The 62,122-nt window shown below is 42.5% G+C and overlaps 1 protein-coding gene and 1 non-coding gene across 11 annotated transcripts; both read left to right on the top strand.

Annotated features, from left to right (window-relative positions):
* Positions 1-13,544: 13,544 nt before the first annotated feature.
* Positions 13,545-51,872, top strand: SLAMF6 (SLAM family member 6). 10 transcript variants are annotated; one of them, XR_004819392.1, is made up of 9 exons: positions 13,545-13,840; positions 41,265-41,597; positions 45,714-45,974; positions 46,443-46,571; positions 46,813-46,851; positions 47,975-48,054; positions 49,647-49,721; positions 50,095-50,288; positions 51,079-51,872. XR_004819392.1 is itself a non-coding variant. In XM_035722594.1 (8 exons), the coding sequence occupies exons 1-8, from the start codon at positions 13,699-13,701 to the stop codon at positions 50,140-50,142; spliced, it is 1,065 nt and encodes a 354-aa protein (XP_035578487.1). In that variant the 5' UTR covers positions 13,545-13,698; the 3' UTR covers positions 50,143-51,872. The 10 variants fall into 10 exon arrangements, 8 of the variants coding, with proteins under 8 accessions (XP_035578487.1, XP_035578485.1, XP_035578484.1 ...); XR_004819391.1 differs by having other exon boundaries at positions 50,095-50,820; XM_035722594.1 differs by having other exon boundaries at positions 48,017-48,054; positions 50,095-51,872.
* On the top strand, positions 19,381-19,487 carry LOC113933826. The gene has a single exon (XR_003523521.1). It is a non-coding gene; the product is annotated as a U6 spliceosomal RNA (small nuclear RNA).
* Positions 51,873-62,122: the final 10,250 nt, after the last annotated feature.

Here is a 62,122-nt window from a genome sequence, read left to right as displayed (position 1 = left end):
CAATGGCTGCTTTCATTCTACAACAGCCAAGTTGAATAGCTGCAGGTGAAGAATGTATCGTTGCACAGTGTAAATATTCACTATCTTGACTTTTACAGGAAAAAAGTTGTCAACTCCTGATAATCTCACTTATACATGTAAATATTAGAATCTTAATTTAAAAAATAAGAAGAAAAAAATCTTAATTTAAATTTTTAGTAAATGAACCAAGCAATGCATGAAAAGAAAAAAAAAAATACAGCAAGTAGGGTTTTATCCCCAGAATGCAAGATGATTTATCTTTAAGAAAATCTTCTAATTGCAATATATTGTTTTAAACACATTAAAGAGGAGGGAAAAAAACCATAATCATCTTGGACTGATGCCAAAAATGTATTTGATAAAATTCAAACAACCACAACTGATTAGGAAAAAAATTAGCAAATAGAATAAAAATAGAAGACGTTTCAGTCAACGCCCAATCAGAAAAATTGAAACCATGTTAAATATACAAACCCCACAAATTGAACATAAGAATTGAATACAAAAGTGATGGAAGGATTTGAGGAGTGAAACAGGGAAGATGAGGTTATTGACCAAGTCCAGGAAGGTGTTACCACTCTTGGGGGAATTTGCCTTTGGAACTAGTGCATGTCCCATCACAGGATGCCAAGGAGTCCGTACTCCAACCAAAGCCACAAGAGTCTGGGAGCCTAAGTTGCCCCGCCACGGTGGCTGCCATCATTGGAGCCAGAGCCCAGAAATACACACTGCCAAGACTTCTGGAATGAACTGCTGGAACTGCATTGCTAGACCAAGAACCCCTGGGACTGCATTCATTTCCCATTATTGCTGCCACTTCTGGGACATGATCAGAAGCCAAGATGAAAAAAAAAAACATTTCTCCCTTCTTCCCACTTTCCAGTGTTTCACCAGTACCACCCATTGATAAAAGTATAGAATAATATCCCTCATGAATGTTGATGCAAAAATCCTCAACAAAATACCAACAAACCAAATTCAGCAGCACATTAAAATGATTATACATCATGACCAAGTTGGATTTATTCCTGGAGGGCAAGGATAGTTCAACATAAAAAAAAAAAAAAAAAACAATGACTGCAATAGAACAATTAATAGAATGAAAGGGGGAAAAAAACCACATGATCATCTCATTTGATGCAGAAAAAAACATTTGACAACATTCAACACCATTTTCATGATTAAAAACAGTTAACAAATTAGGAATACAAGGAAAATTACTTCCACATAATAAAAACCATGTATTAGTTTGCCAAAGCCTGCCGTAACAAAGTACCACAGGCTGGATGGTTTAAACAACAGAAATGTATTTTCTCACAGTCCCAGAGGCTAGAAGTCTGCAATTAAGATGTCAGCAAGATCAGTTTATTGTGAAGGCCTCTCTCTCTGGCTTATAGATGGTTTTCTTCTCCCTGTGTCTTCATATATCTTCCTCTCTGTGCATGTCTATGTTCTGATCTCTTCTTTTTATAAAAACATCAACCTTATTGAATTAGGGTCCACCCATACGATCTTATTTTAACTTAATTACCTCTTTGAACACCTTATCTCCAAATACAGTCACATTCTGAAGTACTGGGAGTTAGGACTTCAACATGTGGGTTTTGGCAGGACACAGTTCAGCCTATAACATTCTGCCTTCTGCATCCCCCAAATATGTCCTTTTAACAAGTAAAATGTGTTCACTCCATCCCAACAGCCCCCAAAGTCTTAAACCCATTTCAGTATCAACTCTCAGTCCAAAATCTCATCTAAATATCATCTAAATCAGGTATGTGGGGAATCTCAAGGTAGGACTTATCCTGAGGGAAAATTTAACTCCAGTTGTGAATCTGTAAAACCAGACAAGTTATATGCTTCCCCCAACATAATGGTGAGACAAACAAAGGATAGACATGCCACTCCCAAAGCGAGAAATAGAAAAAAAGGAAAGGAATCATATTTGTTTTGTTTTTTTAGAGTCCATATACAAGTGAAATCATATGGAATTTGTCTTTCTCTAACTTACTTCAGTTAGCATAATGCCCTCAAGGACCAACCATGTTGCTATGATTTCCCTTATATGTGGAATCTAAAACAAAACAAAAACACACAATCAAATTATGACAACAACAATCAAATTATGACAATAACCCAAAAAACCCCAAGCTCATGGATAGAGATAACAAATTAGTGGTTGTCAGAGGGGAGGGGGGGGCATGAGGAGAGGGTGAAGTGGGTGAAGAGGTTCAAAAGATAAAAAATTTCCATTATAAAATAAATAAGTCATGGAGATGTAATGTATGTTATGAAAACTATAGTTAATAATATGTATTGCATATTTGAAAGTTGCTAAGAATAAATCTTAAAAGTTCTCAACACAAAAGAAATTGTAACTATGTATAGTGACCAATGATAACTAGACTTATTGTGGTGATTATTTCCCATTGTATACAAATAGAGAATCATGTTGCACACCTGAAACTAATATAACTATGTCAATTATACGTCAGTAAAAAAAAGGAAAGGGGTCACAGTTCCCAAGCAAGTCCCAAAATCTAGCTGGGCAGATTTCTATTAGATTTTAAGGCATAGGAGTAATCCTCTTTGGCTCCACGCTCTGTTTGGTGGATCCACCTGGGTGGCTCTGCCTTCTGGGGACCACCAGGTTCATCCTCTCCACCTCCAGCAAGTGGCCCCCACCCCTCTATAACCAAAAGCAGCCCCTGACCCCTGAGCTGTGCCCTTTGGGCCCATAGTGGCAGTATCAGCCCTGGCTTTTTTCCTCATTTCTGGAATGATAATACATGTTTGCAGCTGGATAACTTTATTGGTCTGTCCTGTTAGAATTCCAGAAATCCCATGGCCTTCCTTAATCTAGTCCTGTCTCTGTCTCCTTCAGTCCAAGTTGACAGCAATTCTGCTGGTATAAAATTCCCAAAAGCCTTGTTGGTCTCCCATGCAATTCACAGAGGCCCGCACCATCAGACAACAGGTCCTCCCCAGATTGTTCCCGGATAACCCCATCTCTATCCCTCGCTTCCCCTGAAATGATTAATTGTATCCATAAGTCACACACCTGTAATTCAGCCCCATGATAGGCCATATATGAAAAACTCACAGCTAATATCATACTAAAATGTGAAAGAATAAAAGCTTTCCTCCCTAAGATAAGAAGACAAGGATGCTGGTTTTTACCATTTCTATCTCAACATAGTATTTGAAGTTCTAGCCAGAGCAATTAGGCAACGAAAAAAGAAATAAAAAGGCATCCAAATTGGAAAAGAAGTAAAATGATCTCTGTTCATAGATGACATGATCTTATATATAGAAAACCCTAAAGATTACACACACACACCACAAAAACCTATTAAAACTAATAAATGAGTTAAGCAAACTAGCAATATGCAAATGAACACACAAAACACAGTTGTTTTCATACACCAACAATGAACCATACAAATGGGAAATTGTGAAAACAATTGCATTTACAATAGCATTAAAAAGAAATAAAATACTTAGGAATAAAATTAACGAAGAAGGCAAAAGTCTTAAACACAGAAAAATTATAAAACATTACTGAATGAAACTAAAGAAGACAAAAATAAATGGAAAACATTCTGTGTCCATGAATTGAAAGATTTATTATAAGGTGATAATACCATCCAAAATGATCTACAGAGTCAATGCAACCCGTGATCAAATCCGAACAATGTTTTTTTGCAGAAATGGAAAAACACATCCTAAATTTCATAAGAATGTCAAGGGACCCTGAATGGACAAACAATCCTGAAAAGGAAGAACAAAGTTGTTTGACTCACACTTCCTGATTTCAAAACTTATGGGAAAGCTATAGTATTCAAAAACAGTGCCACATGGGCATAAGACAGGACCAATGGAATAAAATAGAGAACCTAGATATAAACCCTTGAATAAATGTTCAAATGATTTTTGCCAAGGATATTGAGAACATTCAATCGGGAAAGGACAGTCTTTTCAACAAATTATGTTGGGAAAACTGGATCTCTACATGCAAAAGAATGAAGTTGGACCCTTATCTTTTTTTTTCCCCTTATCTTATTCCATACACAAAAATTAATTCAAATGGATCAAAGACCTAGATATAAGAGCTAAGATTAAAAAATTCTTAGGCGAAAACATAGGGGAAAATCTTTATAATATTGGATTTGGCAATTTTTTTTTAATATAACATGAAAAGGCATAAACAACAAAAGAAAAAAACATAAAATTGGCCTTCATCGAAATTTAAAACTTTTGTGCCTCAAAAGACACTATCAAGTGACACAATCCCAGAATGGAAGAAAATATTTGCAAATCATGTATCTTATAGAAGATTAATATCTAGATATATAGAGAACTCTTATGACCTCAATAACAATAAAACCCCAAACAATTTTAAAAGGGGCAAATAACTTGAATAGGTACTTCTCCAAGAAGATATACAAATGACCAATAAGCACATGAAAAGATGCTCAACATCACTAATCATTAAAGAAATGCAAATCAAAGCCACAATGAGATACTACTTAACATCCATGAGGATGATTATTATCAGAAAAACAAAAACAACAAATGTTGGCAAAGATGTAGAGAAACTGGAACTTGTATGCATTGCCAGTGCAAATGTAAAATAGTGCAGCCATAATGGAGAACAATTTAGTGGGTCCTCAAAAAAAGCTAACCATAGAATTATCATATGACCCAGCAATTCCATTCCTAGGTAATCGAAAGCAGGGCCTCAAACAGATCCATGTACTCCAATGTTCGTCGCAAAATTCTTCACAATGTGCAAAAGGTGGAAACACTCCAGTGTCCACAAATAGATGAATGAATAAAGAAAATGTGTTATATTCAAAAAATGGAATATTATTTAGCCATAAAAAATAGAGTGAAATTCTGATACATCCTATAATATGCATATACCTTGAAGACATTATGCTATTTGCAATAAGCCAGACACTAAAGGGCAAATATGATATAATTCCACTTATATGAGGTATCTAGAATTGGCAAAGTCAGAGAGAGAGGAAGTAGATTAGGTTACTAGGGGCTGAAGGAAAGGAGTAAATAGAGATTCATTGCTTAATGGTTATAGAGATTCTGTTTGGTATAATAAAAGGTTCTGCACCCCAATCCCATTGTGTGTTTTGGTAGGGGGGTGGGTGTCCAAACAAACAAGAAATTTCCCAACACCAGCTGGGTGTCCTATAATTCAACTCAATTCTGACACCACCTATCTGGAAATAGCATAAGATTCCACAGGTTAAGTGTTTAGTCCCACAAGTCTGCCCACCAACCCCATTTCAGATGGCCGTCACAAATGCAGGGCTCCTGACCCACAGGCTATAGATTGAAGGTTCCAACAGCCCCCACCTTAGGTTTAATTAATTAGCTACAGCAGCCCCACAGAATTCAAGGAAACTCTTCATTTACTAGATTACCAGTTTATTATGAAAGGATGTAACTCAGGAACAGCCATAAGGAAGAGACGCACAGGGCAAGGTGTGGAGAAAGGGCAAGGCGCTTCCCAGGTCCTCTCTGAGGTCACCATTCTCCCAAATCTCTACATCTTCACCAACCCAGAAGCTCTCTGAGCCCCCTCCTTTTGGGTTTTCATGGAGATTTTGTTATGTAAGCATGATCGATTAATTCACTGACCATTGGTAAACTGATTCAACCTCCAGTCCCCTCCCCTCCCAGGGAAGGTCAGGAAGTAGGGACTAAACGTTTCCAGCCCTCTAATCACATGGTTGGTTCCCCTGGCAACCAACCCTCATCTTAAGGTGAAGTCCAAAAGCCACTTGTTAACATACAATCCAGTTGTGGTGGAAAAGGTTTGTTATGAACAAAACACCCGTTTTCTTTTCTTAAAGTTCTGAGGAGATTTTAGGAACTGAGGACAAGAGACCAAATATTATAACAAAAGATATTCTCATTACTCTAATCACTGAGGAAATTCCAAGAGTCTTGGGAGCTGTGAGACAGGAACCATGGACAAAGATGAAATATATATAGGACAATGAGTGACCCAAATATATATTTCCTCATAAAATCACAGTATCACAGGTAACAAAAACATTTTGGAAATAGATACAGGCATATCTCAGAGATATTGCAGGTCCAGCTCCAGAGCATTGCAATGAAGGTGAATATCACAATAAAGTAAGTCAAGTGAATTTTTTTGGTTTCCCAGTGCATATAAAAGTTATGTTTATACTGTGGCACCTCGGTGGCCCAGCCAGTTAAGCATCGGACTCTTGATTTGGCTCAGGTCATGATTTCAGGGTCGTGGGATCAAGCCCTGCACTGGGCTCCCTGCTCAGTGGGGAGTCTCCTGGAGATTCTCTTTCTCCTTCTCCCTCTGCCCCTCCCCCTGTTCACACACACACACACACGCACACACACACACATGCACACTCTCTCTCTCTCCTCTCTCTCCTCTCTCTTTCTCTCAGACAAATAAAGAAGTCTTTTTTAAAAAGTTATGTTTATACCAAATTGTAGCCTATTGAATATGCAATGGGTTGTATGTCTAAAAAAAAGTACACACCTTCATTTAAAAATACTTTATATCAAAATAAAGATCTCATACGACTTGATACAAAAAAAAAAACCCAATCAAATCCAATTTAAAAATGAGCAAGAGAACCTGAATCGACTTTTTTTTACTTTTTTCTTTTAATTGTGGTGAAATATACATAAAAAATTTACCATTTTAACCATTTTTAAGTGTACAGTTCTGTAGCATTACGTACATTTACATTGTTGTGCAAACTGTCACCACCATCCATTGCCAGAAATTTCTTCTTTCCTACCCAAAACTGTCCCCATCAACCCTATGAAATCATGGGAGGAAAACACTGAGCACAGTAGCAGACATTGAACAGACAACATAATAAGTGCCGCGTTTCTCTCTGCCTTTGGAGTTGCTCACCTGCAGCTCTTCCCCGAGTTAACATTATGGGTGTTTGTGATTAACCAGAGACCACTTAGGAAAATTTTCATTTCCCTTTCCTACTTCCCTTCCCCCAATTTACATGCCAACAACTTGTCTCTTAATTTTATTTTGAACCATTTGAATATATGTTGAAGATGAACACTTTTCTGAATATTCTGACATAATCAGACCTTTAAGAAAGTGTATTTCGTTAGCCAGGAGGCAAGTGTATGTTCTCCTAGGTGCACAGCTTTAACATTATTTGAGTAAGTGCAACGTTCACAATTCATAGTAATGCCAGTAAGTCTTCAGTTCCCAGATGACATGTACAACCTTTATGGCGGGAACGCAGTGGTGGAGTTAGTGACCGTCCGATCATTTGACACATCTCTCATCAGGAAGACAAGGGACTATTTTTGAGGCAAACAAGTGGTGAGTACGGTTTTAGACCCTGCTTTAAAACTGTAAAATTAAAAACAAACCACTAAATCCTCGATCACCTGTGGGCGACATGGACGAACGGTCAGTAAAATCTGGGAAACAATTTCAGTGAAAACCTAGATTGCTTATTCATGTAGGCATGTGCGTTTTGCCAGTGATGCTCAGTCTGCTTGTAATCAGATGATACAAGAATCTGAGTTAGGGTAAGTCTGTCAAAGCCAGTAAGAATCGTTCAAACACTGCTCTTACAAGCAGACATCAGAAGTTAATGGGAGGGAGGAGGATGGAGGATTCAGCCCCCGGAGTCTGCTTTTCCCGGAGGTACGTTGTCTGTATGGCCCCGTCCCTCATTTCCCAGGATCTGCTGTTTATACTCCTGAGAATTTGATTTACAAGTGTTTGGCCTAGGTCTTGCTTTGATTTTAAGCATTTGGGGGTCGTAGGCAAGGGTGCCCGCCGTAGTGAAGCATGTGTGCGCCTGCACGCATAGGAGGGCAGCACTGAACATCCCGGCCAAGAAACCTTATTGATAGTCGCTACACAGTCATTTATAGACACTCCCCCTTTGGACCCATTTATTGATCTCAGGGTGGGACAGAGTTGGAATGCCTGCTCAAGATAATCTAGGCATGACTGGTTTGAGATGGTTTCATTCTAATGGGAGTGGGAGGACCTGTATTTAAGGACACATGGCAGGCTAGACGTGTTTTCTAGCCAAATTTTCCCACCACAGAGCATCTAGAAATACTGATAAAATATAAACAGCTTTTGAGTACAGAGTTTAGCTTTCAAGACAGACATTCTTAAGGAGCAAGTAAAGAGGAACTCGAAGTGAATTAACCATTTTACATATGTAAGCTGAAAATTACAATGTCGTATTTGTTCATTCTAATAGACTAAAGCACTGGGAGACGGGAGGCTGGTGCCCCGCATCCTTGGGAATGTTCTGCCTCTCAGCTCTGTGTGGACGGTCTCCCCAGCCCCCCAGGCAACGAGGCGTTCAGCTTTAGGGTCTTTGTAGGGTGATGGGAATGTTCTACATCTAGACTGTGCTGATGGCTGTGCGGCTCTGGGAATATACTAAGGTGCAGGGAGTTGTGCGCAGGGAGAAAAGAAGCCGCTTACCCACCCAAAAGAAAGGGGTCTTTCAAGGGGGAAATCCTTTCACGTTTGCCTCCTAGGCTCCCTGCACGTGGGAATGCCTACCCTCTCCCCCACTGAAATCCCTCTTTCTTCAGTCTGAGGGAAAGAGTCAGAGTTGAAGGAAACCATTCAAGTGCCTACAACATGCCTGGTGCTGGGGCTACATCGTCTTCTGTGTCCTTTTAGGACAAACCTGATCCTGTCACTCACCTTCCTTTTTGACACCTGTCCACGGCTTCTCCGTGCCCAAAGGCTCAAGGCCAGGTTGCCCGTGGCTTCCACGCGTCTCCAGTTCTTTTCCTCCTTGCTTCGTTCTCCAGCCGGAATGAATGAAGTTGCCCAAACAGCGCCCTTTGCCTGGGGCTGGAATAGACTCCCCCTCCACGAAGGCCCGGCAGGATGAAGATGGGGTTGAATGACCTGTTTTCCTCTCTAAAATTAAAATTTTAAGTGGAGCACACATAAGTATATAACGTGGGGAAGGGAACACAATACTTGTTCCTCTGAGCCCCCAGTCTTATCCCTGCGCCCTCTCCATCCACAGGGAATTGCTGTCCCGATTTGTTAGTCCATGCCCTTGATTTCTTCACAGCTTGACCACAGAGTGGACTGGAATTGTATGTGAATGGAATCCTACTCTTGTCTTTTTTCTGTGTTGTTTGCTGCCCAGTCTTGTTTCAGAGGCCCCCACGGCCGTAGGTCCATCCTCACTGCCACGGCTCCCATTGTGTGGACGTGCCACGTTTTCTGTGCTGTTAACGCAGGTTGCTGTGCGTGGCTCTGGGTACACACACAGAACGTTTCCGTAGGCGTGGACTCGCTGGGTCACAGGATATGCACCCTTTGACCATACTGGTGTCGCCACATTTTCTCAAGCAGTTGGACTGGTTTATGCTTCCAATGACTGTGCACTTCCCCTTTCGGGAAGATTCCCCTTCTTGGCTCCTCCTAGTAGAAGCATGTCTTAATGCCACCTCCCTGGGTGGCCTGTGGAGCCCTGAGAGTTTTACGGTGGTCACAGTCCAATGGCGAACAAAGGACGAGGCTGTGGTCTCACCCTTGCTAGAGAAACAGACACGCACGCACACACGAGAGCATCCATGCTGTGCACACTTTACGGCTATCCTACTCCTGAACAGACATTTTTTTTTAAGATTTTATTTATTTATTTGACAGAGAGAGAGAGAGAGAGCACAAGCAGGGGGAGCGGCAGGCAGAGGGAGAGGGAGAAGCAGGCTCCCCATGGATCAGGGAGCCCCATGAGGGGCTCGATCCCAGGACCCTGGGATCATGACCTGAGCCGAAGGCAGATGCTTAACCAACTGAGCCACCCAGACGCCCCATGAATAGACATTTTAATTTTTTTTTCTTTTTCTTTTTTACCCTTTCTCCAACTGAGGCATTTTATTGTTGCCTCTTATACCCGTACACAAAACACACACAGTGTGTAAACAATTTAAATAACATGTGGAGAACAACCAAATTCAAGACTGTGGTTGCCTCTGGGAATGGGGGAACATAAAGGGATTCTCTATTAATTCACAATATTTTGTTACTTTCAAAAATGTCTTTATTTTAATTCCAGTATGGTTAACATACCGTGTTATATTAGTTTCAGATGTCCAATACAGTGACTCAACAATTCCGCACATTACTCAGTGCTCATCATGATAAGTATACTCTTAAACCCCCTTCACCTATTCCACACATGCCCAGCCCAACACCCCGAATAGACATTTTTCTAAAGAAGACATACAGATAGCCACTGGACACGTGAAAAGATGCTCAACATCACTAATCAGCAGGGAAAAGCAAATGAAACCACAATGAGATGTTGTCTCACACCAGTCAGAGTGACTAGTAACAAAAGACAAGAAATAACAAGTATTTCTGAAACAAATAACGCAACATATTTTAAGAAAAAAAAAAAGAAGAAGATAACAGGAGAGGAAGAAAAGGGGAGTAAGTCGGAGGGGGAGACGAACCATGAGAGACAATGGACTCTGAAAAACAAACTGAGGGTTCTAGAGGGGAGGGGGGTGGGGGGATGGGTTAGCCTGGTGATGGGTATTGAGGAGGGCACGTTCTGCGTGGAGCACTGGGTGTTATGAACAAACAATGAATCATGGAACACTGCACCAAAAACTAATGATGTAATATATGGTGATTAACATAAACAATAAAAAAATTTAAAAAAAAACGAAATAACAAGTATTGGTGAGGATGTGGAAGAAAAGGAACCCTCATGACTGGTTGGTGGGAATGTAGACTGGTGTAGCCACCATGGAAAACAGTATGGAGTTTCCTCAAAAAAATTAAGAATAGAAATACCATATGATCCAGCTATTCCATTTCTGGATACTTATCCAAAGGAAACAAAAACACTCGTTTAAAAAGATATATGCACTTCTACATTTATTGCAGAAATAGGTACAATAAACCAAGATATAGAAGTGAATGTCCACTGATAGATGAATGGATAAAAAATGTGACATACATAATCAGATATTACTCAGTCATAAAAATGAATGAAATCTTGCCATTTGCAAGAACATGGATGGACCAAAAGGGTATTAGGCTTGGTGAAATAAATCAGACAGGGAGGGATAAATACCATATGATTGCACTTATACATGTAATCTAAAAAACAAAAACAGGTTGATAAAATACAGAGAACAAACTGGTGGTTGCCAGAGGGAAGGGGGGTAGGGGCATGAGTGAAATAGGTGAATGGGATCAAGACATACAAACTTCCAGTTATAAAATAAGTCACGGGGATGAAAAGTACAGCATAGGAAATATACTCAATAGGGGCACGTGGGAGGCTCAGTTGGTTGAGCATCCAACTCTTGATCTCAGCTCAGGTCATGATGTCAGGGTCGTGGGATTGAGCCCTGCTTTCAGCTCTGCACTCAGCGGGAAGTCTGCTTCTCTCCTCCCTCTCCCTCTGCTCCTCCCCCGCTTGCGTGCTCTCCTTTTCTCTCTCTCTCAAATAAATAAATAAATAAATCTTTAAAAAGAAGAAATATAGCCAATAAATTGTGATAACCTTGTACGATGACAGGCAGTAACTATACTTATAGTGGTGAGCATCTCATAATGCCTATAAATGTTGAATCACTGTGTAGTACACCTGAAACTAATAATACTAGTTTTATTTTTTTTTAAGATTATTTATTGTATTTGAGAGAGAGAGCACGGGGGGAGGGGCAGAGGGAAAGAATCTCAAGCAAACTCTACACTGAGCAAGGAGCCGGCTGGATGTGGGGCTGAATCTCACAACCTTGAGATCATGACCTGAGCTGAAATCAAGAGTTGGGCGCTTAACCGACTGAGCCACCCAGGCGCCCCTCATAATACTAGTTTTATAGTCAATATAGTCAACAACGCTTCAATTAAAAAAAAAAAGAAAAAAGAACATATTGTAGTCCTTGCATAGGAATACATTGCATTGCATTTACTCATTAACTTCATATTTACTGAGTGTCTGTTATGTTCCTAGGTACTGTGTTAGGCTGTGGGTAAGAATGGTAATCAACCCATTTCATGTCCTCAATTAAATTATAAAGAAATAAAGAAGAGAGGCCAAGGAAACATTCTGAACCACGTGAGAAATGCTATGATTTGAATAATAAGAAGAGCAAATCACTTCACCTGGTTTTCAGGAGGTTTGGGAAAGTTTTTCAAGGAGACGATATCTTGTATATGAAATTGTGCTATGTACCATGAGAGACTTGTAGATACAACCGAACAATCCCTAGTTTCAAGGTGAGCATGGCTTTGAACAGAAGATAAAAGGCAGGTAAAGAAGGTCCAGACCACCCAGACTTTCTCCACATCAGCAACAGGCCAGTTAGCTTTCTCATCGTCCCGGTGCCCGTGTGTTCACTGGAATAGCACTTTTAATTTCCTCCAACAAGTTTTCCTTTGCATTCACAACTTGGCTCACTGGTGCAAGAGGCCTCAGCTTTCAGTCTGTCTCAGCTTTGGACATGCTTTCCTCTCTAAACTTAATCCCTGCCAGGTTTCAATTTAAAGCAATGGATGTGTGATTCTTCCTTTTACCTGAACACTTAGGGGCCATTGTAGGGTTATTAACTGGCCTAATTTCAATACTGTTGTGTCTCCCGAATAGGGAGGCCCGAGGAGAGGGAGAGAGACGGAGGAACGGCCGTTCGCCATCTTATATGGGAATGGCTCACAGAGCCCCCAAACAATTACAATAGTAACATCAGAGGCGCCTGGGTGGCTCAGGAGGTTAAGTGTCTGCCTTTGGCTCAGGTCATGATCCCAGGGTTCTGGGATCGAGCCCCGCGTCGGGCTCCCTGCTCAGCGGGGAGTCTGCTTCTCCTTCTGCCTCTCCCCTCTCTCATGCTCTCTTTCCCTCTCACAAATAAATACATAAAAATCTTTAAAAAAACAGTAATATCAAAGATCGGTGATCACAGATCACCATAAAAATATAATAATAATGAAAAACTTCGAAATATTGTGAGCATTGCCCAAATGTGGCACAAAGGAAGTAAGTGTTGGAAAAATGGCTCCAATAGACTTGCTCGACCCAGGGTTCCCACACAACTTCAGTTGGTAAAAAGCACAATGTCTGCAACGCTCAATAAAGTGCAGCGCAATAAAACGAGATATGCCTGTAATGTTGGTGGCTACACAACACTGTGAATGCCATTAGCGCCACTGAATTGAACAGTTAAAACAGTAATTTAAAAAAAAAAGATTTTATTTATTCATTTGAGAGAGAGAGAGAACGAGCACGGCACGGTGTGGGGGGACTGGCAGACTGCCGACGTGGGGCTCGATCCCAGGACGCGGAGATCGTCACCTGAGAGCCAAAGACAGACGCTAACCATCTGAGCCACCCAGGCACCCCTAAAACTGTAACTTTCAGCTTACAACACCACAACATGTCATTTAGGCCATTTCACCACAATAAAAAAAAAAAAAACCACCAAAAAATGAAAAAAGGATCTAGATGGAAAACAAAAATGCCAATTCACATTGCACACTTAAGATCTTTGCGCTTTGCTCAGAAAAAAAAGTAAAGGGAGTAGTAATAAAATCAGGACCTGCAGCATGTGGGAAGAGGGCTTACCACACCTCTGAGAGGAAGGGGAAGTCTCCGTGAGAACCAATCTCCATCTATGACAGAGCAGAGAAGAGCAGATGCCAGGCACCCGGGAGGCCACCAGCACCAGCCTCTGCCGCTGACAGCATGCCCTGGTTGCTTCTGCCCCTCACGCTTGTCTTCTCCTTCAGCCCAGGTAAACGCTGCAGCAGACTCAGGTAGCCGCTCACTGACGCCCTGGGTTTGTGCCGCTTGCTCGATCTGAGTCACTTGCGCGTATCGTCTGTCTGTCTCTCTGCCATGGGACAGGGTGGGGGATGGGGCTCTCAGTTGTGCCTGAGAAACTGCCCCCTCCTCTCAATTTAGCACATGAGGTGCACTCGCTCCTTCAGAGGTCACGGTTTCACCTGTGTCTGCCTTTGAGGGTAGTCTCTGCGGGGCACGGGAAGTGAGCTTCTTCTAAGACCAGATTACTTGGGCTTTTTACAACTAGCGTGCTGTGGTATGAAGAGTACTGAGATTGGGAGAGTGGGTTCTCTTCCCAAAGTAGCTCCTGTCTTGCTCTGGATCCTCAGGTAGGTTACTGATTCTGCCTGAACCTCACTATCCTCATCGAAAAGATTGAAGATCTATGGCTCAGTGTAGCCACAATTTCTGGGCACAGTGAACACTAGAATAGTCATATTAGTTTTTGCTTACTGTAAAAAAAGACATCTCCCATCCTCTCATGCAAATCAGGGTCTATGCAGTCCAGCAGGACTTTAGGTGCCACAGAGAAAGGAACGGTTCCCCCTGTCTGTTATACGTGGAAAACATGAAGGTATTCTGTTCCGGGCCCTGGGCTAAGTGCTGCACACGCGTTATATACATAAGCCTCAGGACTGGACTGTGAGTTTGTACTATATTGACCCCATTTTAAAATGAGGAGCCAAGATGATTTAAAGAACTTGCCCAGGGGCGCCTGGGTGGCTCAGTTGTTAAGCGTCTGCCTTCTGCTCAGGTCATGGTCCCAGGGTCCTGGGATCGAGCCCTGCATCCGGCTCCCTGCTCCGCGGGGAGCCTGCTTCTCCCTCTCCCACTCCCCCTGCTTGTGTTCCTTCTCTCGCTGTGTCTCTCTCTGTCGAATAAATAAATAAAATCTTAAAAAAAAAAGAAAGAACTTGCCCAAATTTCATTAGCCAGCAGGTGGCAAGCTCTTGTAACAGTTCTAACAGTTCTGAGAAACAGTGACAACTGACCAAGCACAGCCCGAGCACAAGAGAAAAGACAGAAGTGAGAGAGTCACCACAGATGCAGAATTAACTAGATTGACCGGCAACAGGAGTAAGGGGAAAGGCTGGTTTTCTACTTTCTGGGGACGTATTGTGATCAAAGCAGGCAAAAACCCCCGTCCTTACCGAGTTCATTTGAGCAGGGGAAACAAGATGAATAAGTGAAATGGCATATTGCACAGAGATCGATGATAACTAAGTCAAGCAGGGAGGGAGGGTATGAAGTACGGCAGAAGGGGCAGGGAAATTTCAGACAGAGTAGCCAAAGGTGGTGAAGTTGGGTGACAAAGGGGAGGGGAGGAGGGAGCAGCCATGGAGAAGGTGAGTTCAGCCTGGGACCTACTGACTTTAAGACAGCAGTGTGATATCCATGAGAAGATTTCCGGAGAGCAGCTGGGAATTGAGAACTAGCGGCTGGAGGCTTGGGAGTCATGGCACGGAACTAATAAACAAAGCTAAGGAGAAAGTGCAAGGAGGACAGAACCCTGGGCAGTGTGGGTAAGATGCAGAAAGAATTTGTTCATATATTCGAGAGCCACTCCCTGGCCTGGTGGCAAAGCCCTGCATCTTTGCCTCACTTTTACCTCCTTGCAAAACTGAACCCACCCTAAAATGAAATATTCTGAGTGTGCTCAGGTTAAAATTCCCCTGCTCCTCCCCATTTCCATCGATACCTCTCGCAAAGACCCTATGAAATAGACACTGTCCTTATTCCTACTTTAGGGAAGAGGAAAGCAGGCACACGACACTTAAGTAACGTGTTTGTGTCACACAATTATGGGTTGGGGTGGCACCATAAAAAGAAACACAGGGGAATGCATTTGCAGGTGTTCTGAAGCCCAGGAGAGGAGCAATGATTGCCAAGGATGGACACCAGGGAGCCTGGCTCCAGAGTCTGTGCTCATAATCACCTCGCTATGCTACTTAGTTTACACATAGCTATGTATTCACATGAATGTATATATAATTACAAAATGTGACACCAGGAAGAAAATCAGCAAGGTACCATGAAACAGAAAAACCAAAGGATCTGCTTTGCTTGGGGTCAGAAGTTCGAGGAAGGGAAAGAAATCTGCTGCAGCAAGGATCTGGCACAAATCAAGTCAATTTTGAAAACAAGCATGAAGGAAGATGACTCATGCTATCCAAACTTCTTTCCAGTTGGTCAGACACTGTGACTTGGTATTTTTTTAAAAAGCTGAAAAGATAAACCATATTGAGAAATAATTCCCCTAGGTATAACTGGAATCGGGCATCATCATGCTCTGGAGAAAATGAATTTCATTAGTTTCTCTGTTTTATTCTTTCTAGATGGAAACATCAAACATTGACATGCATACAAATTACTAGGGAATCTTATAATACTGATTCTGAATGCAGGCAAACATTCTGCATTCATAATAAGCTCCCTGGTAACCCCAATGTTGCTCCATGGACCACACCTTGAGTAGCAAGGATCTAGATTTCACGGGATTTTAGTCATATTGGGGTTGAAGGGAGGGAGAAATAGGGACTAATTCTTTGCGTATGTTTGCCAGAAGCAGATACGGGTATTCTAATGTTCAGGAGAGAAGTGGTTGCAAGCATAGGCCAAGCCAATACATGTGAGTTAGTCATATGATTGTGAGGTTCTGAGTCAAAACTTTTCTGCTAAGAGATTGTATCCAATGGCTCCCTTCCTCTGAGCAGTGTTAGCTACTTCTCTTACCAACCATCCACACCTTCCAATGTTTATTGTTGCTCTTTATTGTTGCTCACCACGGGCAAGGACTTGTTTTGCATTTGACATTATGGACATCAAAGACAACTGTACTTTACCACCTCTCAGAGTCCGTGGTCTGCCCCAGGTGACCTCCAGCCTCCCATGCCTCTCAGCTTCCAGCCTCCCAATCCCCATCTAGCCTCAGCTGGGTCTCCATCTACAGGCAGATTTTCTTTCTTTCTTCCATTAAGGTAAAATTCACAAAACATAAAATAATAATTTAAAGTATGTAATTCAGTAGCATTTAGTACATTCACAATGTTGTGCAACCACCACTTTTATCATTCCAAAACATTTTATCACCCCAAAAGAAGACTCTATGTCCATTAAGCAGTAATTTCCCATTTGCCCCTCCCCCCAAACCCTGCTCACCCCCCAGCAAATACCAACTAGCTTTTTGTTTCTGTGGGTTCACCTATTCTGGACATTTCATATCAATGAAGTGGTATGATGTGTGACCTTTGTGTCTGACTTCTTTCACTTAGCATAATGGTTTTGAGGTTCCTTCAAATTGTATCATGTATCAGCACTTCATTTCTTCTTATTGTTCAATAATACTCCATTGTATGTATGTACCACATTTTATTTATCCACTCATCTATATAGATGAACACTTGGCTTGTTTCTACCTTTTGGCTCTTGTAAATGGTGCTGTGATGAAGATTTGTGTGCAAGTATTTGCTTGAGTACCTGTTTTCAATTCTGATCCAATTCTGGATCATACGATAATTCTCAGATTAATCTATTTATTAATCGGAGTTTACACTCCGACCAGCAATGTATGAAGGTCTTAATTTCTCCAGCACTTATTTTCTTAATAATTATTTATCTTATTAATTCTTACCAGCACTTTCTGATGATGATGATGATGATGATGATGATGATGATGTTGATGATCACTCTCCTGGAGTTGGTATTCAAAGGTTTCTTTTCCTGTTCCAGCAATTCATTAGTTAGTTTCTAAAAGATAAAATTCATAGGCAGAAGCTTCTAGGAATTTCCTGAGTCTAGGACGTCTCACTGGTGACAAAATCCCTTCTCTAGTTTTATTCTGCTTCTCATTCTTGAGGGGGCATGGGACAATGGATCATATTCTGTAGCTACTTCCTGCTGGATGTTGGCATTGTCGTGGGGATCAGCAGAGGTGCAGAACCTCTTTCTAACTAGTCTGAGATATGTGGGTCACCGGGCTCAGCTCTGAGCTGTTCATACCCTTGTGTTACCACCATCTGTAATTGTATGGCCTCTGTATGCTTGGTCACAAACTGTACCAAACAGGTAAGTATGCAGGTCCAAAAAGTAATGAGTCGCGGGATTATTAGTGGCCGCAAGAAAGAGAGGAAATTTGTGATACTGGGTCGTGCCATTTGACAGTCGGCCAGACTTAATCAGGAGATCCTCCTCTGGTTGAAGGTACGCAGTCAAGCCTCCTGATCAAAGAGTTTTTTAATATCCACTTCCACTTCATCTGAGGTATTATTACCCCAGGTACAACATGATGTATTAGTTACTACACAGATTCCCCCCTCCTTCTGCTAACAAGTAGTCCAGAGCTGGTCTATTATCTCACACTACATTAGCTAAGGAGTCAAGGACAATTTTTAATTTCTTGAGGGCACTGCCTGTATTTCTAGCGAATGTTTCTATTGTGCCAATTCCTGACGGGTGGCTTCATGATATAAAACCTCCCCAAGGGGCGGTTAATGTGATGGCCAATCCAAAGCTGGCCAGAATCAGTCCCAGGGCTCTCTTTCCCCGATGGGAAGATTGAGTAGGATTATGTAAGGTCATCCTCACAGGACTCATGAAGCATACAATACATTGCCCAGTGAACTGGACATCGTCAATGGACACGTGAGCAACAGCAAGAAGCAGGGAGATAAAAATCCCAGCTGGAGATGAGTCCCTTGGGAGCCTATGATGGGATGATCCACAAATAAAAGCATATCCTGGGGTATGCAGGCTTAGTGAGCCTGCACTGAGTTAAACCAGTTAAGCAATTTGGGACCCCAGCTCGGGAATGCCATTGCATTCAAGAGACAATGGTCTGCTCCACAAGACTGTGTAATTGATTGGACCCGTGGCTGCCTTTCCAGGGGCCTGATTATATAAATAGGTACATCTGATTATATAAATAAGTACATCTCCAGCACCCCTTAGGTTTGGTCAGTCTTGTCCTTGCCTTACATTGACTTTCCCACGTCCCTGTAGTGTTGTCGCATCCCCTCACTGGACACCAATGAGCTTCACTTGGAAAGCAACCCTCAGTGACGCTGACAGTAAGAGGGGCTGTGGATGTTTCAGGGGTACACCCACAGCAGGGCCTGACGCTGATATGCAATTTAGGTATAGCACCCCTCTCCTCCCAGTACCATTAACAATGGGGGTAAGGTTTACACACAGAATTTCTCTATGGGAATGACCCAGCCATACAGCTATGGAAGGAGAACTTTTATTTTATTCTTAAAATTTATTTATTTATTTATTTGAGAGAGAGAGAGAGAGAGAGAGAGCGTGAATGGAAGGGGCAGAGGGAGAGGAAGAGAAAATCTCAAGCAGACTCCCCACTGAGCACAGAGCCTGACTCTGAGCTTAATCCTACAACCCTGAGATCACGACCTGAGCTGAAACCAAGAGTCGGACGCTTAACCGACTGAGCCACCCAGGCACCCCGGAATGAGAATTTTTAAAGGAATTCAGGGAGCCCATAAAAAAACTTACATTAGTGCTTGCTTCGGCAGCACATATACTAAAATCGGAATGATACAGGGAAGATGATCGTGGCCCCTGAGCAAGGATGACACACAAATTCGTGAAGCATTCCCTATTTTTTATGTATTAATCGAAATCAAATTTTGCGTTGTAATTGTGTATTATTTCCTAAGCCCAAAATGTATGTATTAAGCATAAAACCTGTTATAACTTAGAAAAAGATTTGCCACTGCTGCATTAGAATAGAGTGGACTTTACATCTAACATTTTTTTAAGAGTAGAAAATTTTTTTTCTGATTTTTACCCTTTAGAACATATTACTTAGCAAACAGGACATTTTCAGAATAGATTCAGTAACATTTTATTAAAGGATCTGTGTGCCAAGTACTATGCATACTTGTATGTTGGCCGATCATCTCTAACAATTTAATGTTAAAAATTATGTGTTTATCATACAGCCTTAAGTGGAGGTAGCCATGCCTCACTGATACGCTTTTCAGTCTCATTGAAAACTTACACCACAGCTCATATCGCTTGTTCTCTGAAATGTCTAAAGGAGGTGAGCTCTCAGCCATGAAGAACTTTGGCTTCTCAGAAACAGCTTGTTGCCAAGGTCAGGCTAAGAGGAGACCTGCTTACCCTTGTGGTTGCCCAGCTCATGTGAGCGGTCTCCACTTTCCCACTTAGCTAGCTCGCCTCTGCATATGTGCTATTGACCTGAAGGTACCTAACTAGCAGTCTGTTACTCTATGGCATATCTCCATTGACAAGTCATTTTAACACTAGTTAAGTGAAAAGAAAATTGATCATTCTTTCAGTAGTTTGGAGCCTTTGTGGTCTCAGATGTCCTGCTTCAATTCTCTTCGTGTGCTTGGAAAGTATATATATATATATTACTGTGGTTTTCAGGATTTTTTAACACATTGACATCTTAAAAAAAAAAAAAAGATGTTCACACATTCTCAGGGTATGGTAAAACAGATAGAAGTAGCTTCTCTGGGTCCAGAGCAGGGTCCAGAGTCCTACTCACTGGGCTAACTCTCCTTAACCAGCTCCTGATGGCACCTGAATCATCCGCACAGGGCTCTTGGAAACCACTGGTCGGGAGCATTCCTTGTTCTCATTAAGCCAAATAACAGTACTTCCAACACCACTGTCAAATTGATTTGGTCTTCATAATTTTGTATTCTGGTTTCAACCAGAATCATTCCAATTTGTATTTTTTCATTCCAATTTTTAAATTAAATTTTTTATTCATTCTTAATCAGGTTCATCAGTAGACGCTGTTATTCGTAAGAACTGTGATTCCAGGAAATGAGGATAACTGATGCCTTTTTTGCAGTTTTGAACAAAAGCATTTACAACTGTTAAATTTTTATTTTGTAAAATTCTTACAGCCTCACCATTTCACCTCCTCACATGTTGATTTAATATTTTTTATGTAAAAATAGTCCTTTTCCCATTGTGTCATTAGTTCTTAAAATGCATTAAAAAACAACCAAGCTGACTTTCACACCTTGTATGATCAGCTGTATTACAAACACATATTGGGGTGACAGTGTCCTGGAAAGACATAATATTTCTCACATACGACTTTACTGAGGAAATAATATACCAATTAGCATGGTCATGTCACCTTGTGCTTCAAATTGAAATTTTTAGGATCATGAAATTACAAAGTCAGATAAGGGATTTATAAGTATTTTTTTGGTAATGCCTTAGGCAGACTTTCCAGAGTAAATTCTGGGCCCCGTTGCTGTTTATGTTTTATTGGATATTTTTTGCCTTTTTCACTTTATCAATTTCCTACAAAACCATCTTCAGTAAATTTTTCCTAGTCTCTTTAGGTGTGTGGTTGGTAGTCATGGGAGTGACACATAAGGGAGGCCAGAAGTTGGGTTGAGATGCAAGAGACTATATTGTGCTTTAATGATGTCATACTTGATAATAAGTGTATAAGTTACCAATATATGAATTGATGTTAAATACATCTCCCACTTAGGGACACCTAGATGGCTCAGTCTGTTAAACATCTGCTTTCAGCTCAGGTCATGTTCTCAGGGTCCTGGGATGGAGCCCCATGTCAGGCTCCCTGCTCAGCGGGGAGCCTGCTTCTCCCTCTCCTTCTGCCGCTCCCCCTGCTTGTGCTCTCTCTTTCTTGTCAAATAAGTAAATAAAATCTTTAAAAATATATATCTCTCCCATTTGAATTCCCGTTGGATAAAGTTATTTCTTGATGTGAAAAAAAAACTTACATTAGGGTCACTCTGGATTGGGTGCTGTATAAGCCATCCAGTTTCAGTCTGCGGGTGTCGGTGACATGTCCAACAGCCTTTTAGTTTATTTCCCTCTGCTATGAGTTTACTTAGCTTCCCTAGGGAGTTCAGTTCCCAAGGGTGCTCTGGTGTGTCTGTACCTTGAGATATTCCTAGAACCACTATGACAATAATGAATATCAGGAAAGTGTTCACACTAAGATCTTAAGGGCTAAAACACGGTACCCATCCTCTGGAAGCTCATGAGCAAGGCAAACAGGACTTGAAAACTATCCATTTTTACCATGTATTAGCAATGAGCGGTGGCATATCTCACTGAACAGTCACAGGGAAAATGGCTTAATCTCGTCAAGGCAGCAAGGCAGAACAGCAGGCTAGCACTGTGTGGACTGAAATCACAGCAGTTCAGATCTGAGTGTCCTGTCCACTGGGGTTTTACTTAACTGCGTGTCCCTGGAACACAGGTATCAGGTCAGAGTGGCTCACGGATGTGTTTGTTGTTGTCTGTTGCTTCTAGCACCTCGTCTCCCGAGCTTCTGGTGCAGGTGACTTTTCCACTCCAGAGTTGGGGATTCAAGGCACCACCCCTTCTAGTTTTAAAGAAGAATGCATGGCCAACAGTACTAGGTGGGGCCCTGTGCATACTGGGTGTGGCTGATCCCGGGGTGACCCACTTTTCCATTGGAGGTGCACCCAAAGGCCAGGTTTGTTGGGTGAAGCCTGATTTTGGTAGGTAGGGGGAGGCAAAAATGCCAAGGATACTTGCTGAGCATGCTGGAGATTAATTACATGCTCAATGGCCAGAGAAAACTCCGGGTCTGGTGGTGAGGAGGAATGAGAGCCTTCAGGAAAGAGCCTCCCATAAGTCGTTCTGAATGGGCTAGATTTTGGTTTGGGTCGGCTCTTACCCTGGTGGGAGCTATTGGTAATAATTTTAAACAGTTTTGCTGTGTTTCTGGACACAACTTCACCAGGGTCTTTTCCAGAAGGTTCTTTTAGCTCCTCCTCCTGTCTTTCTAGAGGACTGAGGTCTCCAGGCACAGAGTGTAGCCTCCATTTGATGTCCAAAGCTCTGGCTACCCCAGAAATGACCTTTGATATGGAAGCCGACCCATTATCGCTTTGTAGTGACCTCGGTAACCTAAATCAGGGAAATCCCTCTTTTTCTTTCTTTTTAATTTTTTTGAGAAAGAGACAAATGCAAGCAGGGGGGTGAGAGGGGTGAGGGGGGTGAGGGGGGTGGGCAGGGACCGTGGGAGAAGGAGAGAGAGAATCCCAAGCAGGCTCCACGCTCTGTGTGGAGCCCGATGTGGGGCTCGATCTCACGACCCTGAGATCATGACCTGAGCCGAAATCAAGAGTCGGATGCTTAACCAACAGAGCCACCCAGGCGTCCCAGGAAATATCTCTTTTGATAAGGCCTTTGGTACTTAATTTGCCCTTTCTGTCCTACAGGGAGAGGCCTCCATCCACCCAGTGAATGTGTCTACAAATACCAAGAGGTATTTGAAACTCCAGGTGCTACTGGCATAACAGTAAAATCCATTTGCCAGTCTTCCCCGGGTGGTGCCTCCCAGTCTGAGGTACCACGGCTAAAGGGGGTACCAGAGGCCTGGCTTGTATATTATTTGTCTGACAGTAGACACACCGGTTTGCTATTCTTTTAATAACCTCTCTCATCCTTGGAATGTCTATAATCTTTGTTAACCACGGGCATAAAGCTTCTTGGGCATAAAGCTTCTTGGCCATAATGCGTTGAATCATGTGCACTCTTAGAAACCCCCCAGACAGTTTGCTGGGTGCCTGGACTTTCCCACTGCTCTTTGTCATCCAGTCTCCGATTATCAGGGACCACGGGGAGCCCATCTTTGCTGCCTCTTCTGTTTCATCTCAGAAGTAGGTGGGGGTAGACTGATAAAGAGGCAAAGAAGGGATTACTGGCCTCTGCAAACTCTCCCCTGATCTAGCAGAACTTTCCGTGCCTGCGTCAGCCATACGACCTCCCGGTATTACTTCTGGAATCTCCTTTCTGGTGGCATTTACAGTGAATGCCCCCTGCCACCTGTAGTGGCTTCTGCCCTGCTTCCAGCAGCCCGTGGATTTCTTTGCCATATCTGATTTCTTTATTTCCAGCATTTGAGAACCCTCTTTCTTTCCATATGGCTCCATGAGAGTGGATTACAGAGGTGTATTTAGAATCAGGGTGAATAGGTACCAGTTGATCTTGACCCGACTCTAAAGCTCTGCTTAGCACAGTTATGTCTGCGTTTTGGGCTGAGGAGCCTGGGGCCAGCTTCTTAGCCTCCACAAGAGTGGTTAGGGACACAACCACACAACCTGCCTGTCTTGCCCATTTCCTATGAAACCGCTGCCGTCTACAAACCAGACTTCCTCTGCATTGGACAGGGCTCCAAAGAGTACACTTGATCCGTTACTTCTGGGCAACTGTGGGTAGTAGGTGGATCAAGATCAGGAAGTGAGGTGGCTGGGTTGAAAGTGTGCCATGGGGTCTAGCTGCATGGCCTGACATCGCAGTAGTCTGTGCCGGGATAACCACAGAGGTCCTTTGGTTTCCAATAGACCAGAGACCAGGTATGGGGTCCAGACTGTTGTGGGCTGACCTGCAGTTTTTCTCTGCCTTTTTGATCGAAAGGCATGTGGCTCAGGCAGGGAGTCCAACCGCTGGCCACCACGTCCAACCATTTAGAGAAATAAGCTACCGTTCTCTTCAAGGGCCCCAGCATTTGGGTTAACACCCCCATAGCCACTTCTTGTCTTTCATGTACATATAAATCAGATAGCTTTTCAAAGCCTGGTAATGCCAAGGCTGGGGGCTTCTGAAAGGAGGGCTTTAAGTCTATTGAAATCTTGATCACATGTTTTATCCCACTCAAACAGGTGGGTCTCAGGTCCCCGGAGCTTATCATAAAGGGGTTTCATGATTAGCCCAAAGTCAGGAACACAGATGCGGCAAAACCCAGACATTCCCCAAATCCCCCACAATTGCTTGTGGGTCCTTGGTGGGTCTGGCTGACATACTGCTTTTTCTTTCTTGAGGAAGACCTTGTTGCCCCCTTAGAAATAATAAGCCCCAAGCATTTTACACTTTCCTTAGAAATTTGAGCCTTTTCTTTTGATACCTTATATCCCTTGCTAACTAGAACATTTAACATGAATATAGTATTTTTGTCAGAATATCTTCAGTGAGGCTGACTATTGGAATACCATCCACACATTGCATGAGAGTACTCTTTTCTAGAGTTAACTCTTAAAGCTTGTTCTGGGATTTCTCCAGAGAGAGTGGGGGAATTTTTTAAATCCCTGAGGTAAACCAGTCCAGCAGTATTGTTTTCTTGGGGGGCTGACGCCTTCCCACTCAAAGGCAAATAATTCTTGGGATTCAGAATCTAGTGGGGAGCAGAAAAAGGTCTTCTTTAAATCTAACACAGTGTAATATTTACTATCACTTGGCAAATTGTCTAACAGGGTATACAGATTGAATACTACAGGATGTATGTCTCAAGTAGCCTCATTAACAGCTTGGAGGCCTTGAACAAATTTGTTCCTTGCTCCCTGGCTTTTTAATGGGTAAGCTGGGGTATTGCATGGGGATCTGCACAGCCTGATCAACCCTTGTTCCAAGAGTCTATTTATTACCCAGAAGATCCCTTTTATAGCTTCTGGTTTTAAGGGGTGTTGCCTTACCCCAAGCCAATGATCAATCTGTTTTATTTTTTTTTTTAAGATTTTATTTATTTGTCAGAGAGAGAGAGAGCATGAGCAGGGGGAGAAGCAGGCAGAGGGAGAAGCAGACTCCCCACTGAGCAGGGAGCCTGATGCGGGGCTCCATCCCGGGACCCTGGGGCCATGACCTGAGCCAAAGGCAGACACTCAACTGACTGAGCCACCCGGGCGTCTGATCGATCTGTTTTAATTCCACCGTCACTAGTGTGGCACTGTGGGCACATCCCAGTTGTCCTGGTGCTCAGACGTCCAGGTTAACCTGCGTGAGTTTAGCTCCCTAGGACCTGGACGCTTGGATCTCTATCCTTTCCTGCTCCCAACTAATTAAGGCTCCCAGTTTGGATGAAATGTCTCCTCCTGAAAGAGGAAGAGAGGACATTCTGGTGCATAAAGAAAAGAGTGCTTTCGTCATGTTGACCCGATGCCACAGGTCAGAGTCTCCAGAAATCTTTTGGTTTCTCCTCTTCCCGAGACTCCTTTTATACTACATTTTGTGTTAGAAAGGCTACCCTTTTGGGTGCTCAACACAGAGGAAGCGGCTCCAGTACTGAGCGAAAATTCAACCGACTCTCCTCCCCACTGCGAGGGTCACCAGGGCTCCTCACGGGAAATGAGGATCTGGTCAGCTGAAGCTGACCTGGGAGCCCCACGGTCCCGTCACATCCCATCCTTGCTGAGGGGCAGCTGGGATGACTCAGTTTTGCCCATCCTCCTTTTGGGGGCCGTGTGAGCAATTCTGTTTCCATTGCCCTTTCTGTTTACAGTAAGCACCCTGACTGTAACCCAACTCTCTCAGAGGCCTCTTGATCCCACGGGTGGGGGAGCGGGGGAGGGCAGGGCGGGGACTCTCAGCCACGATGTCTTCCTTCCTGACCCTGGGTTACCTCCGGACTGATAGTCTTTCAGCCCCTTCTCTGGCTTTTGCCACCACCACAGACTTTTCTTCTGCCTTTGGGAGGATGGTTAGTAAAGCTTGGATGTCCACCCAGACTGGACTGTGCATAGAAAATGTACAGTAAATTTATAAATTCAACTAGATCAGCTCATAGTCCCCCGGTGTGCCTTCCAGTCACACAGGTCTGATGTTGAAAAGAGGACACGCACATTAATGAGACGTCTGTGACCGTGAGGGACCTGTCTAAATGGGAATATTCCAGCCCCAGGCTGGAAGCGGGTCCCTAATCTAGTAGTGCTATCTGGTAAGGGAGGAGACATCGGGGACTGCTTGGGGAGGTGTTATTGGGAAATCAGGGGTTAGCACTGATGGGGCTGGAGGAATTGGGGTCTGGGTGTCACTAAGGATCTGGATACCAAGGAAATAAGGCAGAGGTTTATTACGACTTAATGGCTGACTTGGAACTGTAGAAGGGATTTGAGGCAAATGGCTTTTAGCTTTATGTCTTCTGACTTAAAGGAATAGTTCTTCATCAGATTTAATATGGGAAGTATTTTTGAAGTTTTAGGTTCCACCTTTATCCCACAAATTTTACATTTCCTTTATAAATCTTCATTTCGGTATAGTTGCATAAAGCATTGAACATATGGGATCTCTTCCCATTTTCTTACTTTTCTACAAAATAATTTTAATTGCAACGTGGCATTGAATTTTAAAGTTCCATTTCCTGGCCACTTTTCTCCATCCTCTACAGTATATTGTGGCCAGGCTATGTTGCAAAAGGAGATCACTTGCTTTTGCGTCCAGGGCGAGTATCCAGGAGGAGCTTCCAGTTCTGGAAGCTACAGCCCAAGGGCTTTCCCTCGGAGTAGAACTGGTCCCATGTTCTGGGAATTTTCCTTAGAGTCTCCTAAGCTACAAAGGTAGCTTACAGTGAGTAGCAGTGACACAAATGTCACACCATCTTGCTCACAGAATATTTAAGACTCCAGTGGCTTGTCCTTAAGAAAAAAAACTAGAGAAAGAAAGATGCCCCAGTGTCTTCTTAAAAGACATTTGGAGACTGCCAAGGACTCTGGGGTGTCTCTCTTATCAGTTAGTAAAAGGGAAGGTAAACCCGAGAACCAGGGATCCCTACTTACAGATTGCCAGGAAAGAAAAGAAAGGAAGGGCAAGGTACATAAAGGCCAAGTAGCCAGGGTGGTGATCCAAACAATCAGCAACGGTGTATTGAGTATAAACATATGACCCAGATATTAGATCAGCCAGGACGGAGATGTCTGGCAATCTCCCAGACTCTAAGCACTGGATACCAGAACAACAGTGTCCAGAGTCCCTGACAGAGGGACCACCCAAATTTACCCTCTGACTAGTCTTTAAAGGAATGTTCTCATTTCACCAGGAGCATCCAAGCCTCCTGAAGAGCCAGGTTATGCCATCTTCCTGTTTTTCCTGATTTACTCAGACTTTGGGAGACAACTCTAATTTACCTCTAAAAGCTGTGCTGTCGACCCAGCTTATGCCAGCAGAGATCATTTTGAGTAAACATACTCAGTGTGGCCGCTGGATTTCAGGGGAGATCTCAACGCTGGTGGCAGTTATAGACACAAGGAGGGAGAGCCCCACGAGGAATCCGCGCCCGGAGCATCCCCAGGAGCTTGAATGGGTTAGCCCAGGACCAGCTGTCACTGCCCTCCGCTCTGCCTGTTGGAAACCAGGGAACTGGAGGGCAGAACCTCAGAAGGACAAGAGTCCCATCTGGGTCACCAGAATTTGTTCCTGGACCAATGTGGGTCGGGTCTGGGGTGAGTTATAGAGAGAGACTACGCCAGCTGAAGTTGCCTTATGAAGTCTTCTTTATTTGCAGCAAATAAAGAGAACATGGAGAATAATTTCCAAAGCTGTGACTCCCCAAACAGGAGTAAGCAGTCTCCTTTTTTTCTCTCTCTTTTTTAAGTCAATTTTTTAAAATTCAAGTATAATTAACATACAGTGTTACATTAATTTTAGGTGTATAGTCTAGTGATTCAACAATTATATACATTACTCAGTGTTCGTCATGATGAGTGTATTCTTAATCCCCTTCACTTATTTTACCCCACCCCCACCCCCACCCACCTCCCTCCTGGCAACCAGCCGTTTGTTCTCTATAGTTAAAAGTCTGCTTTTTGGTTTCTCTCTTTTTTCTTTGCTTTGTTCCTTAAATTGCACATATGAGTGAGACCATATGGCATTTGTCTTTCTCTGCCTGACTTATTTCACTTAGCATTACACCCTCTGGATCATCCATGTTGTTGCAAATGGCAAGATTTCATTCTTTTTTTATGGCTGAATAATATTCCATTGTGTGCATACCACATCTTAATCCATTCATCTATGGATGGACACTTAGTTTGCTTCTGTATCATGGCTATGGTAAATAATGCTGCAATAAAAGATATAAGGGTACCTATATCTTTTAGAATTAGTGTTTTTATTTTCTTTAGGTAAATACCCAGTAGTGAAATTACTGGATCATATCATTTTATTTTTAATTTTTTGAGGAACCTCCATACTGTTTTCCACAGCAGCTGCACCGATTTGCATTCCCACCAATAGTGCAGGAGGGCTCCTTTTTCTCCACAACCTTACCAACACTTGTTATTTCTCGTGCTTTTCATTTTAACCCTTCTGACAGATGTGAGGTGATATCTCATTGTGGTTTTGATTTGCATTTCCCTGATGGCAAGTGATATTGAGCACTTTTTCCATGTTCCTTTTGGCCATTTGGATGTCTTCTTTGGAGAAACATCTGTTCATGTCTTCTGTCCATTTTTTTAATTGGATTATTTGTTTTGAGGCTGTTGGGTTATATAAGTTCTTTGTATATTTTGGATGCTAACCCTTTATCAGATATATCATTTGCAAATATCTTCCATTTGGTAGGTTGTCTTTTTGTTTTGTTGATGGTTTCCTTCACTGTGCAAAAGCTTTTTATTTTGGTATAGTCCCAATCATTTAATTTTACTTTTGTTTGCCTTGCCAAAGGATACATATTTAAAAAAATATTTCCATGGCTGATGTCAAAGAGGTTACTGCTTGTGTTTTCTTCCAGGAATTTTATGGTTTCATGTCTCACATTTAGGTCTTTAATTCATTTTGAGTTTATTTTTGTGTATGCTGTAAAAAAGTGGTCCAGTGTCATTATTTTGCATGTAGCTGTCCAGTTTTCCCAACACCATTTGTTGAAGAGACTGTCTTTTCCCCATCGTATATTCTTGCTTCCTTTGTTGAAGATTAATTGACCATATAACTGCTTTTATTTCTGGGCTCTCTATTCTGTTCCATTGACCTATGTGTCTTTTTTATGCCAGTGTCATACTGTTTGGATTGCTACAGCTTTGTAGTATATCTTGAGATCTGAAATTGTGATTCCTCCAACTTTGTTCTTCTTTTTCAGGATTGCTTTGGTATTCCGGGTTTTTTGTGGTTCCATACAAATTCTAGGATTTTTTTTGTTCTAGTTCTATGAAAAATGCTATTAGTATTTTTGCATAGAGTTTGCATTAAATTTGAAGATAAGCAGGCTCCTCTCATTGAATTCTGGGATGAATATGCAGAGAGGGAGTTCCTCCTCATTGCATGTAATGGGCAGGCATAGAGTTGCTCATGCTCACTCAGAAAACATGCCTATACATACATTGTATGTTATGCTAATGAGGCTTATGCTCTCCCAGGGCAGGGATTTTAACATTATGATGAAGCTGAGGTAACCATTGGGCCCTTTATGAGTCATCTCCCCAGGCATGTCCTGGGGGCAGGGGACGGAGGGGGGGTGGGGGGATCCTATTCAAAATATTTCTTTTCCTCTTCCAGCAATTCTTTAGCTTGTTTCTAAAAGATAACATTGATAGCTAGGCAAAAGCCTTGAGGAATTTCTTGAGTTGTGGGGTTCTTCTCACTGCTGACAAAATCACATCACCTGGGCCCTGAAGCAGCTCTCCTTGTGTCCAATGTCTCACAGAAAGGCTTTGGAACATTTTCTGTAACCTCTGTCCTTCACCTTCCCAAGCAAACTGCGTCCAGCCTTTTTCTTTTTTCCTAGACATTCAGGGGCCTCTACCTTCCACTTCTCCACCTTCTTCCACTTTGTCTCTTCTTCTGTCACAGACTCCTTTCTCGTCCCCCTGTACCCAAGCAAACTCCCCACAAATAAAAGCAGAGGCAAACAGGTATTTGAGCTCATCCTTGAAGGATAACTAGGAGCTCACCGGGTGGAAAAGGCGAGGAAGGGCATTTCAGGCAAAAGGAACAACAAAGCAGAGAAAAAACAGGGCATTTTTGGAAGAATACAAATAATTGAGCTCTGGGAACCTCTTGTTTTTATTCAAAACTCTGCTACAATGTTATCTACCCTGTGAAGTGTTCCCTGACAACCCCCACCTCTCCTGGCCCCTGATGCTCACTTCTTTGTCCACAGAGCACACACCTCTATTGATTCAACATTTATTGAGCTAGAAAGTATGCTAAGTCTTAGGGATACAGAGGTAATAAGCACAATCCCTATGCTATAGATTCTGGAAAAGAGAGGAAAACAATCTCATAATTACAACAAAAAGAAAGAAGGACTAATTTTTTATTGTTATGTTAATCACCATACATTACATCATTTGTTTTTGATGTAGTGTTCCATGATTCATTGTTTGTGCATAACACCCAGTGCTCCACGCAGAATGTGCCCTCTTTAATACCCATCACCAGGCTAACCCATCCCCCCACCCCCCTCCCCTCTAGTAACCTCAGTTTGTTTTTCAGAGTCCATCATCTCTCATGGTTCGTCTCCCCCTCCGACTTACTCCCTTCATTCTTCCCCTCCTGCTATCTTCTTCTTTTTTTTTTCTTAACATATATTGCATTATTTGTTTCAGAATTACAGATCTGTGATTCAACAGTCTTGCACAATTCACAGTGCTCACCATAGCACATACCCTCCCCAATGTCTATCACCCAGCCACCCCATCCCTCCCACCCCCCACCACTCCAGCAACCCTCAGTTTGTTTCCTGAGGTTAAAAATTCCTCATATCAGCGAGGTCATATGATACATGTCTTTCCCTGATTGACTTATTTCACTCAGCATAACACCCTCCAGTTCCAGCCATGTCGTTGCAAATGGCAAGATCTCATTCCTTTTGATGGCTGCATACTATTCCATTGTGTATATATACCACATCTTCTTTATCCATTCATCTGTCGATGGACATCTTGGCTCTTTCCACAGTTTGGCTATTGTGGACATTGCTGCTATAAACATCGGGGTGCACGTACCCCTTCGGATGCCTACATTTGTATCTTTAGGGTAAATACCCAGTAGTGCAATTGCTGGATCGTATGGCAGCTCTATTTTCAACTGTTTGAGGAACCTCCATACTGTTTTCCAGAGTGGTTGCACCAGCTTGCATTCCCACCAACAGTGTAGGAGGGTTGCCCTTTCTCCACATGCCCGCCAACATCTGTCATTTCCTGACTTGTTAATTCTAGCCATTCTGACTGGTGTGAGCTGGTATCTCATGGAGGTTTTGATTTGGATTTCCCTGATGCTGAGCGATGTTGAGCACTTTTTCATGTGTCTGTTGGCCATTTGGATGTCTTCTTTCGAAAAACGTCTGTTCATTTCTTCTGCCCATTTCTTGATTGGATTATTTGTTCTTTGGGTGTTGAGTTTGATAAGTTCTTTATAGATTTTGGATACTAGCCCTTTATCTGATATGTCATTTGCAAATATCTTCTCCCAGTCTGTCGGTTGTCTCTTGGTTTTGTGGACTGTTTCTTTTGCTGTGCAAAAGCTTTTTATCTTGATGAAATCCCAATAGTTCCTTTTTGCCCTTGCTTCCCTTGCCTTTGGCGATGTTTCTAGGAAGAAGTTGCTGTGGCTGAGGTCGAAGAGGTTGCTGCCTGTGTTCACCTTTAGGATTTTGATGGAGTCCTGTCTCACGTTTAGGTCTTTCAACCATTTGGAGTCTATTTTTGTGTGTGGTGTAAGGAAATGGTCCGGTTTCATTCTTCTGCATGTGGCTGTCCAATTTTCCCAACACCATTTGTTGAAGAGACTGTCTTTTTTCCATTGGACATTCTTTCCTGCTTTGTCAAAGATGAGTTGACCATAGAGTTGAGGGTCCATTTCTGGGCTCTCGATTCTGTTCCATTGATCTATGTGTCTGTTTTTGTGCCAGTACCGTACTGTCTTGATGATGACAGCTTTGTAATAGAGCTGGAAGTCCGGAATTGTGATGCCGCCAGCTTTGCTTTTCTTTTTCAAGATTCTTCTGGCTATTCGGGGTCTCTTCTGGTTCCATACAAATTTTGGGATTATTTGTTCCATTTCTTTGAAAAAAAGTGGATGTTATTTTGATGGGGATTGCATTGAATGTGTAGATTGCTCTAGGTAATATTGACATCTTCACAATGTTGGTTCTCCCAATCCATGAGCATAGAACGTTTTTCCATTTCTTTGTGTCTTCCTCAATTTCTTTCATGAGTATTTTATAGTTTTCTGAGTACAGATCCCTTGCCTCTTTGGTTAAATTTATTCCTAGGTATCTTATGGTTTTGGGTGCAATTGTGAATGGGATCGACTCTTTGATTTGTCTCTCTTCTGTCTTGTTGTTGGTGTATAGGAATGCCACTGATTTCTGTGCATTGATTTTATATCCTGACAGTTTCCTGAATTCCTGTATGAGTTCTAGCAGTTTTGGGTGGAGTCTTTTGGGTTTTCCACATACAGTATCATATCATCTGCAAAGAGTGAGAGTTTGATTTCCACTTTGCAATTTGGATGCTTTTGATTTCTTTTTGTTGTCTGATTGCTGTGGCTAGGACCTCTAATACTATGTCGAATAGCATTGGTGATAGTGGACATCCCTGCCGCGTTCCTGACCTTAGGGGGAAAGCTCTCAGCTTTTCCCCATTGAGAATGATATTCGCTGTAGGTTTTTCATAGATGGCTTTTATGATATTGAGGTATGTACCCTCTATCCCTATACTCTGAAGAGTTTTGATCGAGAAAGGATGCTGTACTTTGTCAAATGCTTTTTCTGCATCTATTGAGAGGATCATATGATTCTTGTTCTTTCTTTTGTTAATGTATTGTATCACGTTGATTGATTTGCGGATGTTCAACCAGCCTTCAGCCCAGGGATAAATTCCACTTGGTCATGGTGAATAATCCCTTTAATGTACTGTTGGATCCTATTGGCTAGTATTTTGGTGAGAATTTTTGCATCCATGTTCATCAAGGATATTGGTCTGTAATTCTTCTTTTTGATGGGGTCTTTGTCTGGTTTCGGGATCAAGGTAATGGTGGCCTCATAAAATGAGTTTGGAAGTTTTCCTTCCATTTCTATTTTTTGGAACAGTTTCAGGAGAATAGGTATTAATTCTTCTTTAAATGTTTGGTAGAATTCCCCTGGGAAGCTATCTGGCCCTGGGCTTTTGTTTTTTGGGAGATTTTTAATGACTGCTTCAATTTCCTTAGTGGTTATAGGCCTATTCAGGTTTTCTATTTCTTCCTGGTTCAGTTTTGGTAGTTGATACATCTCTAGGAATGCATCCATTTCTTCCAGGTTATCTAATTTGCTGGCATAGAGTTGCTCATAATATGTTCTTATAATTGTTTGTATTTATTTGGTGTTGGTTGTGATGTCTCCTCTTTCATTCATGATTTTGTTGATTTGGGTCATTTCTCTTTTCTTCTGGATAAGTCTGGCCAGGGGTTTATCAATCTTGTTAATTCTTTCTGAGAACCAGCTCCTAGTTTCGTGGATCTGTTCTACTGTTCCTCTGGTTTCTATTTCATTGATTTCTGCTCTGATCTTTATTATTTCTCTTCTCCTGCTGGGTTTAGGCTTTATTTGCTGTTCTTTCTCCAGCTCCTTTAGGTGTAGGGTTAGGTTGTGTATTTGAGACCTTTCTTGTTTCTTGAGAAAGGCTTGTATTGCTATATACTTTCCTCTTAGACTGCCTTTGCTCTATCCCAAAGATTTTGAACAGTTGTGTTTTCATTTTCATTGGTTTCCATGAATTTTTTAAATTCTTCTTTAATTTCCTGGTTGACCCATTCATTCTTTAGTAGGATGCTCTTTAACCTCCATGTATTTGAGTTCTTTCCGACTTTCCTCTTGTGATTGAGTTCTAGTTTCAAAGCATTGTGGTCTGAAAACATGCAGGGAATAATCCCAATCTTTTGGTATCAGTTGAGACCTAATTTGTGACCTAGGCTGTGATCAGTTCTGGAGAATGTTCCATGGGCACTAGAGAAGAATGTGTATTCCGTTGCTTTGGGATGGAATGTTCTGAATATGTCTGTGAAGTCCATTTGGTCCAGTGTGTCATTTAAAGTCTTTATTTCCTTGTTAGTCTTTTGCTTAGATGATCTGTCCATTTCAGTCAGGGGGGTGTTAAAGTCCCCCACTATTATTGTATTGTTGTCAATGTGTTTCTTCGCTTTTGTTATTAATTGCCTTATATAATTGGCTGCTCCCATGTTTGGGGCATAGATATTTACAATTGTTAGATCTTCTTGTTGTATAGACCCTTTAAGTAGGATATAGTGTCCTTCCTCATCTCTTATTACAGTCTTTGTTTTAAAATCTAATTTGTTTGATATAAGGATTGCCACCCCAGCTTTCTTTTGGTGTCCATTAGCATGGTAAATTGTTTTCCACACCCTCACTTTCAACGTGGGGGTGTCTTTGGGTCTAAAATGAGTCTCTAGCAGACAGCATATTGATGGGTCTTGTTTTTTAATCCAATCTGATAGCCTTTGTCTTTTGATTGGGGCATTTAGCCCATTTACATTCAGGGTAACTATTGAAAGGTATGAATTTAGTGCCACTGTATTGCCTGTAAGGTGACTGTGACTGTATATTGTCTCTGTTCCTTTCTGGTCTATGCTGCTTTTAGGCTCTCTCTTTGCTTAGAGGACCCCTTTCAATATTTCTTGGAGGGCTGGTTTTGTGTTTGCAAATTCCTTTAGTTTTTGTTTGTCCTGGAAGCTTTTTATCTCCTTCAATTTTCAATGAGAGCTTAGCTGGATATAATATTCTTGGCTGCATATTTTTCTCATTTAGTGCTCTGAAGATATCATGCCAGTCCTTTCTGGCCTGCCAGGTCTCTGTGGATAGGTCTGTTGCCAATCTAATATTTCTACCATTGTAGGTTACATATCTCTTCTCCCGAGCTGCTTTCAGGATTTTCTCTTTGTCTCTGAGACTCATAAGTTGTACTATTAGATGTCGGGGTGTTGACCTATTTTTATTGATTTTGAGAGGCGTTCTCTGTGCCTCCTGGATTTTGATGCCTGTTTCCTTCCTCACATTAGGGAAGTTCTCTGCTATTATTTGCTCCAATATACCTTCTGCCCCTCTCTCTCTTTCTTCTTCTTCTGGGATCCCAATTATTCTAATGTTGTTTCGTCTTATAATATCGCTTATCTCTCGAGTTCTGCCCTCGTGATCCTGTAGTTGTTTATCTCTCTTTTTCTCAGCCTCTTTATTTTCCATCATTTGGTCTTCTGTATCGCTGATTCTCTCTTCTGCCTCATTTATCCTAGCAGTTAGTGCCCCCATTTTTGATTGCACCTCATTAATAGCCTTTTTGATTTCGACTTGGTTAGATTTTAGTTCTTTTATTTCTCCAGAAAGCGTTTCTCTAATAACTTCCATGCTTTTTTCAAGCCCAGCTAGTATCTTTAAGGTCATGATTCTGAACTCTAGGTCCGACATCGTACTAATGTCCGTATTGAGTAGGTCCCTGGCTGACGGTACTATCTCTTGTTCTTTTTGCTGAGGTGATTTTTTTCATCTTGTCATTTTGTCCAGGGGAGAATAGATGAATGAGAGAACAAAATGCTAACAGGTGAACAATGTCCCCAGCAAATACACTCTATACAAATCAGAAAAGACCTGAAGCCAGGGGAAAAGAAAGGGAAAGAAAGAAAAAAGAAAGAGAAAAAAAAGAAAAAGAAAAAGATAAAAACAAACAAAAACAGAACAAACCAAAGGAAAAAAACAGAATATGATCAAATATGATCAGGCTAGTGCATAGATCAGTGCCACACACTAGATTTTGGGTGTATTTTGGTCTGTTAGAAGAAAGTGCCTCCTAAAATTTTAAAGGAAGAAAGACTTATATATGTACAAAATAAGGGTTGATACAATGAAGGGATGGAAGATGACTGTAAAGATGAAAATTATAAAAGGTTTTATAAACGGAATTGATAAGATAAGAAGTTGTTTGAAAGAAGAAAGAAGAAGATTTAAAAAAAAAGAAAGAAAAAAATGGGAGAGACTGTGATCAGGCAGGAGACTAGAACAAAGCCATACACTAGTGATTTCGGGTATATTTTGATCTGTTAGAAGAAACTGTATATCAAAATTTTAAAGAGAGAAGAACTTATATATATATATGCCAAAAATAAGGGTAACTACTATGAAGGGATAGAATATGACCCTAAAGATGAAAAATAAAAAATGTTTTTTTAATAAAGGGATTGATAAGATGTTGGTTGAAAAAGGGAAAAAGAAAAATTCAAAAAAAAACAGTTAAAAAAATTAACTTTGAAAAACTAATGAATCATGGTAAAAAAGCCATGAATTCTATGTGCAGTATTCCCCTAGCGCTGGAGTTCTCCTGTTCTCCTTGATCAGTAAACTTGGTCTTGGCTGGTTGTTCGTGAGGATCTTCTGGGGGAGGGGCCTGTTGCCGTGGTTCCCAAATGTCTTTGCCGGAGGCGGAATTGCCCCACCCTTGTCCTTCTGGGCTAAGCAAGCTGCTCGGGTTTGCTCTCAGGAGCTTTTGTTCCTTGCAAGCTCTGGTACAGCCTTGGAGGACCAGGGTGAAAATGGTGGCCTCCCAATCTCTACCTGGAGGAGCCGAGAACTCGGGGCCCCGCTCCTCGGTGCACCCCCAGAGAAAAGCAGTCAATCACTCCCATCTCCCCGGTCTCCGGCCGCACTCCGTGCTCACCCGGCCTATGACCGCGCTTTTCTATCTCTGGCACCCGACCCCGTGTGGAGTCTCCAAACCCAGCAGATCCCTGCGGTGCGCTCCCGCGCCACTCCTCCCGGGGGAGGAAGGGGAGTCTCCCCGGCTCTGCCGCTTGTTGGGTCCCTGCTGGAGGCGCAGTGGCTCGACTGGGCCGCGGATCACAGTTTATGGCCACCCCAAGCTGAGAGCCCGCACCTCGGCTCCATCTCTCCACAATAGCCAAAATATGGAAACAGATGATCATAGGGGAAGGGAGGGTAAAATAAAAGAAGACAAAATCAGAGAGGGAGACAAACCATAAGAGACTCATAACTCTAGGAAACAAACTGAAAGTTGCTGGAGGGGAGGTGGGTGGGGGATGGGTTAACTGGGTGATGGACATTAAGGAGGGCACCCGATGTAATGAGCACTGGGTGTTATATGCAACTGATGAATCACTAAATTCTACCCCTGAAACTAATAATACAGTATATGGGAACTAAATTGAATTTAAATTTCAAAAAAGGGCAGCTGAACGTATAAGGATGAGTGTTGGTGATGAGGGAAGAGTGATCCTCTCTGAGAGGGAATGTGTGCATTAAATACTTTTTGGAGATGAAAAAGTGAGCCACGTGCACACCTGGGAGAAATGCTTCCAGACAGAGGGAACTGCAAGTATACAAGCCCTAGTCTATTCAAGAAATAGCCCAGGCCAGCATGGTTTGAGCAAAGCAAACCAGTCTGGAGAGAGTAATAGGAAATTAGGTCAGAGAGATAAAAATGAGCAAATCATTTTGGTCCCTATAGGCCATTGTAACTGTTTTGGTTTGGCTTGGTTTTTGTTGTTGCTCTAACATTTTTAACTGAAATATAACACACAGTGACTCTTTCCACATTTTGGGTATTGTGGACATTGTTGCTGTAAACATTAGGATGCAGGTGCCTCTTCGAATCACTATGTTTGTATCCTTTGGATAAATACCTACGAGTACGATTGCTGGGTCATAGGGTAGTTTTATTTTTAACTTTTTGAGGAACCTCCATATTGTTTTCCAGAGTGGCTGCACCAGCTTGCATTCCCACCAACAGTGTAGGAGGGTTCCCCTTTCTCCGCATCCCCGCCCACATCCGTTCTGTCCTGACTTGTTAATTTTAGCCATTCTGACTGGTGTGAGGTGGTATCTCATTGTGATTTTGATTTGTATATCCCTGATGGCAAATGATGTTGAGCATCTTTTCATGGGTCTGTTGGCCATTTGGATGTCTTCTTTGGGGAAATGTCTGTTCATGTCTTCTGCCCATTTCTTGACTAGATTATTTGTTTTTTGGCTGTTGAGTTTGATAAGTTCTTTACAGATTTTGGATACTAGCCCTTTATCTGATAAGACTCTTGCAAATATCTTCTCCCATTCTTTGGGTTGTCTTTTGGTTTTGTCAACTGTTTCCTTTGGTGTGCAAAAGCTTTTTATCTTGATGAAGTCCTAATATGTCATTTTTGCTTTTGTTACCCTTGCCTTTGAAGACATGTCTAGCAAGAAATTGCTGTAGCTGAGGTTGAAGAGGTTGCTGCCTGTATTCTCCTCTAGGATTTTGATGGATTCTTGTCTCACATTTAGGTCTTTTATCCATTTTGAGTTTATTTTTGTGTATGGTGTAAGAAAATGGTCCAGTTTCATTCTTCTGCAAGATGTCCATTGACAGACGAATGGATAAAGAAGATATGGTATATATACACGATGGAATATTACTCAGCCATCAAAAAATGAAATCTTACCATTTGCAACGACGTGGATGGAGCTAGAGGGTTTTGTGCTAAGGGAAATAAGTACTCAGAGAAAAACAATTATCAAATGATTTCATTCATATGTGGAATTTAAGAAACAAAACAGATCATCATAAGGGAAGGGAGGGAAAAGTAAAATAAGACAAAATCAGAGAAGGAGACAAACCGTAAGACTCTTAACTCTAGGAAACAAACTGAGGGTTTCTGGAGGGGAGGTGGGTGGGGAATGGGCTAACTGGATGATGGGCATTAAGGAGGGCACTTGATGTAATGAGCACTGGGTGTTATACGCAACTGATGAATCACTAAACTCTACCTCTGAAACTAATAATACACTATACGTTAATTAATTGAATTTAAATTTTAAAAAAGAAAGGAAATATAACACACAACAAGAAAACTGTACAAATCCTAAGTGTGAACTCAATGAATTATCATAAAATGCCTAAATCTGTGTATCCAGACACAGGTCAAGACATTAGCAGCACCCCAGAATTCCCCATTTATGCTCCCTCCTACCTGCTCTCTCCCTCCTTCTCAAAGGTGACCACTGTGGTGACTTCTAGCAGCAGATTTGTTTTGCCTATTTTTAAACTTTCAATAAATGGAATCAGTTATAAAAATAAAAGCAAAATAAATCTTTGCTCAAGATTTTGCTTGTGATATTCACCCATGTGGTTCCTAGAGGGTAGAAGGATTAAGATGACAAATAAGGGCACATTAAACTACTGATGGGAAAGATGTGGTACAGAGGGTTATTGCTTGCAGTGTGTCTGTGCCCAGCTTCCACAGTCCAGGAAGGAGAGAGCAAACATGAGCTCACCCAGGAGCTAGCTGAGTGTCAGGATCTCAAGAGATATTTTCTCCCTGCTCAGATCCTCTCCTGAGAAGTAAGAGATCTGGAGAGGGTTGGGATCATGGCTGCAATTACTTCTTCACTGATTCACTCAAACATTTCCAGATCCTACTTCATGTCGGGCACAATGTTGAGATAAAAAGGTAATTAAGCCATGGTCAGTTAGACAAATGAGTTAATAGGACTACAAAATGGTATGGTAAGTGCTAAGTATTTGCTAAGGATGATAAGGAAGCATCTTTTTTAAGAATCATTGTGACAATTTCACCTTTTTTGCTCAAACATTAATGGCTCTGAGATAGGCTCATGAGAATATGGCCATTATCCGTCCCTTTGAAATTATATTTATACTTTTTTTAAAAAGGCTTATTTATTTATTTTAGATATATAGAGAGAGTGTGTGTGAGCAGGGGGAGGAGCAGAGGCAGAGGCAGAGGGAGAAAATCCTCAGGCAGACTGCCTGCTGAGCGCAGAGCCTGATGTGGGATTCGATCCCATGACCCTGAGATCATGACCTGAGCCAAAATCAACAGTCAGATGCTTAACCAACTGAACCACCCAGGTGCTCTTTATATTTATTACCTTTATATTTATCAGTTTTATCTCCTCAAATAGACTATAATCTTTTTGAGAATAGAAAAGATACCTTCTGCTATCATAAAAAGAGCACAAAGTAGCTGAAGTCAGAAGAGCTGGGTTTGATTCCTGACTTGTATTCTTTAGCTGGACAACCCTGGGAAAATGAATTAAACTTCTATGCTTCAGTTCCTTTATCTATAAATGGAGATAGTAATATTCATCCTAGCTGCCTCCTAGAATTGTAACAGCATCAAAGGAAATAATGGATAAGAAGAGCTGTAAATTCTTATTATCAGTTCTCTAAACCACACAAAACTACTATGTTGGGTGTAGTAGGTAAATCAGTAAATGTTGAGCTTTCACTACACTTCATCAGCAAAGACTTGGTCATTTTGGGGTCCTATGCCAGGGAGTGGATGCAGTTCCCTGTTCCCCTCTACCTTATGCCCAGAGAACTCAGAAGCTGGAGTCAGATATTGTGGCCCTGACCCAGGAGTGACCGGCTGGTGTGGGAGGGTGGACTGGCCCAGAACCATCTGGGCCAATGACCCATTACCCAAGAACACCAGACATTTTGTTTGGTGTGGAACCTCTGTGATTGTCCATTTCAACACTTCTCCTAACCCCTGTCTCTCTTCCTCCTATCTCTGGGCTTCAGTATCAGAAGGCTCTAAGAGACGGGCAGAATTAGGGGAATGGGCGTGGGAAGCAGGGAGTGGGCAGAGGGGGAGGTTATAGCCGTTTCCCTTCTGTGCTTACAGGGAACACAGCTTCACAAGACAGCTCAAACCCACTGACGGTGAATGGGGTTCTGGGGGAGTCGGTAACTCTTTCCCTGAAGCTTCCTGTACATCAGGATATTCAGTCCATCACCTGGCTTCACAATGGAAAATCTATCAACTTCATATTGCCAAAAGCTGCTCCAGATTTGCGGATCTCGGTGACTGATCCAAAACGGAAAGATCGACTGCAACTGATGGAGAACTACTCCTTACAACTCAGCAACCTGGCAACGGCAGACGCAGGACTTTACTGTGCCCAGATAACCACACAAACCTCTACAGAGTTTTCCTATTACACTCTGCAGGTCTTCAGTGAGTCAAAGCGTGGTGTTTAATTGTGTATGGACTGAAAGGTGTTACAGATGTCAAATCCTATGTGACAGCAAGTGTAGCCTAGTGGTTAAGAACATGGCATTTGCAGTCAGACTGAGGTCTGGCAGAAAAGCAAGTCAATGGCTCGGCCAGTTAGTGGCAGAGTGGAGAATAGAATGTAAGTCTTGTGACTCCTGGCCTCAAGTCACATCACTCTCACTCACACACTAAAATATTCCCTCTCGACCTGAAATGTACTGGAAGGAACAGAAGTGAAGTCGCTATGACTCTATTTCCTTGTGCATTACCTCTATCTGTAGTATATTCTTCACAACAACTCCATGAGGCAGGTACCACCCTTACCCCCAAGGCCTCGAGTCAGTCCCAGCAACCTGCCTACGGTCATGGAGACAGTAAGTGGGAGAGTGACATGTACCTGACATGAGACCTCCCTTTACACAAAGGCCAGTCTGACTCCATGGAGTGATCAGTGTACAGGACAGAACTCTACCTAGAAGGTGCTCTGTAAGGATGAGCTGATAATAAGAAAGATCTTTTCTATCAAGGTTATTTAACTTCTTTTTTATAAAGATTTTATTTATTTGTCAGAGAGAGAGAGAGCACAAGCACGGGTGAGAGGCAAAGGGAGAGGGAGAAGCAGGCTCCCCACTGAGCAAGGAGCCTGACGTGGGGCTTGATCCCAGGACCCTGGGATCATGACCTGAGCTGAAGGCAGATGCTTAACCAACTGAGCCACTCAAGGTTATTTAATTTCTTTTTTTTAACATCTTTTTTTAAAGATTTTATTTATTTATTCATGAGAGACAGACAGAGAGAGAGAGAGAGAGAGAGAGAGAGGCAGAGGGAGAAGCAGGCTCCCAAGGAGCAGGGACCCCGATGCGGGACTTGACCCCAGGACCCTGGGATCATGACCTGAGCCGAAGGCAGACGTTTAACCATCTGAGCCACCCAGGCGCCCAAGGTTATTTAATTTCTAACAATACTTTTCCCAGATGGCTCATGTCCTCAACATAAAATTATGGAAACCATGAGACAGCTTTTTATTAGAAAAAAAAATCCTTCTAGCAATCAGTGATGTTCAGAGATGCCATGAATGGCTTTAAGATAATTCTTTCATGGGAATGTTGTACAGGAGATTCAAGCATTAAATTGGCAACTTTAAAGGCCACCAAGATTCTATAATTCTTATCTACTCCAGAATCCATGGTGTCTAAAATTAACCCAGAGTCCTTTGAGTTAAGACTTGGAATCCAAAAAAAGCACTTTAGTTAAAATAAAATGTCACCACAAATAGGTTACAGTGAACCTTTAGAATCCCCTGAATATTTGGCAGATTTACCATGTTAGATTAGTCAAAGTCATGTCCCTAAAAGAATAGGACACAGAACAGGTAAATATGAAGGGAAAGAAAGATTGTCTAGAAAAGTCTGCAACAGGAATTCCAACCAAAGGGGCAAAATCGCCCTGGGGCAGTTCATTAGTGTCTTGAGGCCTCCAAAACAAAACACCACAAATTTGGTGGCTTAAAACAACAGAAATTTTATTCTCTCACAATTCCAGAGGCCAAATGTCCAAAAGCAAGGTGTGGGCAGGGCTGCATTCCCTCTGGAGGCCCTAGAGGGCAATCTGTTTTTTGCCTCTTCCAGCTTCTGGGTGCTGTTGGCATTCCTTGGTGTTTGTTGGTCTATGACAGCATCACGCCAGTCTCTGCCTTCTTCTTTCCCTGTGTGATCTCCTCTTCTGTCTCAAAGATCTGCTTTCCTCTTATAAGGACCCTTGTCATTGGATTTAGGGCCCACCCAGATAATCCAGAATCATCTCCTCATCTCACTTAATTACATGGGCAAAGACCCTTTTCCAAATAAGATTCTGGGAATTAGGACCTGGGGATATCTTTTGGCCGCGGGTTGGGGGGGTGTCATCATTCAACCCACTACAGGCAGGATCACTCAGTGTGACCAGGATCATCAAGGCAGAGCCAGGACGCTGGAGAGAAGAGAGACATCCAGTCAAAAGTCTGAGAATAGACCCCATATCAGGCTCCATCATACTTGTTGAGACAATGTTCTTCTGCCATTCTTCAGAAGACCAAGCATGACTTCTTCTGCAATAATCATACTCCCCAGGTTCAATGCCTATCCCTTCTCAGGGCCTTTTGGCATGAAGAGTGCCAGGGAGCAGGGGTGAGTTCTAAATGGGGTGGTCATAATAGGCCTCATTGAGTAAATAACATTTGAGCCAAGACCTCTTGGAGGTGAGGGAGTGAGCCATGCAGATATTTGAAAGAAGAGCCATCCAGCATAGGCATTCCCTGTGCCCAGCATGCTCAAAGAGCACCAAGGAGGTCCAACACCAAGGAGCAGAGTGAGGGGAGAGTAATAGGAAACAAGGTTAGTAAAGAAATAGGGGCCACGTCTGGTAAGGCTCTGAGAGCCATCATGAGGACTTCGGCTTCTACTCTGTGAGACTGAGAACCATCAGAGGGTTTTGTAGAGCAGTAATATGATTTGACTTACTTGCTTAATATATCCCTTTGACTGCTCTGTTAAGAATAGGCTCTAGGGGACAGCAGTAGAAGCCAGTTACCAATTAGGCCACTGTGACAATCCAAGCAAGAGATGCTGCTGCTTTGCCCCAGGGTGGTAGCAGTAGAGGTAAGGAGAAGGGGTTGGACCCTGAGTATATTTTGGAGGTAAAGTCACCAGGATATCCTGATATGGTATAAGATGAAGAGGTAAGTCATCTCCAGGGCTTTTGCCCTGAGTGTCTGGAAAGGCGATTATCAACGAGGGTGCTGAAGGCTATGGACTGAGCAGGTTTGAAAGAGAAAAACAGGGATCCTTTTGAACATGCTGAGTTTGAGATACACATTATTTCCAAGTGGAAATGTCACGTAGGCAGTTTTATACTCATTAAGTGGAAAAGGGTAACAAGATAGATTTTTGAGGTCAGCCATGGACACAGGTTGACGGAATGTGGCATTCATGCCAAATATTTGCCATTGCTGCGCTAGGCACTGTCTCAGTTAATCCTCATAATTCCCTAAGAAGTTGGTATTATTGCCCAGGTTTACACATAATGAAACTGAGCCTTGGAGAGATTAAAAACGTATCCGTGGTCATGTAACCAGTAAGTGACAAAGCCATGAGTCTAACCCAGGTCTTCCTAACTCCAAATCCAACACTCGCCATCACACGAAATCGCCTTTCTGTCAACATATGTCCCACCTCCTAGTCCATTAACGAAGCTTAGAGCATTCTTCAATCTCTTTCCACCAGACAGTGGGAGTCATTCTGTTCTCCACTGGGTCACCGTTACCCTCAGGTCAAGTCCAGGTCAGTGGCCTTTTCTGTACAACTCCCATGTGCCTGTTGATTCACAGCTACTGACATCTTAATAGCCAATATTTTCCGGTCTCTGCTCTCAGAAATTTCTACAGCAGATGTTCTCTTACATGCCTGAATGTATTGTACTTCTTGGCTTGCTTGTTCAGTTTCACTCCTTTCCTTGGTTTTTCGGTTCTCAACATTTCCCTTTCTGACTTGCTGGCATTCCATATCAGAGTCTCTTTGTCATCATGGGAACCAGCATCTGATACAATGAGGCCCAGGATTCCTGCAGATTTGTGAGAAATACAGTTCCACAGGGATGTTAAGCTTTTATCTTCTATTCCAGCTGGGGGATTCTGATGGTTGAGAAAACAAGGTTCTTGAGTCTGGTCTACTGGTTTCTGCCCTGGCTAAGGTAGAGTTGACCCTCAGCTGAATTCCCAAACGTCTTTACACGAGGCCAGTGTACAAGGCTAGAAAGGACACCAGAATCATCTAACTAGGTGGTGGCTACCTTGGTGTGTCCCTACCACTTCTCCCTCTGGCTACTCTGTCCTATGCTGATGCCCTTCATCATTTGGTCATCCCAGACCTTGGTGCCATCAGTTAGGCAATAGGAGCCGACCTAGTTACAGACGACACATACCATAACACACAGTAGAGTGTTGGGTGGAATACAGAAACACTTTGTGGTGGGAATGGTATTTTTCACAGAGTGCTGAACCAAGGCGTTTGTTCTTAGTTCAGGTCTTTTCTCTGCATGCAGGACGACTGAGGAACTTACAAATTGCCAATCACACGTGGCTGTCTGAGATTGGGACCTGTGAGATCCACCTGACCTGCTCTGTAGAGAATTCAAATGACACCTTCTTAAGGTGGCAGGTTGTAGGAAACACGTCTATAAATGAAGCAAACCTCACTATTTCCTGGGACCCCAGGAATTCCAGTGAACAGAAGTTCACCTGCATAGCTGAGAATACTGTCAGCAATATATCCTTCTCTGTCTCTACCCAGAGTCTCTGCGAAGGTAACAGTCTGTCTCAGGTCCCTCTGAGAGCCTTGAGCAGCTGTGGGGTGTGGGGTGTCCCTCCTGCCCAAAGTGATTCCCCAGAACAGTGGCCCAGTGGGAGGCAGCCAAACCCTTCTAGGAGAGGACAGGCACTCCTGCAGCTCTGTGCCTCTCATGACCTCCAGAGGCCTCTCCTCCCTCCCTCCTTCCCTCCCTCCCTCTCTCCTTCTCTCCCTCCCTCCCTCCCCCAACCCTTCCTCCAGCCCACTCAGAGCCCAGGAGCAAAGTCCTTGGGGAGTCAGAACTGCTCCCCATTCTGGCTCTACCATGCTCCTGTCCTGTCTGCCACATGGACTCCCACTCTCAGAAAATCTACCCAGAGCCAGGGTCCAGCCAGGCCCCAAAGGTGGCCTAGAAGAGGCTCAGTGGAGGCTCTGAGGAAAACACTCCCTGCTTCAAGTGCAACTTCTTTTTTTCTTTTTTCAGGTGTTTTGAATATGAAAAATCACCCTGATACCAAATGGATTATAATTGTGGTTGTGGTTACTTTGATATGTATAGTCATCACTGTGGGGTTACTTGTTTGGAGGAAAAAAGATTGTTTGTGGAGGACAGGTAAAGGGAAGGAGGATGGTCCACGGGGACAACCCCTGGGGTGTGACCACACACCTGCTAACTTCCCAAGGAGGGTGGGTCCTACTGGAAAATGCATGACCAAGCCTCCAGGCCTGACTGCCCTTCCCCTTCAGCACTGCCCCCCGTACCCTCTAGAGAGACACCTGTGGGTGTGGGGTAGGGTGTGGAAGCCTCTCTCACTACACTCACAAATTTCAATTTCCCTGATTTTATTTTTCAGGCATCTTTCATTTCTCTACTCCACAAACCCAGAGTCCTGGTGAGCTTGCAGACTCTTAGCTCCCAATCATAAAACAGATGGGGAGAACCTAATGGAGGAGGAAAAGGGCTGGTCAGAGGGCTGGATGATGAGAGAGGAGGGAGTCAGAATGTCATTACTCAGATGGACCAGATGGTGCAAAAGGAGATGACCTGTAACTATTCATGTCTGTCCCCTCTGGGACCTAACGGGTCCCTTACAAGCATGCAAACCAGTCACTCACCCAGTTTCTTGGAGTGGGATTAGGGTCATTCCCCACCCTGCTGATGAGAAACCAAGTGCCAGCAAAAGGTTCATGGCCTGTCTATTATCAACCAGCAACTCCAGGGCAGGGACAGGGTTAGAGCATCAAAGGTCCAAAGACAAACTGCCTGACCCCATCACTCTTTCAGCCAAGATTTGAATATTGAGTAGACCCAGTCCAAAAAGAAAGTATGATCTAGAGACAGGAACACAGGCTCTGGCTTCAGATTGGCTGTGAGTCTCATTTCATGGGTGAGAAATAAACGACATCGTGTGTAGAAGATGAACCTGAGGTTCAGAGTCAGAAGGCAGGCATCCAAGTCCCTGTTCCATCACTTCCTGTTTGACTTTGTGCCAAGTTAATTGAAATTTCTGAGCCTCCAGTTCCTCATCTATAATATAATATAATATAATATAATATAATATAATATAATATAATATAATATAATAATCTAGAGTATAATAATCTAGAGTATAATCATCCATAGTATAATCATTTATAATATAATCTGAGAAGTTTAATAGTATTATATATGTGACATAATTTGGCTCCATTATGCTTGCCAACAAGGTTCTCTAGCCCTTGTGCAGGCAGTGCTATTTGGTCTCGGGAGCTCCCTGGCCCAATGTAAATCCAGAGGGAGACTCTGAAGCTTTAGGATACCTCTAGACCACATCCCCCCAGTGATGAGGTCAGAGATAGAGCACATGGCTGAGAAGGTTCTCGTTCAACCCAGAACTTCAAAGACTGTCAAAAATGAATGAACACTAGCGAATGGCATTGCCTTGAACAACTGCCTCTTTGGAGCCAAAAAGTGCCCTGGTGTAGGCCAAGGTCCCAGGAGAGCAGGACACTGACTGTGCCTTCCTGTGTTAACAGCAGAGACCATAAGGAACTTAGATTATGTCTCCATCTCTCCAGGGAACACCGTGTATGCTTGTGTCACTCATCCAAACAGGGTGAGTCCTTTCAGCTTTATACTCCATCATTGGCATGATTTTTATAGTCTTTATTCACAAACTTGTCACCACAATCATCTGACTAATCCAATGACACACACCTTTGAGGAGAGGAGAGGCAGTGGCAGGAGCTAGGATGTGGTATGTGGGACATAACTAGCCCCAGGGCTCAAGCCCCGTGGTGTGTTTGCGCATACCCTGCTTTACATGGTCCTCTAACTGCGTGATGCATCAGTAAGTCTTGTCCCTTTCCAGCTTAATTACAAGCTACCTGAAGTGAAAATTACGTCTTCTTCCCTCTTCCCTGAGCACAATGCGCAGTAAATACTTGCTGAATGGAACAGACTCTCATGTAAGTCTGAGAGTTTCCAGAGCAGACAATTCTGTAGCAGGGGATTTCTCACCCTGGATGTAGTGGAAATAGGGGAACTCAGAAGCAGTCTCTCAAGAGGGGAAGTGGGGCAAGGATTTGCAACAGTAGAAGACAGTAAAGGCATGAACAGGCTTCAACCCTCCCCTCCCCCCTGCAACATAACAGATGGCCTTGGTCAGCCACCAGGAACTCCTCTGCCACACATCAGCAATTTCCCACCACCCCCAAAGTAAAGCACCTGCAAGTGAACATTTCTAAATAATACCATACATCTTCTGAAAAGTAAGCCAAGATAACTCAGTATTTACCAACTCATGGAAGCAATGATGCAGCTAGAAATCTTAGATTCCCCAAGTGAATGTCCCTTCACACAGCCCCTCACAGTTACTTACAAGATAGGCTTACATGAAGAGAGGTAACAGGAAATGGTATTCTTACTTGTTCAAATGTTTCTATTGCCTTTCCAGTTCCCTCTTGAAGACAAGATGAATCACCCTCAACAAACAAATAAATTAATCTCCAGCAAATTTGCTAACTTCTTCTTTAGCAAAAATTATACTTTGGAGAGTTCCAGAGGTTTTGATAAATACCCTAAATATTCCTTAATTAGTTTTAAATGTCAAAACTTATGAGCACAGGGGACTTCTGCTATTATTGCTGTACTTTATATTCCAAGCAGAACCATTCTTGAGACTGGGTGTTCCTCCTACTTAGCAGTTCCCCAGGCATGAGGAGAATCCAATGGCATGAGAACGAGGCAATTCGAGTCAAGGGACAAACTTGAAGCAGGCAATAGGTCCAGTCGTAGCTAGTAAAGATCTAAGACAAAAGATCCAGTACTTCTGTACACTTCTAGTATAGAAGTCAGTTCTTAAAATGGAGGAAGGAGAGTAGAGTCAGATGCAGGAAACAATGCTTCCTTTACTTCACACCACCTGCCAACAAGGTTGCCCCTCTGTCCCTTTCTGGGTCTTGAGCCACTGGTTTGTGGGGGTGTTGTGCTTCTGTGTGGGCCTCAGGAATTGCCACTAAACTTCTCAGGTTGGAGAGCTCGTGGTGTTTGGTCTCCAGCTCCTCTTGCTACACAGTCTCTAGCCTTTTCCTCCTGAAGAACTTTGACGTCATCTTTCTATATGGCATTGTCTTCCCCCAGAATATATCTAACGCATGAATATCTCTTCGTCTGCGTGAGCCAAATGTATATGATTTTTTTTTACAGCAAACAAATATCCCAACACCTGTGAAAAGCAGTGATTTCTCCACCATTTATTCCACAGTTCATCAGTACAAAGAGGTAAGCCCATGACCGTCCCCTGTTCTCACATCTTACCTCTCTCCCCAGACTTGTAACCTTACAAATAAAGTACAAGTAAAGGGGCCATTCTATAGATGCACAAATACCAGCAGGATATAGAAAGCCTCAGGACATCACCAAAACATATCCAAGAAGTTATCTTGTATTTTAGGATCACCACCCATAACTAAGTTTTCAACGTACTTGAATTTAATGAGATTTTTTTAAATTCAATTTTTAATTTAACTTTGCCTTAGCTATCAATATCCTTATCTGCCAGTTAGTGCTCTCCAGACCCTCTCTATAGCCATGAGAGGTAGCCTGAGGCTCTGGTCCTGACTAACCTACTTCATTTTCCTCTTTTTTGCATTAGAGTAAACCTATTTCTTCCAGGACAACTGCCCTTGACAACGTCATCTAAATTGCTGAGAGGTCTCAAAAGGAACTCAGGAATGACACAGCTTCTCCTGATCTCATGGGACAGAACACAGCTTGTTTTCTGCCTGGCAACAGAATTTGAATATTTAGGATTATCACTTCTAGTTCTTTGGACTAGAACCTGCTCAAGTACGTCAGACATCTAAGGAACAACATAATTTCCAGCGTGTGATCCAAATAACATTTTCTAATCTGCTCCAGGCCAAAACATGCTTCCATGAACAAGCCTGGACATTGACTTTCTCTTTGGCAGCTGATGGAGTTGTGCTTGACAGAGAGTTATAATTCAGAAGACAGCCACTCCTCTCCTTTTAGAAAGGAGCAGGATTGTGATTCACTGGGAGAGAGTACAGTGTATTTATTATGTATGTTGTCTCTGGAATTGGCTGGGCCTTGTCCCAAATCCTCACACATCACTTCCTAGACATACCTCCTGGGACATGTTCTGGAACCTCTTGAGGTCTGGTCTCCTAGACTGAAAAATGGGGATCAGCCTGTTACTCAAACCAGGAACCAGAGTTAGCCTTGACTTCAGCTGTTCCATCACCAGGCCCTTTGGACTCTACCTCCAAATACATATCTTAGACTGACCCACTTCTCTCCAAAACTTTAACCTCCACCTTATATTAACCCATCATCTTGTCCAACCTGGAATACGACAGTAAGCTCCAAACAGATTGCTCCAATTTTTGTTCTTATCTCCCTCCAATCCATTCTCTACAAGACAGCCAGAGTAATATTTTTAATATAAACCAGACCCTTCATTTGTCTGCTTAAAACTGACCCTGCAAGACATCCCAGGCACTCCAGAAAGAAACTGAGTCTCTGTGGTTCTGGATGGCCTGGCCCATCTGCAGCCTCAGCCACCATGTCTCCCTCCCACCCCCTCTCTGATTTGGCTTCTCTGATTCTCTTTCAGCCCCTCCATCAGAGGAGAGAGTTTACTCACATCTGCCTCAAGACCCTTCTCTGCTTGCCTGGTTCCTCCCTACTCTACAGGTCCCAGTGCATATATGTCATTCTCCAAGAAAGACCTTCAGACCACTGTAACTGAAGTGGATCCCCCTGTTATTCTGTCACACCTTCCATGTCATTTACATTGTGCCATTAAATATTTATTTGTATTTAATGTCTGTTTCTCCTATTCTACTGTACACTCTCCAGGAACAGGGACCACGACGATTTTATCTCTGTATCCGGAGCATCTAGCACATAGAAAATGTTCAACAAATACTTTTTAATAAATAAATGAATATGTAGTGGAGTTTTGTGAGAATTAAAGACAATGTGCCTGCAGCCCTTTGTGTGGGGCGTAACACATGAGAGAGCTCGATAAGTGTGAGCATCGCCGTGGCGCTGTTGCTGTTATGAAATGTTGCTGTGATGAAATTGCATTCCTCCTGAACCGACAGAATCTTCTCACAAACGCTCAGCACAAGAAAGGAGGAAGGATGCCTCCTCTGTCACCTGGTTCCACATCACTTCCTACCTTTTATCTCTGCTCAGATTTTAAAATTTCATTCTTTTATCCCCAGGGAAGAATTCTCTGATTTTTTTGTGTGAGTTTGAGATCTTTAAACAAATTGTTTTTCAACACTTTATTGAGGTATGATCGATATACAAAAAACTGTCTGTACTTAATGCACACAACCTAATGAGTTTGGAGATAAGTATACATTTGTGAAACCATGACCACAACCAGTACTATAAACATATCTGGCACCACAAGAAGTTTCCTCTAACCTCTCTTTTTTTTTTTTAATTTTTAGGTTTTTGTGTGATAAGAGCACTTAAGACCTATCCTATCAGCAAATTTTTAGGTATACAATACAATATTGTTACTTATAGGCACTATGATGCACAGTGCATCTCTGGGACTTACTCCTCATGCATGACTGAAATGGTACGCCCTTTCTCCCTACTCTGCAGAGCCAGCCTAAGTGCTGAGTCACCAGTCCAACTTCCCCAGAGCAGTACGCAGACATGCCAGGATAATGGGTGTAAGCTTCATTATTCTCCTTTCCTGCTGAAGGAGCAGTCCAGGAGTTGTATGCTTTCTCCCAATCCTGCAGAGCCAAGCCAGCTTCTGGGTTCCTGTGCTGTTTGTAGGGCCATGCATGAGTGCGGGGCAATGGGGCACCATCTGCAGGGGTGGACACAGGCCAGCTGCTGGGGTCCACCAGTGGGCCAGCTGATTGGCAGGGTCCATGGGCCGGTTTTGGAGATCCACGTGTCAGTTGCTGTGAGCCCCAGCCCCTTTTCTTTGTCCTTAGCTGCCCCTCGGTGAGGCAGAAAGGCAAGTTCCCTAAGCATTCTGGGGAACAGAAGCAAGTCTCTCGGGGGGACTGGGAAAGCAGGACACTCATTTCACTTTCTGTGTCTCCTGTGGGAGGAGCGACAGACTGAGGGGGTCTTGCTAAGCCCTGAGCTGTGCCAGCCTGGGGAGTAGGTGATGTAAGTCAAGTCAAATTGTTCTCACCCTTAGCAATGTGGCTATTCTCTGATTTTGCGCTCCTCTGGGGTGCTAAGACCTCTCAAAGAGACCCCGGAACTCTCATAAAAGTATATTTGTCCACGAATAGCTGTTAAGTTGGTATTCATGCGGGAGGGCAAGGGCTTGGCTCTCTTATTCCACCATCTAGCTGATGTGACTCTAATACATCTTTTTTCAATGTGTCTTTTCTGATCACAAAAATAAATACATGCTCATTATAAATAATTCAAACATTCCACAAACAAAAATCCCCTACAATCCCCAAGATAACTACCACAAATGGTTCCCTATTAAAGAACAACTTTTTTACCAGAATGAAATATTGTTTAGAATTTTTTTTTTTTTTTTTGCTGAAGAATATCTCTTAAGGGGCTTGTGGCTGGCTCAGTCAGTGAAGCCTGCAACTCTTGATCTCAGAGTTGTGGGTTCCAACCCCACACCGAGTGTGGAGATTACTTAAAATTTTTCTTAAATCTTTTTTTTTAAGATTTTATTCATTTATTTTAGAGAGAGAAAGTGTGTGTGAGTAGGGGAAGAGCAGAGGGAGAGAGACAGGGAGACAATTTCCAGCAGATTCCCCGCTAAGCACAGAGCCTGACGAAAGGCTCAGTTCCTAGACTCCAAGAAATCATGACTTGAGTCAGTCACTTAACCGACTGAGCAACCCAGGCACCCTAAAATTTTTAAAAATCTTTAAAAAAAGAATATCTCTTAAACAACTTTCCAATGTTAGAACATGTAGTTGTGCTATATTTTTTTTGCTTTTGATTAATTTTTTTAAACATTTTTCTTGAGTTTAACATTCTTTTTTTTTTAAGATTTTATTTATTTATTTGAGAGAGAGAGAGAGAGCACGAGAAGGGGGGGGTCAGAGGGAGAAGCAGACTCCCCGCCGAGCAGGGAGCCTGATGTGGGGCTCGATCTCGGGACTCCAAGATCATGACCTGAGCCGAAGGCAGTCGCTTAACCAACTGAGCCACCCAGGCACCCCACTTTTGATTGATTTTTATCAGCTTTATCTACAAATAGTTCAGAGTCAAATAGTGCTTTAAAATGCATATAACAAGGAGGCTCCTGGGTGACTCAGTCAGTTAAGCGTCTGCCTTCAGCTTGGGTCATGATCCCAGGGTCCTGGGATGAGCCCCGCATCAGGCTCCCTGCTCAGTGGGGAGTCTGCTTCTCTCTCCCCCTCTGCCCCTCCTCCTCCACCCCTCCCCTCTGCCCCTCCTTCTTTGCCCCCCTGCTCGTGCACGCTCTCTCTCTCAAATAAAAAAAGCGATTTTCAATATAATTTTCCACCTAGTTAAATCTGTTAAATAATTTATCAGCTTTATGTTCTTCTAGAGACAACCTTACTGGAGGATCTGACCTCCTACTCCATCCTGAGCTGGTTATTTTCTTTGCCCGATGCACAGCCATTGTCTTGGGAGCCCTTTTGCTATCATCTTTGACAAACTTTTTTACCTGTCTCCTTTGTGAGATACTCCAACTTTTGTATCCCACGATTTCCTTTATATATTTCTGAATTATTTAAATAGCTACAGTAATAGTGTATTGTTTTGTGATTTTAAACCAATAAAATTCTTCTTAAATCTTAAATCTATTTTTAAAGTAAAATGCAAAATTTCAAACAGGCCAGGACTGTTGGGGGGAGCCTATGTGCTGGAAACTATGTGATAGAGACCAGCTCTTAAGACTCAAGTTTCAGTGTGAAGGGGTGGGCGAGCTTGAATGGGAAATAGATGAAATAGTGGCTGCAAACAATAGATGAGCCAAACAAAATTCATCAAAGTTAAATTAATCTCACATACTGGCTATCAATTACATTATCAGTCAGTGGAATAAGACAGGACTGAGAAAATTTGATCAGGAAGAAGGAAAGACTTCTAGGAACAAAGTCGTGGAGGCATCAAGAAAAGAGAAGAAGGTTACTGCCATGCCATGCAAGATGGCGTCAAGCTTTTACCTACCCAAAGAAATCTCTTTGGGTAGGTAAAAGAATGCCTTCCAAACCAAGGGGATCAATTAACAAAAAGAAGACTTCCTTCAAAAAAGGAGAAGGAAAAATCTGTGAGAAGGAAAAATCTGTGAAATCAGGGCATGTAGAGAAATGTTTTCAACATCTAGGATGCCAAAAACCAGCCAGAGAATTAAAGATCATGTCATGGAAGGGATGATAATCTATCTAGAGCAGGAAATCTACAAGAATCCACCCTGAGACTGGACAGCCCTGGAGAGGATCACTACTAAAATGGGAATGAGAAATGTGTCCATGAATATCTAAGAAGTGAGTGAGAAAAAAAGCTTATAAGAAAAACTAAGCTGACACTTCACTATAGATCAGGTAATAAAATATAGAGTTCTTGATTTTTATATTTCCTTAAACCTTTTAAACGTCCTCCATATTTATTCTCAGTGTCACACTCTCTTCTGTTGGCTTCTGTGATACCACATACTCCCGCATTTTCCTCCTTCTTTACCAGTTGCTTCTCAGTTTCCTTCTGAGCCTCTTTCTCCTCTGCAGGACCAGTAAAGACTGGAGCTAAGCTTCAAACCTGGGCCCCTTTCACTTCTCCATCTACATGTTCTTACATGATGTCAACCATTTCCATTGTCTTAATATGATTTATATGCTAATGGTTCCCAAATTTATATCTTTAGCTCTGGCCTGCTGGCTTACATCACTAACTGCCTACTTGGCATCTCCACTTAGATATCTAACACACATATCAAATTTAGGATGTCAAAAAGAAAAAAAAAAACCAAACCTTTGGATTTCTTTCTCCAAGGCTCTTCTTCTACTACTCTTTTCCATATCAGTAAATGGCCGCATTGTTAATGGGAAACCTCCTTTACAGGCCTGAAGACCACCCAACGCTCACCAAATAATTAATCATTTTTTCTTTCCTTTCTGGTGGGAAACAAAAGGAATTAGCCAACTGTAAGTAATCTATTGTTATGAAGGTAAACACATTAAGACCTGGATGCCCCATTCCCAAGAGAGAAAATGCATTTTGCAACCAGGGAAAAAAACATTCAATGCCTACAAAATTCTTACAAAGCGAAAACAAAAACCTTTCTTTGTCCAGAAAGTAAGCTTGTTCTTCAATGTTTTCATTGTAGAATGGAGGAAACTGCATCACTATTAAACTACTTTGATTGAGGGAAGAAGACTGTGATTGGCTGTCCTGGGAATATCATGAAAGAGAAGTCCTCTCCCCTTTTAAGCAGCCCCCCAGTCACACCCATTGGCAGTCCCAAACCTTTGGCATGACCTGCAAGACACCTACTTTTATCTCCACTCCTTCCACAGCATCCCAGCCTCGTTTTCATTTCCCTCCTAGAAGAATGCAAACTCTGCCTCTATGCCTTTGTATATTCAATTCCCTCTGTGATACGTTCTACACATGCGTGTGCACGCACAAACACACCCACACAAGCTAGCCAGTTCCTAGTCATCCTTCGGGACTCAGCTTCTATATCATTTCTCCAGAGAAGCCTTCTCTGACATCAATTCACCCTCACTATTCCCTCTAGTTCTCCAACCACTTATACAAATTGCAATTTAATAAGCATTTATGTAATTTTATGTTTGATATATCTAATATATCTCATTGCATTCTGAGTTCCAAGAGAATAGTGACTGTTCCCCAGAACCTCGCACGGTACCTAGTCTATCGAAGTAGACATTCAATAAATACTTGTTGAATAAATGAGCAAACAATAGGTCGGAAGTAATTTGGTAGATGGGGCTGGAGGAGGGAATTTAAAGACTAGAGGAAGGACCGGGGTACAGAATGAATGACATTAAGATTGTTAGAATACAACCAGTGTAGGTGAATGCTGGGAACACCAGAGGCGGTTCCTTGTATAAGGAGGGACAGCTCTACAGTGGAATCACACCAGGATGGCAAACCCCAAACTGTTTCATTACAATGGCCTCTGAAATCTGAAATTCGAAATTACCTCTCTTCCTTATGTTCCCCCTATGCTCACTGGGGTTTCCTCCCTCCTTCACTCATTTTAAGTCACCCAGACCCTTAGTCCCGATCTGAATAGCTTTCATTCCCTGTCCACAGATCAATAAAGTCACTATTAACACTCTCTGTGCTCTTTTCCTTAGCTTTCTATATTGCTGAGCCAGCATCCAATCCAAAGGATTGCCTATGCCCCAACCAGCAACATCCATGGGAAAAAGCCAGTGAACCATGCAGCACACCACAAACCCACGCAATTTCTCTTTGGACCTTTGCTCCCTTCACTGATGCTTTTACACCCCCAGCTAATCCAAAGTCTCTCACCCTTCACATATTTTCAGTAATTACCTATCCAGTGGTTCTCAACCCCTAACTGCTCATTTGAACCACATGAGGAGCACGTAAACCCACCAATGTAGGACCCAACGTCCAGAGATACTGATCTAATTATTCTAGGCTGGGACTCAGGCAGCAATCTTTCTAAACTCCCTGGGTGACTCCAGTCTACTTAATGGCGGGAACATTCTTTTGCACATGTAGACTACATGGGGTAGTCTTTGAGAGGAGACTGATCTTCTTGGTGAGGTAATGTGTTGATCTTCAGGGACTTCAAGAGAACACTGATGGCATGCTTGTAGACTTGAGAGACTGAACTGAAGGTGAAGCTTCCCCACTCTTCCCCATTCCCATCCATAGGCCTCTGCCCACCTGTTGCCTCCCTCAGAGCCAGCACAATCACAGTCAGTCAATGGCTGAGCAAAGGGGTTTGGGAATCATGATGGACGTGTTGTGGGGGTGAGGAGTCAGTAATGAAGTGAGGAATGAAGCAAGTATTCCGTTGGCATACTTTCTCATGTCCTAAACCAGAAATCACAAACTGGCAGCTGGAGACCAGGATCCTATCTACAGATACTTGGTTCCCCCAGTGCTTTAATTTTGTTGTTATCATTACCCTATGCTCACCACAAGTGTAGCTATCCTAGACAACGCTACTACAATACCATGAACTATATTCTTTTTTTTATTTTATTTTATTTATTTGAGAGAGAGAGTGAAAGAGAGAGAGAGAGAGAGTACATGAGAGGGGGGAGGGTCAGAGGGAGAAGCGGACTCCCCGCTGAGCAGGGAGCCCGATGCAGGACTCGATCCCGGGACTCCAGGATCATGACCTGAGCTGAAGGCAGTCGCTTAACCAACTGAGCCACCCAGGCGCCCATGAACTATATTCTTATGCTGTGCCTTTCATCCCCATGACTTATTCATTCCGTAACTGGAGGCCTATATCTCCCACTCCCCTTCACCTCAATTTTTTATATAGTAGCATGAAAAATTGAGACAATTTACCTCGAGATCCTCACTTCTCGCTTTTCTTTAAAAATGTTTTCCAGGGCCAAATGGACTTCACAGACATATTCAGAACATTCCATCCCAAAGCAACGGAATACACATTCTTCTCTAGTGCCCATGGAACATTCTCCAGAATTGATCACATCCTAGGTCACAAATCAGGTCTCAACCGGTACCAAAAGTTTGGGATCATTCCCTGCATATTTTCAGACCACAATGCCTTGAAACTAGAACTCAATCACAAGAGGAAAGTCGGAAGGAACTCAAATACATGGAGGCTAAAGAGCATCCTACTAAAGAATGAATGGGTCAAGGAAATTAAAGAAGAATTTAAAAAATTCATGGAAACCAATGAAAATGAAAACACAACTGTCCAAAATCTTTGGGATACAGCAAAGGCAGTCCTGAGAGGAAAGTATATAGCAATACAAGCCTTTCTCAAGAAACAAGAAAGGTCTCAAATACACAATTTAACCCTACACCTAAAGGAGCTGGAGAAAGAACAGCAAATAAAGCCTAAACCCAGCAGGAGAAGAGAAATAATAAAGATCAGAGCAGAAATCAATGAAATAGAAACCAAAAGAACAGTAGAACAGATCCACGAAACTAGGAGCTGGTTCTTTGAAAGAATTAACAAGATTGATAAACCCCTGGCCAGACTTATCCAAAAGAAAAGAGAAATGACCCAAATCAACAAAATCATGAATGAAAGAGGAGAGATCACAACCAACACCAAAGAAATACAAACAATTATAAGAACATATTATGAGCAACTCTATGCCAGCAAATTAGATAACCTGGAAGAAATGGGTGCATTCCTAGAGATGTATCAACTACCAAAACTGAACCAGGAAGAAATAGAAAACCTGAACAGACCTATAACCACTAAGGAAATTGAAGCAGTCATCAAAAATCTCCCAACAAACAAAAGCCCAGGGCCAGATGGCTTCCCAGGGGAATTCTATCAGACATTTAAAGAAGAATTAATACCTATTCTCCTGAAACTGTTCCAAAAAATAGAAATGGAAGGAAAACTTCCAAATTCATTTTATGAGGCCACCATTACCTTGATCCCAAAACCAGACAAAGATCCCATCAAAAAGGAGAATTACAGACCAATATCCTTGATGAACACGGATGCAAAAATTCTCACCAAAATACTAGCCAATAAGATCCAACAGTACATTAAAAGGATTTTTCACCACAACCAAGTGGGATTTATCCCTGGGCTGCAAGGCTGGTTCAACAACCACAAATCAATAAACGTGATACAATACATTAACAAAAGAAAGAACAAGAATCATATGATCCTCTCAATAGATGCAGAAAAAGCATTTGACAAACTACAGCATCTTTTCTTGATCAAAACTCTTCAGAGTATAGGGATAGAGGGTACATACCTCATTATCATAAAAGCCATCTATGAAAAACCTACAGCGAATATCATTCTCAATGGGGAAAAGCTGAGAGCTTTTCCCCTAAGGTCAGGAACGCGGCAGGGATGTCCACTCTCACCACTGCTATTCAACATAGTATTAGAAGTCCTAGCCACAGCAATCAGACAACAAAAAGAAATCAAAGGCATCCAAATCGGCAAAGAGGAAGTCAAACTCTCACTCTTTGCAGATGATATGATACTTTATGTGGAAAACCCAAAAGACTCCACCCCAAAACTGCTAGAACTCATACAGGAATTCAGTAAAGTAGCAGGCTATAAAATCAATGCACAGAAATCAGTGGCATTCCTATACACCAACAACAAGACAGAAGAGAGACAAATCAAGGAGTCGATCCCATTCACAATTGTTCCCCAAACCATAAGATACCTAGAAATAAATTTAACCAAAGAGGCAAAGGATCTGTACTCAGAAAACGATAAAATACTCAGGAAAGAAATTGAAGAAGACACAAAGAAATGGAAAAACGTTCCATGCTCATGGATTGGGAGAACCAACATTGTGAAGATGTCCATGCTACCTAGAGCAATCTACACATTCAATGCAATCCCCATCAAAATACCATCCACTTTTTTCAAAGAAATGGAACAAATAATCCCAAAATTTGTATGGAACCAGAAGAGACCCCGAATAGCTAGAGGAATCTTGAAAAAGAAAAGCAAAGCTGGCGGCATCACAATTCCGGACTTCCAGCTCTATTACAAAGCTGTCATCATCAAGACAGTATGGTACTGGCACAAAAACAGACACATAGATCAATGGAACAGAATCGAGAGCCCAGAAATGGACCCTCAACTCTATGGTCAACTTATCTTTGACAAAGCAGGAAAGAATGTCCAGTGGAAAAAGACAGTCTCTTCAACAAATGGTGTTGGGAAAATTGGACAGCCACATGCAGAAGAATGAAACTGGACCATTTCCTTACACCACACACAAAAATAGACTCCAAATGGTTGAAAGACCTAAACGTGAGACAGGAGTCCATCAATATACTAAAGGAGAACACAGGCAGCAACCTCTTCGACCTCAGCCACAGCAACTTCTTCCTAGAAACATCGCCAAAGTCAAGGGAAGCCGGGGCAAAAATGAACTATTGGGATTTCATCAAGATAAAAAGCTTTTGCACAGCAAAAGAAACAGTCCACAAAACCAAAAGACAACCGACAGAATGGGAGAAAATATTTGCAAATGACATATCAGATAAAGGGCTAGTATCCAAAATCTATAAAGAACTTATCAAACTCAACACCCAAAGAACAAATAATCCAATCAAGAAATGGGCAGAAGACATGAACAGACATTTTTCCAAAGAAGACATCCAAAAGGCCAACAGGCACATGAAAAAGTGTTCAACATCGCTCGGCATCAGGGAAATCCAAATCAAAACCTCCATGAGATACCACCTCACACCCGTCAGAATGGCTAAAATTAACAAGTCAGGGAACGACAGATGTTGGCGGGCATGTGGAGAAAGGGGAACCCTCCTACACTGTTGGTGGGAATGCAAGGGGGTGCAACCCCTCTGGAAAACAGTATGGAGGTTCCTCAAACAGTTGAAATTAGAGCTACCATTCAATCCAGCAATTGCACTACTGGGTAGTTACCCCATAGATACAAATGTAGGGACCCGAAGGGGTACGTGCACCCCAATGTTTATAGCAGCAATGTCCACAATAGCCAAACTGTGGAAAGAGCCAAGATGTCCATCGACAGATGAATGGATAAAGAAGAGGTGGTATATATACACAATGGAATATTATGCAGCCATCAAAAGGAATGAGATCTTGCCATTTGCAACGACGTGGATAGAACTGGAGGGTGTTATGCTGAGTGAAATAAGTCAATCAGAGCAAGACATGTATCATATGACCTCACTGATATGAGGAATTCTTAATCTCAGGAACAAACTGAGGGTTGCTGGAGTGGTCGGGGGTGGGAGGGATGGGGTGGCTGGGTGATAGACATTGGGGAGGGTATGTGCTACGGTGAGCGCTGTGAATTGTGTAAGACTGTTGAATCACAGATCTGAAACAAATAACGCAACATATTTTAAGAAAAAAGAAAAAGAAGAAGATAGCAGGAGAGGAAGCATGAAGGGGAATAAGTCAGAGGGGGAGACGAACCAGGAGAGATGATGGACTCTGAAAAACAAACTGAGGTTTCTAGAGGGGAGGAGGGTAGGGGGATGGGTTAGCCTGGCGATGGGTATTAAAGAGGGCACATTCTGCATAGAGCACTGGGTGTTATGAACAAACAATGAATCATGGAACACTACACCAAAACAAATTATGTAATATATGGTGATTAACATAACAATAAAAAATTTTTTAAAAAAAATGTTTTCCAGGGGCTCCTGGGTGGCTCAGTCGTTAAGCGTCTGCCTTCAGCTCAGGTCATGATCCCGGGGTCCTGGGATCGAGCCCCATATCGGGCTCCCTGCTCGGCGGGGAGCCTGCTTCTCCCTCTCCCACTCCCCCTGCTTGTGTTCCCTCTCTCGCTGTGTCTCTCTCTGTCAAATAGATAAATAAAATCTTTAAAAAAAAAATGTTTTCCAGATCCCTGACCATACTGGGAGCACATTTCTACAGGGCAACAATATCTGGTGCTGAGGGACATTGTCCTATTCTAAATGGGGCTCACACTCTACACTTCATCCCTGGCCTGGCCTGCCCACCTCACCAGCTTATT

The sequence above is a fragment of the Zalophus californianus genome, chromosome 10, assembly GCF_009762305.2.
Source record: "Zalophus californianus isolate mZalCal1 chromosome 10, mZalCal1.pri.v2, whole genome shotgun sequence".
NCBI lineage: Eukaryota > Metazoa > Chordata > Mammalia > Carnivora > Otariidae > Zalophus > Zalophus californianus.
The sequence above is the reverse complement of the archived record's forward strand: the minus strand, read 5'-3'. Positions and strand labels throughout refer to the sequence as shown.

Bases quoted from the DNA above. Each gene is read 5' to 3' on its own strand.
- SLAMF6 (XM_035722591.1), top strand. From the start codon at position 13,699: ATGACAGAGCAGAGAAGAGCAGATGCCAGGCACCCGGGAGGCCACCAG. The intron at 13,841-41,264 runs GTAGCCGCTCAC...CTGTGCTTACAG, and splicing joins AAACGCTGCAGCAGACTCAG to GGAACACAGCTTCACAAGAC. The intron at 46,852-47,974 runs GTGAGCTTGCAG...CTGTGTTAACAG, and splicing joins TCCACAAACCCAGAGTCCTG to CAGAGACCATAAGGAACTTA.